At 38.4% G+C, this 72,089-nt stretch overlaps 3 protein-coding genes, 2 long non-coding RNA genes and 1 pseudogene across 5 annotated transcripts; all 6 read left to right on the top strand.

Moving 5' to 3' along the window:
- The first annotated feature begins 11,673 nt into the window (after positions 1-11,673).
- On the top strand, positions 11,674-36,241 carry LOC121240806 (putative disease resistance RPP13-like protein 1). The gene is made up of 2 exons (XM_041138336.1): positions 11,674-13,706; positions 34,150-36,241. Exons 1-2 carry the CDS (start codon positions 11,896-11,898, stop codon positions 36,239-36,241), a joined length of 3,903 nt encoding a protein of 1,300 aa, XP_040994270.1. The 5' UTR covers positions 11,674-11,895.
- Positions 18,488-18,884, top strand: LOC121240987. The gene is made up of 2 exons (XR_005935614.1): positions 18,488-18,534; positions 18,681-18,884. It is a non-coding gene; the product is annotated as an uncharacterized LOC121240987 (long non-coding RNA).
- A 237-nt stretch (positions 36,242-36,478) lies between the features above and the next one.
- LOC121240988 lies at positions 36,479-36,875 on the top strand. The gene is made up of 2 exons (XR_005935615.1): positions 36,479-36,525; positions 36,672-36,875. It is a non-coding gene; the product is annotated as an uncharacterized LOC121240988 (long non-coding RNA).
- Positions 36,876-52,736: 15,861 nt separating this feature from the next.
- On the top strand, positions 52,737-55,283 carry LOC121240807 (putative disease resistance RPP13-like protein 1; the record flags this gene model as incomplete). Its single annotated transcript, XM_041138338.1, has 1 exon — positions 52,737-55,283. A coding segment is annotated over exon 1 (2,481 nt), but the record flags the coding sequence as incomplete, so codon positions are not given.
- A 2-nt stretch (positions 55,284-55,285) lies between these two features.
- LOC121240808 (putative disease resistance RPP13-like protein 1) lies at positions 55,286-57,607 on the top strand. Its single transcript, XM_041138339.1, has 3 exons — positions 55,286-55,459; positions 57,098-57,496; positions 57,594-57,607. Exons 1-3 carry the CDS (start codon positions 55,306-55,308, stop codon positions 57,605-57,607), a joined length of 567 nt encoding a protein of 188 aa, XP_040994273.1. The 5' UTR covers positions 55,286-55,305.
- A 12,978-nt stretch (positions 57,608-70,585) lies between these two features.
- LOC121240809 overlaps positions 70,586-72,089 on the top strand; it is a 13,611-nt pseudogene continuing 12,107 nt past the window's right edge.

The raw sequence follows: 72,089 nt of genomic DNA on the forward strand, positions 1-72,089 counted from the left end.
CCCTTGTCACCGTGCTGTCGGGATTCACAGCATGCTCGCCCCGAGGAATCTCCAAAACAATGGTAGGAGGAATCTTGTACTGAGAACGAAACGCCCTGAGGTCATCACCAGAAACGGAAGAAACCCAACGTTTCCCCTCGAAATATGGAGGCACATAGTCAACTTTAGGAGCCATCGTAGCAATAGGAGACGACGGAGGAACAGGGACCGAAAGAAGAGAAGGAAGGGAAACACGACTGTTAGAGAGGAAGAGAGCGAGAACAATAGAAATACGGGAGGAGAAAGCAGAAGGGAATGGTGGGGAAGATGTGAGAGTGAGAGCCTTATATAGTGGAGACAAGATGGAGAGTGCGTGGGAAACGAAGCGACTTTGATCATGAAGTGCCACGTGGCACGCGATTCCTGGAGCGGCGGCAGGGCTGGAAGGCGTTGTGTCAGGAAAGTGAGGGTACATGCCAATAAGATCCCGGGAGCTGAAGGGAGGGACACCCACACATCCTATGAATCCTTAGAAGAAGAAGAAAGGCGCCCCATCAACGATGATTGACCTCGAGAACTTGAAGCACCGGAAATCAAACAGACGACGGCGTAATTGAAGGAATAATGAATTCCCACCACGCACATGCAATAGGGCGATAGGAATTTGTGGGATACTAAGAGGGAGAGGCCCATTTGCAAAGGGCCCAGGCCCAAAAAGGCTAGATCCGGGAACTCTAGGCCCGAGGAGGCCAAGCCCAAAGGCTCCGGGCCAAGGACAAGACCCCTCAGTAAGCTAAGAGTCTGAGCCGGACGACTACGTGCTGAGCCCAAAATGGCGAACCCAACTAGGAAGATAATTTGGGGCCGGGTTCGGAGGAGCTGATAAGAACGTCTCAGGGCTCAGCAGCCCACCAGGACCTACTATGGGACGCCGAGCGAGGCACCTAGCAGCAAGCAGATTATTGAATATGCTCAGGCACAGACTCTCTAGATTCACTGGACGACGCACTCAAAGGTTTGAGTCTGGAAGCTTGGCATGAGATGACGCATCCCAGACACTAAGGACTGCCTTACCCATGACCTGACACACCACGATCCTTGTAAGCTGTCAGAGCAGCGGACTGACACACTGTGGCAACAGGAAATAAGTGGTAGCAAGCCTGACACCTGATGCACCACGATCTTCCCCCCTAGTAGAGGACAAGCCTAACACAGCTGACACACCATGATTTGCTTCAATCGCCAGAGCCACTAGCAGACGCTTCGTGGCAGAAAGAAATGAGTGGTGACAGGTCTGACACCTGACATACCACGACCCCCTTGGTAGCAGGACTTATATCAGGTATAAATAACAAGCTTCCTACCCATGGGAGCACTGGCTTAATTTCTGATTGTTCTTACTATTCTTCTAAGTTCCCAAGTAGAGAATCATTCACTAATTTAGGCATCGGAGTGACCCTGGACGTCACCGGAGCCCTTCTTATTTTGTAGGTGGCGTGAGCTTGGATACCACGGAAGTGCTTGGGCTGTGAAACACGACATCAACAAAGGTGTAAAAAAAAAACTAGAAAATCGGTTGAACCAAACCGAAGGTTCGGCATGATTTGTAAGCAAGAAATGTTTGTTTTGAACTAAGCAATGACCAAAACCCTAACTAGACCCCAAACTTGGACCCATTCGGTTAACTCTATTTAGTCCAACCAAAAGTTTGTTTTGAACAAAGCAATGACCAACCCCTAATAGTGGCTTGAATTCAAGTCAAACCACCCTCCATCAGCTCCTATCCACTCGGCCAGAACAGCTAATCAGTTGCTGTGCAACCCTCTTTCCTCCACCTTTTAGCTGCCACCCTCCCATCCAAGGGCATTCATCCACCCACTCAATTAAGCCTCGCTTATACCCACGTCCCTTGCAATTCACTTCACACACTTAGCCATTTTCCTCACTTTTCTATAGCAAATTGAGAGAGTTGAGAGGATTTTTTCAAGGTAGTTTGTGTTCTTACATTCTAGCCTTTGTAAGTCATTTTTATTTGGCTCAATACTTTTTGCATTTTTTTCTATATTGAGTCTAGTTTATTTGGGTATGTATTGGTAAATCTTTCGTGGAGCTTTGATTGATGAAAATGGTTGTTGATGGAGGAAAGGTTTCGGTGGTGACAGTTTTGATGTTTGTGTGAAACTTTGAAAGTTTTGTGAAATTTTTGATAAAGTGATGGGTAAATCTTGCTGTGGTGAAGTGTTAACATGTTTATATGAAAGTTACGATTGGATTCAAAGCATATTATTATTTTTATAAAAGAGTTTTGAATGATTTCAAAGTGTTAGAAACCGATTGGCTCAAAATAGTTTCTATTTTGGCTTAGGTTATGACTCTGGTTCTAGAAATTTGATCATGTAGCCTTGATTTTCGTTTATGTTGTTCTTGAGGCTTTGCTCAATGGAATGAGTTATTTTTGGAGAATGTTGGTTTACATCTTTAATGAAATGTTGTTAATCATGCAAGAGCTTGGTTTAAACTCAATCTAGAGGCTCTTGGGTGTGATGATTTGTTTGGATGAAATTGTTGCCATGACATACTAGATTTAATACTTAGATTAATTTAGAACTTGAATATGAGATATATGGTTTTTTTATTTGAAGATTTATTGCATAAAAATCAAGGATCTAGTCACTTTGTTTAAAGTCCATGCATGTTATACTCAGTTTTATGGCTTTTTATACAAATCGATTGTTCGAAGTGTATTTTGTGATTTTTGGTTGTTCATTCAAACATGATATCACTTAGGTTTGGATGATAAACATGTTAGGAGAGATTTTATGGACTTTTGGAGTCCTTGGAGTTGATTTGAAAGTGTTAGTCCAAGAACATCAAGAGTTGGTTCATTTTGACCTAATCTTGATGTTTTGACATTTTCTTTGCTATGATGAGTCTAAATTTTTATGAAATGTGTGTTTTGATGTCTTAGAATGATTTAGAACCAATGATGTAATTTTTTAGAGTTGATAAAATTGGTTTAAGCATGTTAGTATGTTGGAAGGTCAAGTGGCAATAAAGTGTAGTTTTTGGCCTAAAGGTGAATTGGCCTAGGAGTTTGGCATATTTTTTACTTTTTTTTTTTTGAAAAAAAATTTCTAAGTTCATTTTTGGATTTAGGACAAGATTTACATGAGGAATTTAATTTTGGTAAGATTTAGAGTTCATTTACAAAATCTTTATTTTAGGAGCAAAATTATAATTTCCCAAAAGCATATGGATAACTTTGTAATTTTAGTCCTAAATTAGTAATTTTTAGTTTTATAAGATTTTAGTGAGATATTCTAACCATAGAAAATATCTCATTTCAGTTTGCACTCGATTACGCTTCGCTTTACATTATGCGATATAACTGTAAGTTAGCCTCTAAATTACTCTCAGTTATTTATGCATGTACGGTAGTGAGGCTACTATGGTTTATATTCAAGTCACTTACGCTTAATGTAATTGTTATAATATATGAATGTCATGTCCTCTGTCATACGTTTATCTATTATGCATGAGTTTTTTATTTTATTTTATTTTATCACGACCTCAAGTGCTAGGATGAGAAATTATCCTAGTGCAACTCCATTATCTACGTTGGAGTGTTTAAATTGGATGTGAAATCATTTGTGTTGAAAAAGTACAATCAACAAGTTTCAAATGGGACCTAAGTAACTGGTTATCAGAACGAAGTCAGGCACCCAATGCCGGCGGTACCAACTACATGTTTAAGAATTTTATTAGTTTAATTATCATAACGTACTCAAAGCTAGCATAGATGCCTGTGATGTAATGCGATACTGGCAGGAGCACATGGCCATTGGGGAGTTGTGGAACATCTACAGTTTCATGTTAAACAACCATGTATATGCAACAAAGTCATGTTCCAGTCAAGTTATGCCACGTTCACGTGAAGTCATGTTACGTTGATGTATAATCATGTTATTTATACGTCATGTCAATCATGTTCAAGTTCATGTTATGATGTATACATGCTATTTTTACTGTCATGCATGCCTATGTATATTGTTGATAGTTTAGTAGCTTACTTTCTTAGATTTGTAAAATTCTCACTTGGTAGTCCCAATTACCATTCTCCCAGAATGAAAGATGAGGTGTCAGGACTTCGAGAATCTGCGCACAACCAACTAGACAAGGTTTAATACACCTCACGTATGAAGCAATGATGAGGGGCTAATAGCATGGATACTCCATTTTTTGGATAGGATTTTGGATATTATAGCCGAGCTGCGAAAGCGACTCAGTGATTTAGTGCAATAGTTTTATTTCATGTTTGTATTTATGGAGCGCTATCTCCAGTACTTATTTTGATATAGTCTTGTTGGACAAGTGTTACTACATTTTAGATTTGTTTTTATTATAGAAATATTAATTAGGTTTATATTTTGGGATATAGTATTTCTGGTATACTGTTTATTTCTCAAAAAATAAATGATCAATTATGAATGTTGCATACTATTAGATGGTTTCTAGGGGCACTGCATCTTTAACGGTCATGAATAAGGGTATGTAACCTTGTGTTGCATGTCTCCATGCTTCAAGTTCTGTCAAATCCCAAGCAGAGTTTGGGGTCGTAACACCAATAAAATGAGATCAATAAACTGCATAAGTGACATTAGACCATAAAAGAGTATTGACGCTACTAGTGGAGTCATGTGGCATGACTCATAGAGGTTTTGATTAACCAAGAAAAATACTCCATGGGATGGATAAACCATCGCAGTAGGGGTGACAATATATAACACGACCTGTGAATCCAACACGAACATAATACAAATTAGTAGATTTGAGTTTGATATAAATGGATTTGGATTAAAACGGGTTCACCCGATAAGACATGATTAATAAACAGACCAATTGCGGGTCAACTTGTAATCAAGTCATATAATACAAATAAATTCTATTTTTGACATTAATATTAGTATATGACTACATAATATCTCAAACTATTGAGCTTTTTTCTGTTAATATGTAATTTTATTTTATGAAAATATTAATTTTCTTATATATTATTTGTTTGGATATTGATGATAAAATATTGAATCATGAATCCAGTTGTAATTGTGAATGATTTTATATAGTTATCCTTGTAGTATATATGAAATTATATTAATTTGGTGAAAAAATAAATATACAGGTCAACGCAAACTATTTATATGAAATGAGTTAAATGGATCATATCCAGAATAATTAAACGGGTCAAGTGAGTCATGTCGTGCCACTTGTAATTTAAAGGGGTCGTGTTAGGATTTTGAGATCTGACTCGTTTAATTAAATGGGTCGTGTTTGGGTTGATATATATAATCTAATACTCATGACGACACGAATGCGACTCACAAACATGAATTGCCACCTACTTGCTGGAAGCCAATAACTTTGATACCATGATATGAATTAAAATATGTAACGCCTATAAATAAATTTGATGGAAAAAATTTCTTTTATTTAGACATTGGATATACCATGAAGACTTAGGAGAAATTCATGAATTAAGAACTAGACAGGTTTTCAGTTTGAATGCATAGTTGAATTATGATCAGCTAGAAGAATGTAATGCTATTTGGGTTTTTTTGAGGCATAGAATCATTAGACAAAATAGATTGCATCGTTGGGTTGGTGATTGGATTTTATGGTGCAATAAAAGTTTTCATGATTTTTGGGTGCCAAATGGACAATCAGAGAGCATTACGTGGCATCCAGCGTGCCACATCATCAACCAACTGTCAGTAAGCCAGGATGCCATGTAGGATGCCCAAGTTAGCCAAGAAACACTAGGAAACCTCACCGACACTTGGCACCGTCATCATCCTCCATTTGGACCTCATTTACACATGTCAAGTTTAGTACATGTGAAGAATGAGTGTGAAACAAGGCAATACCATGCATTTCTTCCGAAGGTCTTACACCTTTTTGAAGCCCATACCCTGCCCTCCCCAACCATGTAACCCTCCTACCTTGCCCTCATTTTTGGTCTGAATTACAAACCCCAAAATCGAGCAACATGCCACTCGATTTTTGCCCTTCACTTCACACATGAGTTTGAGTTCTTTTGCAAGCAACCAAGGCACCCTTGTTGTGCCACCTGCACAGCCCTATACCCTGCCATGTACCAGCCATTGCAACCACCAAAACCACCCCCTCACTCTAGACAAACTGCCCCTTTCCCTTATGCCATTTGGTCACCTCCAGTCTCTCACAACAAGTCACTCATCCAACTCCACGAGCAAGAACACTTCAGCCCCATACCTCACCTACCGAAACTCACTCCCTCCATCTCAATTTCTTTTGTCCCACACGTCCACTGTATCTTTTCCTCACTTGTACACAAGCTTGCACATTGTTCGCATAAAAATATATCTGCAGGTGCATAGAATCGTAACAAGTAGTAAAGTATTTTAAAGAAAACGGTTATTGAACCCATAGGGAATAATTATGCTATTAAGTATTAAAATTCACTAAATTAATTAGTATTTAGAAAACCGAAATTTGAAGAATGGTTTATCTAAATTAAACTAAAGAAAAGAACATTAAAATTAAGATTTTAATAATAATGAGAATAGATCTAAAGGGTTTGACTTCACTTAGCAAATCACACACAATTTATTCTTTCTTGTTATAGAATCTCAATTATCCCAAATTGATTGTAAGAATCCCTTAACAATTCAATATTTTCTCTCGAACAATATCAAAAATATCTACAACTAATAGCTTCATATCTTTATGTGAATTTAACTAATTGGAAACTCATTAAGTTCTTTGGATTTTTCTTGAAAGTCACATTAGTCGCGGTAAATCATCTTTGTTTTCGCTCAACTAATGGTGTTTAATCCTAGAACTTTAATCACAAATCACCTCTCGGTCTCATTGCAATCCAAAAGATCGAACAATAGTAGTTAAAAAATTATAAGCATTAGAACAAGGAATAAACACTCAATCATAGAAATATTGAAAATAAAATAACTTGGAATATAAACGGTGTATTCGGTGGTAGGCTACATCAAATCTCTAGAAAATAGAATTAGTTCATAAAGAAATTAAAAAGAAAAATAATAAAACTGGAGTTCTTTGTTAAAATCGGTTGATGAAGCATTCGACTCTTGCTTCTGCCCTCCAGTTCCACATTCTCGAAAGAACACTTCAAATTTAAAAACTGGAACTCTAAACCTAAACTTAAACTCTCTAAACTCAAAATTCTCAACTCTCCAATTCAGAACCCCGACCTCCATCCCACAAGACAGGATTATATAGATGTCGTAATTCAAATCTGGAAACATGATAACTGTGGCTATCATCTCGCCTAAAAATCTAGAAAATAATTTCTAAAGATAGATGTTAACGTAAAAGGAAATATCTCAAGAATACCGGGATTATCTAAAATGGAAGATTCAGTGATATGCGGCTTGATTTGCGGATTCAGGAGGATTTGGTAGCCAATAGATTGATTTCGAAACTCGGATTTGGTGGTTAGCAGTAGATTGATCCCGGTCGGGATGAATTATCCCATCGAGTAGATGTCATGTGTGTTGAATATAACTGGCATGGAGGTCACAAAGACAACACTACCCTCTCTTCGCCTACCGAGTAGAAAGACTCCCGATCGGGATGAAAGACTCCTCTCACATTGTCTTATTGTTGCCCACGATATAGTTTAGGTTGGTCTTTTACGTTGGTCATTTAGACTGGTTGCCCAATCTAACCTCCTAGAGCCTGGTCGCCAAGTTTTCGCGCCTTCAAGTGGGCCTTCTGGTCGCGAGTCTCCTGGCCTATCGAGAGGTAAGCCTTCTCGCCTTTGGGCGAGAGAAACCTCTTTGCTACTCATGGGAAAGGCTCATTGCCCCAATCTCATCGGCTCTCTTCAGATATCACTGGCTCTCATCAGTCTGGATCCGTAGTCTCTTCTTTTGTACCAAAATGTCTTCCTTTTGCACTAAATATTCTCATTCCTTCAAAATCAAGAAAATAAATAACAATATGTAGAAATAAAATAAAATAAATAGCATTGGAGGGAAAATCACACTATTCATAAATAAAATAGTGATAAAAATACATAAAAATAGCATTTATCAAATACCCCCAAACTTAATTTTTGCTCGCCCTCGAGCAAAGAAGAAAATAAAAGATAATTTAAATAAGCATTGGTTTGATTCACAAAAATTATTGCCTTAAAGATTGTCTAAAGTCTACAATTCAGAGAAATCATTCAAGATCAATGAAGTCCAAAAGTTAATTCAAAACTCAATTCCACCGCATTATCCATCCCCACATTCGTGCATACCCATCATTCTCACTTCATCATTAGTTCCCTGGATAATTTTAAGCAAACAAATAAATAATGGATCTCTAAAAACTTCGTAGGCTTGCTTTTTAAATCACTCTCCACTAATGTAGAACATAAACTATCACCAGGAATCAATAGGTCTTTATTAAGCTTGTAATGTAAGGCTAGAGTGAGGGCTACAAAGAAAAGGTAGGATTCAAACAAAGCAAGAAAACTTAAGTTTGAACACTAACAGAATAAATAGAGCATTCTCACTTGTAACACAAACATCTCTTCTCAATCTTTATAAATCTCTCAACATACCTCTCTTTATTTCACTTTCAAGTATCTCTATCTTTACCCCTCTATTCGGTAGGTCAAGTTTTTTATTTTATTTTATTTTTTTGGAAATATTTCATACCTTTTCAACTGCCTTTGTGGATGACTCTCATTAGCCTTTTCTTGTTGGCCACACGGTAAACGAGTTGACTCTTCACATCCCCAAACTTATGATTGTGATAATATTGCTATAAGTACTTTACTTGTAGACCTTCTACCTCTGTCACCTTTCATGCTCTTGTGAATCTATGACTTTGTGTAAACTTAGTTCTCTTGAAAGGGACGAAAATTGGTGTTTAAGCTAAAATAGGGTAGAGAATATGAGGTTTATAAGAAAGAAAAACATAAGGCCAAAATATATTTCAATAAAGCTCAAATGGGTGACTAGAGATAAAGAGAATAAACAGGTAAGCTTGAAAGGCTCAATCGGTCCAAAGAATGCCTTAATCATTTCCCCAGTAATATTCTGTCTAGAATTTCGCCTCGAGTATAATCAAACAAGTTCTAGAGTAAGTTGAGACCATATAAATTCACAAAATTCACATAAAATTTCTCTAGGTACTCAAAAAAATTAATGATCATAAGAAGCATTCATTGAACATAGAAAATATCAAATTAAGTAAGATCAAGTATAGAATTAACAATTAGACTTAAGCAATGAGAATTTTTCCTAAAAATGATAATCAATTTGAATCATATTTTTATTATAGACTTTTTATTCATCAAACTATACTGTTTTTATCATCATCATTATCATTTTTATTATTATTTTTATTAATTTTTTTTAAAAAAATAATATTATTTCCCCTGATTTTGTCCAGTTCTGTCATTTGAATATTTTCCTTGAAGGTGTAACCATATACTCCTTGGAGATCTCCTCGCCTCTTCGTTCTTGCAAAATGAAAGAAAAGGAATAATAATAAGTAAAAATAAAAATTAATAAATAAATAAAAACTTGGGTTGCCTCTCAAAAGCGCTTTATTTAGAGTCTGTAGCTAGATATTGTCTACTCAGCATTTATTAATGGCGAGATCGATGGAGCACTCCTCCGAGTTAAAGTCTCCATCCATATAGAGTTTTAGTCTTTGTCCATTTACTTGAAATGTGTCTTTTGTCTCGTGATGGACTTCAATCGCCCCATAGGGGAAGACATGGATTACCACAAACGGTAAAGACCACTGAGAACGCAACTTTTCCAGGAAGAGTCGAAGTCTTGAGTTAAATAATAAAACTTTCTACCCAACTTCGAATTCCCTTCTCAGAATATTCTTATCGTGCTATCTTTTAGTTTTATCTTTGTAAATCCGAGCATTCTCATAAGCATCATTGCGGAACTCATACATCGCGTTGATCTGTAGTATTCTCTTCTCGCCAGCCGCTTATAAATCAAAGTTCAGTGTCCTCATCGCCCAATAGGCTCTGTGTTCTATCTCCATGGCTAGATGGCAAGCTCTTCCATAAACAAGCCGATAAGGTGACATCCGATCGGCCCATAGCGCATCATCTAACCTTCTCGCCCAGTCTGTCCGAGAGACACTCACGATCTTCTCTAGTATGCACTTTAGCTCCCGATTAGACACCTTGACCTAGCCGCTCGTTTGAGGATGGTATGGTGTCACCACATGATGGGTAACTCCATACTTAGTTAGTAGCGTTTCAAATTGGCGATTGCAAAAATGTTTTCCGCCAACACTGAATTGATTATGGCCCTCGGAGTGCCAAATCAGGAAAATATGTTCTTCCGCAAGAAATTTACCACGACCCTCGTATCATTGGTTGGCAAGGCGACCACTTCATCCCATTTGGAGACATAATCTACAGCCACCAGAATAAATTTATTAGAATGAGGATGGAAAATGATCCAGGAAATCTATACCCCACACATCAAATAATTCAATCACTAAATATTGTTTAAAGACATCTCATGTTTCCTAAAAATGTTGCCAATCATTTGACAATGATCACATAAAGGAACAAAATTAAAAGAGTCTTTAAAAATAGTCGGCTAATAAAAGCTGCATTGTAAAATTTTTGCTGTTATTTTTGCTCCACCAAAATGGCCGCGCCGCCCGCTTCCAAAGAGTGGTAGTATCTGAGTAGCTCTCCATCTCTTCCTCGGGCACACATCTTTTGATTATTTGATCTGCGCAATGCTGATATAGAAAAGGTTCCTCTCAAAAACAAACGTAAGGTTAAACTTAAATTTAACAATATGAAAAATGTTGTATAAAATGGCGTGCGAAGAAGATGTTTGGATGTCAAGAAAATGTGTGTTACAAAAAGGAATTGAAGTTGCGAAACTAAGATTTTGGATAAGCATTTTATATACAAACTTTGATTTTTTTTTTTTATAGTTATTTCCTTTGGTTTTCTTTATAGGTATTCACAAACTTTCTTTGATTTTCTCAGTATTCAAACCAATGACAAGTAGAAAAATCTAGAGTTAATAATAAAAAAAGAAATAACTGACACAAAATCGAGAATTAAAGAGGACCTAAATAGGTGAAAAGTAAAAAAAAATGAAAAATTTTTATGTTTCCATTTCTTTTCTCTCTCCTACTGACTGAGGAAGAAATCCAAACGATGTAAGAAATTTTAACATGTTACTGAGAGTAAATAGGACCAGATGAGGGAAAAATTTTACGTTGTCCCTAAAGATCTCCCAACATGTGAAGTTTTTGTGACCAATGTTTTTGCGGCAACGTTGTTAGTGGTCGTGAAAGACAAACTTATTGCATTTTCGTCCCACTATTTTCAGGAAATACTCATTCGTCGTGAAAAAGCATCTTTTTGCGTTGTGAAAAAAACCAAGCAAGCCTAACAGCCCATTCTGCAGAGACGTCGTGTGAGTTTAATATTCGTCAAGTCGTGATGGGAAGTCAAGCTTGGAATGAATTAAAAAAGCAAAGGACATTATTGCATGGAATGGTAGATGGCATGTTGAACGATGGTTCGACCTGTTTGCATGTCGTCTTTCCTTTGGTTGCTTTCCCTTTTTTGTTTGATTCCTTTGCTCCAAAACATGACGTTGGGTGTTGACTGTCGGCCACATGCTTGTATTGGGTAAAGTGATTTGCGAATAACGTGAATGAATGAGTTGGCCTCCACTAACACACCCTGATCTCATTGATTTATTTATTTTATTAATTTCTCATTAATTTCTTTACTTCAGTTTTGCTTCTAGCGTTGAAACAAAAGCTCATCATAATCTTATCTCTCCACTATTCTTATCACTTTGCTTCATTTCCTTTGCTTCCTTCCATTACAAATCAGAAACCATGGCTGAGCTTGCAGGCATATTTCTCTCCCCACTCCTCCAAGCGTTTTTTGAAAGGGTGACATCTCGTGAATTTGTTTACTTTTTTCGACGAGAAAAACTCGACCAAGCACTCTTGAACAAACTGAAGATAGCTTTGCTGTCTGTGAATGCTGTGTTTGAAGATGCAGAGGAAAAGCAAGTGGTAAATCCCAACGTAAAAGAATGGCTCGATGAGTTGAAAGATACTATCTATGATGCAGAGGACACCTTGGATGAGATTGATACCGAAGTCATGCGTTGCGAGTTGGATGCTGAATTTCATACCACTACAAGCAAGGTACGAAAAGCCATCTCTACTTCTCTTAAAGTACCATTTGTCAAGAAAATAGAACCAAAGATAAAACAAGTGCTTGACAGATTGGAGTATCTTGTAAGTCAAAAGAACAATATGGGTCTAAAAGAAGGCGTTCAAGGAAATCCATCTGAAAGATTGCCCACAACTTCTTTGGTTGAAGAATCTGGTATTTGTGGTAGAGAAGATGATAAGGAGAAAATAATTAATTCCTTGTTCTCAGATGATGTAAGTGGCAATAAGTTGTTTGTGATTGCTATTGTCGGTATGGGAGGGCTCGGCAAGACCACCCTTGCTCAGCTTGTATACAATGACGAGAGCGTGAAGGAACATTTTGACCTTAAAGCATGGGCTTGTGTTTCGGATGACTTTGACGTCTTTAAGGTAACAAAAGCAATTCTAGAGGGAGTAGATTCATCCGCTAATGGTGATGGTAAGACTTTAAACTGGCTTCAAACTACACTAAAGGAGAGTTTGACGGGAAAGAAATTTCTACTTGTTTTAGATGATGTTTGGAATGATAATTATATTAATTGGGAGGTCTTAAGTAATCCCTTCAGATTTGGAGCACAAGGGAGCAGAGTTTTGGTAACCACACGTGAAGAACGAGTAGCATCGGTCATGCAAACTACTTTACCTTACTATCTGAAGGCATTACCAGAAAAAGAATGTTGGTCACTTTTTGTAAGACATGCGTTTCGTGGCAGTATCCATCCAGAGCTAGAAGCAATTGGAAGACAGATCGTGGAAAAATGCAAAGGTCTGCCTTTAGCAGTCAAGACAATTGGAGCTCTCTTGTGGTCTAAAGTAGATGCTGATGATTGGAATAAAATATTAAAGAGCGAGGTGTGGGACATGTCGACTGAAATTATTCCTGCTCTAAGATTAAGTTATAAATATTTGCCCTCACATTTAAAGCGATGCTTTGCTTATTGTTCGATATTTCCAAAAGATGAATTTTTCACAAAAAAGAAATTAGTCCTATTGTGGATGGCAGAAGGTTTCTTGAAAAAATCTAAAGACAAAACAATGGAGCAAGTCGGTCATGATTACTTCTCTGATCTGGAATCGAGATCGTTATTATTTAAACAATCAAGTCCTGTGTTTGATCTAGATTTTGGAACGTTTGTTTCAAGCTTCGGAATGCATGATCTTGTCAACGACTTAGCAAGATTTGTATCTGGGCAATTTACCTTTAGATTGGAGGGTGGCAATTCGCTCCAAGTTACGAACAAGACTCGTCACTTATCAATTGTTGAAAACATCCCAAAGACGTTAGAGGCACTTTACAAGGCCAAGGGGTTGCGCACTTTTCTCCCAATAAATTCTGCTTTTTGGAATGGAACACTCCCACATGATTCGTTGCCCATGTTGAGATTCTTACGAGTGCTTTCCTTAGTAAGGAATAGAAATTTAACTGAGTTGCCTGATTCAATTGGCAAAATTAGACATCTACGATATTTGGATCTCTCTGAAACATCAATTAGAAAACTACCTGATTCTATATGTAAATTGTGCAATTTGCAAACATTGAGATTACGGAATTGTCTGTATCTTACTGCATTTCCCAGAGATATGCATAAACTCGTTAGTTTGCGTCATCTTTTTTTAAATGGAAGTGCCATAACAGAGATGTAACGCCCCGATCCCGAGGGTCTGGAGAGTTAACTCATAAAACCTGATAATCAGCTCTAACAAGGCTAGAGTACTTCCAAATTCAAGAATATATCTATTTTTCAACCCTCCAAATCGAACGTAAAACTTCAAATAAATAAATCAAATAAACTCATTTATCCAATATTCAATCCAATAACCCAAATAAAATCAACTCTTCTTCATGTCTCAAATAACAATTAGAAATAATAAAACATTAACATAGTCTCCACAAATCGTCTAAATCCATTGAAGTAAACTTAAGAAAGATAACTAATATCCAACACCAACACTAATATCATGAGATACCCAACAACAATTCAATGCTAATCTTCTCCATAGACTCTAATACTGATCTCCAGTTGAACCTTCAATGTCATCTGAAATATTATGGAGATAAGGGGGGTGAGTTATCAACAACTCAGCAAGCAGAGAGCATATACTAGCATGTAAACATGAGCATTTATAACATTTAATAAGCCGAACAAAACATTTACTTTCAGAATGCAAAAAAAAAAAACAAACAAAGCTTGTACAAAAACTTTAGAGTGAAATTTTCAGAAAACTAAACTTATTCCAAAAAGAACATCCGTTGGCATTTCCAAACTGAAATATTATAATTAAATCATCTCTTAGCATCACTTCGGGACAATACCATGTTTAACCCCCGTGGTAGGGTTATAAACCACCATTATACCCGTGGCTGGGCCATTTCCCATGTTTCACCCCCGTGGTAGGGTTATAAACCACCATTACACCCGTGGCTGGGCCGTATACCATGTTTCACCCCCGTGGTAGGGTTATAAACCACCATTATACCCGTGGCTGGGCCTTAACAGAAACAGAACGGATTTCATCGAAAATCCGGTTACACACATATACCAAGTCAGAACTCCATGCCAAGGTTTTCAGATGACACATCATTTCAAAACAAAATACTGAAAAGCTTCAGATCATTTCACATGTTCGAGATAAACATAAACCAAAATATTCTCATTTGTTCATAACAAAACTTCTAGATTTTCATATTCGCTCTTTTACATAGTTCAGAAATAAAGTGCACAAAACTAGCTCATGTCTACACTAGTCATGACAGAAAAACACTTTCTCTTATATAGAATTTATACATATGCAGAATAAACATCTGAGGTTGTTTTCAGATCATCTCTTTCAAAAGAAAATAAACACATTTATTCTCAAAGTCAACCTCATTTTATTTATTTTATGCAAAACTAGTATATGAACCCCGCTTACCTGACTTCTTCGTATTATCAACACCTTGAGCCGGAACTCTAATAGTAACGCCACCTAACCAAAAGAACATATATCCAACAATTAATAATCAATCTAGTAGACTGCTATTTATTGAGTAATAAATCAAAACAGTCCCTTCACAACTCAATAACTATCCTAATAATTAAACCCGAACAACTCTCTTCATCCATTCGCATTAAAAACCCAAAACCAAACTTCACTTCCAACCTTCGAATAAAATAATTTCAGTGCAAGCATCCATATTCTAGTCATTGAACAATTGAAGACTTGCATAAAAATCTTACACAACTAGCTCCAAAACACCCATCAATTTACACTAAATAGTTTCAAATGATAGTCCGAAACATTCTCACAAATCCATCCAAAAATCATACTCCTCAACATAAAAATTCCATCATACTCAACCACCATTAAAACAGTAACTCTATTACAATTCACAAACCACACCTATCAATCAAAAGCTACCAAAAGCTTCGGAGGACTTACCCCAAGAGACAAACAATTCCCAAAACTCCAAACCGCTTCGAATGGGTCACTACAATTCACGTCCAAAAATATTCACAGCAATCTCTAGTGAAAGAGAAAATGACCTACACAAGGAAAGTTTGAGAATCTGAGTGTGTGCGTGTGATCAAAACAGGGAAAGAAACCGAAATTGGAGAGAGACCCGCATGACTAAGAATCGGCAGAACAGAGGAAAGGAGGAAGAAGAATCATAAAGGAAAAAAAAAAAAAGCCATAATAGAAGAAGAAATTACCGAGTTTTGTTCAAAAACTGAATGAAATTGCAGTGGAAAACCGTTTGAAATTCGGAACCCTTGAGTCGAGCGGACGGTGAAGGTATGGAGAAGATGAGAAGAAGAGAAAAAATTGGATGAGAGGATCCGGTTGTAGTGTCTGCCGAAGTGAGCTAAATCGATTCTTGAGTGTAGTAAGAGATGAAGATCAACTGCTAGGATTATGGAGAGGGGGTTGGTGCGCACGGTTAGAGTGATGTGCAGAAAATAAGGTGTAGAGGGGGAAAACGTGAGGAAGAAAAACAGTGCAGCAGAGGAAACTCACCTAAACGACGCCGTCCGTCCTTCCACTTGAGCTCACGGGCTGGGCTTCGTCCTGACCTCAAAGGGGCTGGGCCTAAAGCCCGGTTATCACAAGAGATGCCGTTACAACTGGGTAGACTAAAATGTCTACAGACTTTGGATATATTTGTTGTCAACAAACATTGCGGATCAAGCAATATTGGGGAGTTGGGGAAGCTTGAATATATTAGGGGGAATCTCTCTATTGAGAACCTCCAAAATGTCAAATCTCCTGTCGATGCTTTGGATGCAAGCTTGAAGGATAAGAAGCGCCTTGAAGACTTCACGCTGAAATGGGACGCTACAAGTAGCAATATTTCAGAAAGTGATCAAATAACTGTATTGGAGAATCTCCGACCCCATACAAACCTGAAAAGTCTATGAATCTACGATTATGGTGGTAAGAGCTTTCCGAATTGGATCGCTCATCATTAGTTCTCTAAGATAGAATCTATTTATCTCTATAATTGTAAATATTGCCACATCTTGCCATCATTTGGACAACTACACGCTCTTGAGAGCCTCTGCATCATTGGGTTTCATGGAATTGCTAGAGTGGGTATGGAGTTCTATGGTAGCGATTCTTCTACGTTTAAGCCATTCGAAGCCTTGAAAGTTCTAAAGTTTGAAGACATGCCAGATTGGGTAAATTGGTTATGTTTTGATTCTGAAAATGAAGGTGAAGCTTTTCCTCGTCTTGAAGTGCTTCATATTGTTAAGTGCCCCAAGCTAACAGGAGGGTTGCCCATCCATCTTCCTTCTTTAGCCAAACTTAAGATTGTTGAATGTTCGCAGCTGGAGGCCTCACTCCCAAGGTCTCCTACTCTACATCAATTGCAGTTAACAAATTGTAATGAGGTTCTATTAAATGAATTGCCATCTGGATTGCGAAAACTAGTACTTAAAGGATCTGATGCATTACAGTCCCTACCAGAGGGAGTGATGGATTCTAGCAGTCCTCTTCAAGAATTGGAAATCGATGGTTGTTGCTCGCTCATGTTACTTTCCGATGATGGTCTACCCTCCACATTAGAAACTCTTAAGATCTCAGACTGTAAGAAGTTAGAATTCCCAGTGCACTTCAACTATTCATCCCTCAAACTGTTGTACTTGAAAAATAGTTGTGATTCTCTTAGGTGCTTTCCCATAAACTTAATCGCAGATATCGATGTTTTCACCATCGAGGGATGTGAGAATCTGGAGTCTCTTACTGATTCAGAACAACATGATAGTGATTTAGCCGCCTCGATTATAAGAATCAAGAATTGCCCTAATTTCGTATCATTTCCAGATGGAGGATTGCGTGCCCAAAAACTGAAAACATTTGAGATAGGTGATTGTGGGAGTTTAAGGACGTTGCCTGACAAGATGCACCTACTCCTTCCATCTCTTGAGTCACTATCTATCAGCAAGTGTCCAATGCTGCAATCATTTGGTGAAGGGGACTTGCCTACCAATTTAAAATCGATTTTCATCGAAGATTGTGACATACTTGTTGCCTGTCGAACGACATGGGGTCTGCAAAAACTCCACTCTCTTAAAAAATTGTCAATCCATGGCAAATGCGAAGATGTGGAGTCTTTTCCAGAGCCGGCGTTGCTGCCCATGACTATGACCCGTCTTGCCATCTCTAGATTTTCAAATATGACATCTCTAGACAAGAAGGGCCTTCAACACCTCACCGTTCTTGAAGACTTGTATATCTGTAACCTCTCAAGGCTTAAGTTCATGCCAGAAGAGAGATTGTTCGACTCCATTTCTACTCTCATCCATCTTACCATCGGTGAAATTCCAAATATGATATCTTTGGACAACTTGGGCCTTCAACACCTCACGTCTTTGAAGACGATGGAGATCTATGATTGTCATAATCTGAAGTTCTTGCCAAAAGATGGGTTTCCTGCCTCCATTTCTACTCTAAAGATCATCAGATGTCCACTGTTGGAGAAACAGTTGCAAAATAAAAAAGGAAAAGAATGGCGCAAGGTCGCTCACATCCCTAATAAAGTGATTTGAATGGCTTCTTCTAAAAGCCAAACATATGAACTACATTCACCTTTCAAAGCAAGGTATTTCTTTTCCCAACCATTTATCATTATAATTTGATTACAAAAATAGATTTCTTTATAAAAAAAAAAAAAAAAAAAAGACCTATTATTTTTGTACACTTTTCCTTTTTGTTTTTTATAGATGACATTGCATGAAACTTATATATTTAGGCATTATTCTTTTATTGTTTTATATTGTATGTTGGTTTCTTTCAGTTGCATGCATGCGTCTCAACAAATCTCAGTTTGACGTGAAATGTGATATTGTAAAACAATTTTTATTATAAAATAGATGTAACCTATAGTATCAATCTCATTCTCAGTTTATTTTTCTGATTTTCATTTATTGTTATATTAAAAAATTATTTGTATTTTTCTCGTCAGATATCAGTTGAAGAGATTAACACGATTGCATCTCACACGTGGAGATCAGATAGAAAGAAAATCAAAGTCTAAAAGGTAGGTGTTGGAAAGAATTCGACGGAGATAGGGAGAGTCAAATCCAGAGTTTGTGAGAAGAAGAGTTCAATTGATCAAATTCAATTTAAAGTCCAATAATGTGGCTTGATTATGGCTGTTAGTCACGGCTTAGTTCTGCTTTTAGTGTCTTAAAAATATAATCTGCTGTGAAACACATTTGCTTTTGTTTATTAGGTTGTGCATGTATTTGTATCTCACATGCATCTCTATGGGCTCCTTGTAGATCATTCGGTTGCGGGTGGCTCTTCCAAAATGGTGGTTGGGCCATGGCATGATGTGATTCCTGAGCAATATTTATAGGTTCCAGATCAGTCTCTTGTATTTCCTTTTTTTCTTTTCTTTTTTTTTTATTTCTTTCTAAAAAGAAAAATTACAGATCAGTACATATTTTTAATTTCCTTTTACATTGAGTATAAATCAATATTATTAAATCAGGACATGTCAACTTTTCAATCAAGTAATTTGACATATCATCTATTAGTGTCAACAAGTCAAGTAAAAAGAATGAGTTAATTTCAATAACTAAATAAAGTCATTTTTTAACAATCTAATTTCAATTCAACCTACTTATATGGTTGTAAAATAGTAGGAATTTGATTTCAACTTTTTTTTTTCTTTTGGGAAAAGAACTACTTAAGAGTTCCCTAACAAGATTGTCAGCCCATCCATCCCTTTCTTCATATATGTGTGAATTAGATGGCATGTTGAACGATGGTTCCACCTGTTTGTAGTATTTTCTTTTGTTCTTTCTTAAGGCTGAGCAAAAATTTAAAAATTAGACGGTTTGTGTTGGGACCGGGCGGGGGCGGGTTATTGGCGGGTCTGTAGTGGGTGCGCTGCACCTCTGGTTGCGTTGGAACTGGATGTGGTGATTGTGGTGGTAGAAGTTGTTTAAAAACTACGCATGGGTATCAAAATGTAGTTATTATCTATAGTTTTTAGATAAAATATCCTTGCATGACATATATAGTATTGTTTGGATGAATGTTCCTATATCTAACAAAAACAATACGCGCATTTGCGTGTACAAATGATATATTAATTTGAAAACTCAAAACATTTGGATGAATGACGTACACCCCTGCAGTTTTGCGCTACTCAAAACGTCAAACACTCACAACCAGCAATAGACCAACTTGAAGATCATGATCAACCTACAGATGAAGTCAGATAAACGATTTCCATTGTACAGTAATCTAAGTATTTATTTCAACAACAACTCTCATCTGACCATATATCAAATTAATATAAATACGAATGTAGTTATACACGTACGCACAATATTATATGTATTGAGTTACTGTACTATTTTATCAGTTTTTTTTTTTTTTAATTTGAGTTGCAAATTTTAAATTTAAGAAAGGTCAATATTTTAATTAACGACTTTCTAAATCAGTATTCAAAAAATAATACGATCGATGTGGGACACGCTCCTTCCAGACATCCAAACCAAACCCAAATTGCCACCTTCATTGCTCCTAGGGTTGTAATCGATCCTAGCCGAGTCAAGCTTTTGAGTTATCAAGTCGAGCTGGACTCAAATAACTCGAGCTGAGCGCTCGTCGAGCCGAGTAGATTTCGAGTTGATCAAACACAAGCTCGGGCCGAGTTGAGTATTTTATCGATATTTATTTGTACTTTTAACAGGCAGTCAAGTTATTACTCAAGTTTTGTTTGTGCTCTTATATATAATTTTTGAATGAATTGAATAATTAAAAATATCAAATTACAAAATAAAATATTAAATCTAATAAAGTTTTTACAATCAATATATAAACCTTATATTGAACTATAAAATTCTAATATGTTTATGAATACATTTCTTATATGGTTATACATTATAGTATATAATGAAACTACCAAGTCCTATATACTAATTGTTACACATTTAAAATGGATAAATGGATGTTAATATAGTATAGTATTTAAATGCTATAACGTATTCTAGGTTAGTGTTTGTATAAATGATATTTAAAATTAGACACACAATAGATGTACTTCTCCGTTTAATTGAATAACTTTGGATTGTATTTATACATGAATGTAAAAGGAATAAAAGAATATTGTTGGTAACAATAACCTGAGAGAAATCCTAACAACCTTCTCTACTGTTCTATTCTAGAAGATAGTACACTGATTTATAATGGACGTGTAAATTGATTCTGCTCTGTTGTTGTGGCTGAGGTGCAGGACGTGCCTGCCAACTGTATGTCTAAAGGTGTGATGGAGTCACTTATTCTGATAAAGTGCCCCAAGCTAACAGGAGGGATGCCCATCCATCTTCCTTCTTTAGCCAGACTTGTGATTGCTGAATGTTCGCAGCTGGAGGCCTCACTCCCAAGGTCTCCTACTCTACGTCAATTGGAGTTAACAAATTTTAATGAGGTTCTGTTAAATGAATTGCCATCTGGATTACAAAAACTAGTACTTAAAAGATCTGATGCATTACGGTCCCTACAGGAGGGAATGATGGATTCCAGTAGTCCTCTTCAAGAATTGGAAATCGATGGTTGTTGCTCGCTCATGTTACTTTCCGATGATGGTCTACCCTCCACATTAGAAACTCTTATGATCTCAAACTGTAAGAAGTTAGAATTCCCAGTGCACTTCAACTATTCATCCCTCAAAGAGTTGTACTTGGAAAATAGTTGTGATTCTCTTAGGTGCTTTCTAGTAAAGTTAATCGCCGAGATCAATATTTTCACCTTTCAAAGTTAGGTATTTTCTTTCCCAACCATTTATCAATATAATTCAATATTTTTATTTTAGGTTTGCTTAAAACTTATGAGTATCTCTCTCATTTGGTCTGCAGGTTTCTTTCAATAGATCTCAGTTTCACTATCAATCCTCATTATCTGGTGTCATATTCTTCAAACCAAATCATCTTACTAAAAGGAAAATTACTAACAATGAACATTGCTCTGCAATACTGGCCATAGCATATATATCAATGAATGAGCAAATATGCAACTCTATTTGCTGATGTTTGCTCGTTAGAGAATTCCTGTGTGATTTTTATTATGAAAGAAGAATTTATGTGTAATTTCTAAAAGAGGATGGTCATCATGTTCAGAATTTCACAACAAAATTTATTTGAAAGCAGGTGGTGCTTCAGACTCAAACACAAGCAGCGGGCAACCTTAACCTACAAAATCTTGACATTGAGGAAATTTCTGCAAAGAATAGCAACTCTCTTAAACTGCAAATTAGATGTCTATGCCAGGAAAAGCCTGATCGGTAAGTCCTTCTAATTAGAAAATATCTACAAAATCGAAATCCTAAGAGATCTAACTGGCTACTCCCCTGAAAAGATCTCGGATTAAGCAAGTGGCAAGAAATCTGAATGCAGATTCTGCTCTTCCACCTCCTCATTCTTATTTAATTTGATATTTTTTCATCAAAATTTTATTTAATCTGAATGCACTTATCCTTGATGGTTACTATATCTGGCAATCTACTGTGGCCTTTTCATTTATAAAAATCTTCTGATATTAATTTGAATTTTGATGTCATTATAATCTTCTCTATGTTTTTTTTTTCGTAGGTTTGGAAGCATGCAGGATATGTTGAGGTGGATGACTTAAAATATGTCTGCACTTTGAATATGAGATGTGTGACTTCACGTTTTATAAAAAGAAGTACTATAATCACAAAAAAGATCTCATAAAAATAAATCTACAAATTAATGTGATCTGATTCTCATTAAAATGTTATATTATAAAATTTTGGAACAATCTCATTCTCAGTTTATTTTTCTGGTTTTCATTTATTGTTATATTTAAAAATTATTTATATTTTTATCCTCAGATTTCAGTTGAAGAGATCAGGTTTCCATTAAACAATCAAAAGAAAATCAGACAGGAGTCTTATTTTTCAGATGAACATTATGGCCTCGTTTGATACAAAAAGTATTTCATCTCATTTTATTTTATCATTACAACTTTCTTAAATTTCCACACAAAATATAATAAATAATTTAATTTTTTTAAATATCAAAATAATAATAATATTAAAAAAATATTCTAATAATATTTTATTTAATTTTTAATTTTTGTCTTAACTTATATCTTCTCTGCTCACTGTCTAAATCGTATCATAATCTCCTACACAGAGAGATAGATAGAAAATCAAAGTCTAAATGGTGGGTGTTGGGAAAGCATTCGACGGAGAAAGTGGGAGTCAAAATCCAAAGTCTGAGAAGAAGAGTTCAATTCAAACTTAATTTAAAGTCCAATAATGTCGCTTGATTATGGCTGTTAATCACGGCTTAGTTCTGTTTTTAGTGTCTTAGAGTTATTTATTCAAGTAATTAGAATGTTCAATACTTTTGTTATCCCATTTATTTATGAATTGTGTTTACTATAAGTTCATATTTTTATGGTTTCTTATCGTATATGATGCTGTATTTTCATCATTTTCTTTTTCTTTTGACTGAAGATTAATTGTTCGGTGGTCTTCGACCTCTCTCAACCCCAAAAACTATTTCAAGAGGTGAGAATTTTCCTTACTCTTATAAACTGACTGCCAGCTCCCTTCTACAACCGATGTGGGACAACTCAAATAATCTCTTCCTCACACATCGAGCCCTGGGTTGGAGCAGCAACAACCTTTTTCTCCCACGGATTGTTGAGCCTAAGACTGTTGGTAAACCTGAACTTTGATACCACTTTGTTGGGAGAAATAATCTACAATTTACTACAAAAAATAAGGCATTTTTCAGCCCTCAAAATCGTCACAAATACTCCAAATAATCGCTGCATTTAATCATTTGCGACTATTTTTAAATCACTGTATTTTCGACGAAATAAAAGTGTCATTTTTGATCAATTTCAGCAATAGACAAAAATTGTCGCAAAAAGTTATTATTCCTGACGATTTTAATCCGTCGTAATTATCCCAAAAATCGACAGAAATAGCGCTTCGATTTACCATTAAATTATTGAAAAAAGTCAATTGCCGCAAAAGGTTAATAAATCGCCGCAAATGACTCAAAATTTTTTCCAGCGATTTTAAATTATCGTTGCTATAATATATTTCCAGTGGTTAATTGTTAGATCGCCACAAATAATTATTTCTAGCAAATAAATTATTTCCGTCGAATTTTACTCGCCGGAAAAGGCTTTCCAAAAAAATTAAAAAAAAAGAAGAAGCACAAGAACAGAATAAATTAAAAAATATAACACATCCACACTTTGATGTTCTTGCTAAAAAAACATATTTGCACAAGTGAGAAGCACAAAACCAGAATTACAAATGATCTAAAAACCAATAACAAATATCACCAAGGTATGCATCTTCCCATCGCCTTCGTAGCCACGGGGACAAGTAAATGCGAAACTCCAACAATTATGGTGCATTTTGCTGATCCATTGCAGGGTTTCCCCATTTTGCACTCATCAATATCTGAACACATTGCAGCATGTGCAGATTCTAGTAGATAATAGAAAAGATCGATATTTAACTAACAAGTGCATGTCAACTAGCTGGTGTATATTTTGCCATGCATGCATTCATTGATCACAATATCTCAAGATACAAGTGAAAGTGTATGTACCTAAGTGGCCCGTAGATTCATTACAAAACAAATCCCAAGACAGAAATGTGCATAAATTGACGTCTGATAAAGCCATGAACACAGCTCCAATGTGCATAAAATAGTGTCACTGAGGTAGATGTTACCATAATAGGGAAGCTCTGTAGCTCCTGAGACATACCACCAAACTTTTTAGGCACTAACGGCACCAAAGCAGGGGAGGATAAAAATCAACAGGAGCTTCATTGACCTCTGCAAGAATAACGAATTTCACCGATCCTTGAACTAGACCAGCCGGATTGAGTTCATTGTTTGCTAGAAAACCAAGACAGAAATGCTAATCTCTATTTTTGAGGAGTTGAGTTTAGCATGCTATTTTGTGTTGGTTATCTCTATGTATTAATGGAACCTAACATTATCCGTCTTACACTCCTGGTTCGTGTGAGACTAGGTTGAAAAAGTAGTTATTTGTCTTGAGGTTTAATATAACATTGAAAACTAAAAAGTTGTCGCCGTGTTGCCCTGTTTCCGAGAAAATTGGAGAGAAAGAGCAAGCAGGAAAATCTACTGGATTTGAATTGGAACAAAATTACGGAATCAAAGACATCCTAAACTTTACTAGATTTGAATTGGAAAATTTAATTGTTGTTTTTTGAGCAATATTCTAAATAATTGACTCAAACCATGCTTCGCAATCAAACACCAATATTAGGTACATATTTAGAAGAAGAAGAAAAAAACACCTGGAGCTACTCTGCATACCCATGTTGGACTTTGTCCCTGGCATCGCCTAATTTCAGGTGCTTGAGCGAGATCCATGAGGGGGAGAGCAGAGTAGCGAGATCCATGAGGTATGCTTTGTTAGAGCCAGCAGGACAGGGGCTCGGTGTGCCGGACGCACATGATTGGACCAGTGTGAGTTATTTTGTTGAATTTTTAAGAACTTTTTATGAGATAACCATGCGGCTATCTGGATCCAAATATATGACTGCGAACTCATTTTTCAGCGAGCTCTCAGAGCTTCACTTCCAGTTGGAAAATAGTTGTACTGACTCTGCTGGATTGTTATATGCTATGGCTACGAGGATGAAGATCAAATATGATAAATATTTGGAGAATATTGAGAAGATAAATAGATTGCTATTTGTGGCTGTGATCCTTGACCCCCGAGTTAAGTTGGCCGTTCTAGAATTTTGGATAAATTCCGTCCTCGGGGCAGTGAAGGCTGCAGAGTTTATTAAATTGTTAAAAAATGATGTTGATGACTTATATCATCACTACAGTACTAGTGCTCAGCCTTCATCCGCAGTTGGTAGCTCCTCACATTCGAGGCCGACAGGATTGACAGTTTCCTCAGGTGATACTGACCCATCTGTAGGGGTTAGAGGCAATCGTATTATACAACAGTATCATCAACTCATGTCAACAAGGAATATTATGCATTGTATATATGAGGTTGAACGATATTTTATGGAAGCTGTCGAGGTACCTAGTGATGTATTTCAGTTATTAACTTGGTGGAAAGTTAATTCCACCAAGTATCCAGTCCTTTCCCGTGTGGCCCGAGATGTGCTAGCCATTCCTGTCACTACGGTTGCCTCAGAGTCGGCATTTAGCACTGGAGGTCGCGTGTTGGATGCTTATCGGAGTTCATTGTCACCGTCAATCGTGGAGGCCCTCGTTTGCACACAGAATTGGATACGTGAAACGCCTATTGGACTAGATACCGTTGGCGTTGATGCCGAGAGCTATAGGCTTGAATCGGGTAAGTTTATATGCTTTTAAATGATGATTTAATTATTTTTAATGTTTCTAACTTCTACTTTTTTTGATTTTATAGATCTAATTGTGAACCCTAACATAATTACTGATGATTGAGAGTCTGGAACGGACGCTACTTGAGAGTTGGGATGGAGTTGAGACAACCTCCTTTCTTGGTAAGAATCAAATTATTCTTTTACCGTATTCAATTTTTTATTATCAATTTTTTTTCATCTATTGATTGCTACTTTCTATCTTCATTTCAGGCATGACCAATGGAACAAAAAGTATTTGAGTGAAATCCGTGTTTAATTTTTATGTAGTTATATTTCAAGATTGAGTCATATTGTTATTACGTTATAAATGAGACTGTTATAACTTATGGCTACATCATACATGTTATTTACTTTTTAAACTATTTATATAGTTATATTTATGTAGTTATATCCCGAGCAAAGACGTGAGATAAGTACTCTTTATTCTATAATTTCTATTAGTACTTATCCATCCTCTCTCAAACGTTTAGAATTTATTATCCAACTGAAATTAATCAAATTATAGAAATTCGTACCATCATTCTTTTTTATAAAATTTTAAATTTATGTAATTTTCAACTCATGAGTCATGAGCACTTTTAATGCTAAATTCCAGGCGGACATAAAACAAATTAAAGATATAATCAAAATTCAGTAACAAAATCAGAACGAATATTTAAATTATTGAAAACTCTTGAATAAACCAAATATTTGTAGATCGTTCACTTTTAAAAAAAATATATATGTTGCTCACTATCTGAAACGAAATTGAACAATAAAATTTAAATAATAATAAAAAAAAGAACAAAATTTCCGAAATTGAGTTCGGAAATTTTGTTCGGAGTCGGAGCTCCGACCTCCGTTCGGAACTCCCTCCGAACTTCAGTCGGAGTTCCGATCGGAGGTCGGAGCTCCGACCTCCGATCAGAATCATACTCCGACTGCGTTCGGAGTCGGAGTCGGAGGTGAAATTCGACTCCGACTTTTGTCGGAGTCGGAGGTCGGAAATGACAACTCCGACTCCGTCGGAGTCGAAGCCCACCCCTAATTAGAATTAAGCAATGAGAATTTTTCCTAAAAATGATAATCAATTTCAATCATATTTTTATTATAGACTTTTTATTCATCAAACCATATTGTTTTTATCATCATCATTATTATTTTTATTATTGTTTTTATTATTTTTTTTTTAGAAAATAATATCATTTCTCCTGATTTTGTCCAATTTTGTCATTTGAATATTTTCCTTGAAGGTGCAGCCATGTACTCTTTGGAGATCTCCTCGCCTCTTCGTTCTTGCAAAATGAAAGAAAAGGAATAATAATAAGTAAAAATAAAAATAAATAAATAAATAAAAACTTGGGTTGCCTCCCAAAAGTGCTTTATTTAGAGTCTGTAGCTAGATATTGTCTACTTAGCATTTATTAATGGCGAGATCGATGGAGCACTCTTCCGAGTTAAAGTCTCCATCCATATAGAGTTTTAGTCTCTGTCCATTTACTTGAAATGTGTCTTTTGTCTCGTGATGGACTTCAATAGCCCCATAGGGGAAGACATGGATTACCACAAACGGTCCCGACCACCGAGAGCGCAACTTTCCCAGGAAGAGTCGAAGTCTTGAGTTAAATAATAAAACTTTCTACCCAACTTCGAATTCCCTTCTCAGAATATTCTTATCGTGCTATCGTTTAGTTTTATCTTTGTAAATCAGAGCATTCTCATAAGCATCATTGCGGAACTCATCCATCTCGTTGATCTACAGTATTCTCTTCTCGCCAGCCGCTTATAAATCAAAGTTCTGTGTCCTCATCGCCCAATAGGCTCTGTGTTCTATCTCCATGGCTAGATGGCAGGCTCTTCCATAAACGTGCCGATAAGGTGATATCCTGATCGGCCCATAGCGCATCATCTAACTTTCTCGCCCAGTCTGTCCGAGAGACACTCACGATCTTTTCCAGTATGCACTTTAGCTCCCGATTAGACACCTCGACCTAGCCGCTCGTTTGAGGATGGTATGGTGTCACCACATGATGGGTAACTCCATACTTAGTTAGAAGCATTTCAAATTGGCGATTGCAAAAATGTTTTCCGCCATCACTGAACTGATTATGGCCCTCGGAGTGCCAAATCAGGAAAATATGTTCTTCCGCAAGAAATTCACCACGACCCTCGCATCATTGGTTGGCAAGGCGACCACTTCCACCTATTTGGAGACATAATCTACAGCCACCAGAATAAATTTATTAGAATATGAGGATGGAAAATGACCCATGAAATCTATACCCTACACATCAAATAATTCAATCACTAAAATATTGTTTAAAGACATGTAAGGCCCAGTTTCTTTGTCAAAGTGGCTTGGAACCGTGCGTGGAAATGGCCCAGCCATTTCAGTGCTTAGTGAGACCACCAAGCGGCGTCGTTTTAGGGAGGTTAGTAGTTCTCTTCCTCCATCTCCGTCACTTTCTCCCTTTCTCTTCGCATTTTCAGTTATTATTTAAGTTTCTCCAGCAACTCTCTCTCGTCTCCCACGTCTCCCACATCTCCCACGTCTCCCTCTTCTCTTTTCGATTTCATCTTTGTTTCTGGTTACTGGCATTAGTTTGAGTTTCCGAATCCCATGCCCTAGACCTCCTCACGTGGATTTCTGTTGCTGCGTTGCTTCTGGTTTCCCGAGTGTTGCCGTCTGCTATACTCTGTTTTTCCTCCATTTCTGCATTTTGGTTTCCGTCTGCAACTCACGGGCATCAATTCGCATCCCCTCCATTTTCGATTGGTAAGGGTTTCTTTCTCATCCAAGTATCGGTTTCTCCTTCTGTAACCGTGCGATTTCTGCTTCTTAGTTTTGGGTTTGGTTTATCTTCTTTTTGATGCAATATCTGTTTTGGCTGTGAGTTTGAGTAGTTTTTGTGGGTTTTCTGGTTGTTGCGTGGTGAGTATTTCGGGTTGGTGTTTTGTCCTAGGTTTGGATTATTTGAAGTTTCATTGTAGTGGAATTGTTGGACTGGTGGTGGAGAAAATATTTGGAAGTGTTAGTTTATACTTTATGTTATGGAGTTGGGAATGGAAAGAAAAGTGCTTTGTGTAGTGTAAACTGGTTTTGTTGGCAAAATCTGCGTACTTCGCTCAAGCAGACTGTCGAGCGCGATTCGAGCGAACAGCCAAATGAGCATTCGCTCGAGCGGAGTGTCGAGCGAGACTCGAGCGAACCTCTCTGTCTTGCATTCGCTCGAGCGGAGTGTCGAGCGAGACTCGAGCGAACCTCTCTGTCTTGTTTTAGCTCGAGCGGAGTGTCGAGCGATACTCGAGCGAACCTCTCTGACTTGCCTTCGCTCGAGCGGACTGTCGAGCGAACTTGGCTCGAGCCAACTGTCGAGCCAACTTTCAGCAAACACTTTTTCAGTTCCGAATCAGTCTCCACTTATAGCCAACGTACTGAGTTTAGTATAGAATATTTTGGGTCGAAGTGTGGGCTGTCTGGATTGTTATTTGGCTAGTTAAGTTTGATTAAACTCGTTGAATTATGGTCTAGAGTTTGAGTTCTTGAGTTGTTTAAGACCAATTGTGTATTGTTGGACTTTAATATTTAGTTTATATTATCTTATGAATAGGTGGCGAGACGGATAGAGATCGTATTCAAGTCATAGATAATACGCTGCAGGAGTCAGGTAAGCGGGGTTCCTATGCTAGGTTTTATACAAGTTAATAAGACTGAGGTTGATTTTCTGAAAACTTTGCATATTTTGTGTTGTGTTGGGAACTTGTGAAAATAAAGATCAACCTCGGTCACTCATCTGCATACTCATGAAATCTGTACGAAAAAGGGAAAAATATGTTCTGGCATGCATTGTGTAGACATGAGCTAAATTCTGTCATGTGGTTTCTGAAATCTGAAAAATGAGCGATATTGAGAATATGAAAAGTTGTACATTTATTTAGAAAGATGTTCTGACTTTTGTGTTCAGTGTCGGTAAACTGTCTGATTCTGTTTCGGTACTCTGTATTATTTTGATATAACATTTGAAAACCTTTGGCATGGTGTACTGGTTTTTTGTATCTGACTCTGTCTCTGCTTTGCTCTGCTCTGCTCTGTTATGCTCTGCTCTGTTTGGGTTGGTACCAACTTCTCTGTCTCTGAGTGCACCCACTTTGGAAACAAAGTGGTTTTATTGTGGTCTTTCCTGTGTGCACACTCGGGGCTCCGAGAAGAATAAAGGAAAGATTTCACCTCTGTCTCTGCCTGGTTTGGCCACCGGGGTTAGCACAACCCTACCACGGGGGTGAAACATGGTCTCTGCTCTGTTTGATGCTCTGTTTTGATTTGATGATGATACTCAGTTTATGTTATGCCAAAGTACCATGGGTTTTACTTGTTTTAAAACCATCGCTCTGTTATTTTGAAAATATGTTCTGTTCTGCATGATAACTCTGGAAAAATATTTTGTTCTGCATACTCTCCTTGATAAATGCTCATGTTTGCACGCTAGCATATGATTTCTGCTTACTGAGTTGTTGATGACTCACCCCCTACCATTATAATATTTTTCAGATGATGTGGTGAGTCCAAATGAGGACCTGGATTAGAATGCTCTTTGTGTCTAAAGCTGAGGAGATGTTGGTAGAAGAAGGACTTCTGGTGTTCTTAGTTTTAATATCTTTGGGTTTTATTTATGTCTTGAGTTTAGTAAGATTTATGAAATATTTAGTTGGTTTGTTATGACTATCGGGAAGTTATGGACCCCTTTGATTTATTATTATTGCATTAAAGATTGTGTGGAGTTTATAATGAGATTAATGAGAAGATTTGAGATTGATTTTCATTTATGAAGTTGTTGGAGATTATCCTTTGGATGTGTTGGGAGACATGTTTATGAGTGACAGGTAGTAATTCTCCAAGCCACCCGGGTTTGGGGCGTCACAAGACATCTCATGTTTCCTAAAAATGTTGTCAATCCTTTGACAATGATCACATAAAGGAACAAAATTAAAAGAGTTTTTAAAAATAGTCGGCTAATAAAAGCTGCATTGTAAAACTTTTGCTGTTATTTTGCTCCACCAAAATGGCCGTGCCGCCCGCTTCCAAAGAGTGGTAGCGTCTGAGTAGCTCTCCATCTCTTCTTCAGGCACACATCTTCTGATTATTTGATCTGCGCAATGTTGATATAGAAAAGGTTCCTCTCAAAAACAAACGTAAGGTTAAACTTAAATTTAACAATATGAAAAATGTTGTATAAAATGGCATGCGAAGAAGATGTTTGGATGTCAAGAAAATGTGTGTTACAAAAAGGAATTGAAGTTGCGAAACTAAGATTTTGGATAAGCATTTCATATACAAACTTTGATTTTTTTTTTTTATATAGTTATTTCCTTTGGTTTTCTTTATAGGTATTCACAAACTTTCTTTGATTTTCTCAGTATTCAAACCAATGACAAGTAGAAAAATCTAGAGTTAATAATAAAAAAAGAAATAACTGACACAAAATCGAGAATTAAAGAGGACATATATAGGTGAAAAGTAAAAAAAAATGAAAAATTATTTTGTTTCCATTTCTTTTCTCTCTGCTACTGACTGAGGAAGAAATCCAAGCGATGTAAGAAATTTTAACATGTTACTGAGAGTAAATAGGACCAGATGAGGGAAAAATTTTACGTTGTCACTAAAGATCTCCCAACATGTGAAGTTTTTGTGACCAATGTTTTTGCGGCAACGTTGCTAGTGGTCGTGAAAGACAAACTTATTGCATTTCGTCCCACTATTTTCAGGAAATACTCATTCGTCGTGAAAAAGCATCTTTTTGCGTTGTGAAAAAAACCAAGCAAGCCTAACAGCCCATTCTGCAGGGACGTCGTGTGAGTTTAATATTCGTCAAGTCGTGATGGGAAGTCAAGCTTGGAATGAATTAAAAAAGCAAAGGACATTATTGCATGGAATGGTAGATGGCATGTTGAACGATGGTTCGACCTGTTTGCATGTCGTCTTTCCTTTGGTTGCTTTCCCTTTTTTGTTTGATTCCTTTGCTCCAAAACATGACGTTGGGTGTTGACTGTCGGCCACATGCTTGTATTGGGTAAAGTGATTTGCGAATAACGTGAATGAATGAGTTGGCCTCCACTAACACACCCTGATCTCATTGATTTATTTATTTTATTAATTTCTCATTAATTTCTTTACTTCAGTTTTGCTTCTAGCGTTGAAACAAAAGCTCATCATAATCTTATCTCTCCACTATTCTTATCACTTTGCTTCATTTCCTTTGCTTCCTTCCATTACAAATCAGAAACCATGGCTGAGCTTGCAGGCATATTTCTCTCCCCACTCCTCCAAGCTTTTTTTGAAAGGGTGACATCTCGTGAATTTGTTTACTTTTTTCGACGAGAAAAACTCGACCAAGCACTCTTGAACAAACTGAAGATAGCTTTGCTGTCTGTGAATGCTGTGTTTGAAGATGCAGAGGAAAAGCAAGTGGTAAATCCCAACGTAAAAGAATGGCTCGATGAGTTGAAAGATACTATCTATGATGCAGAGGACACCTTGGATGAGATTGATACCGAAGTCATGCGTTGCGAGTTGGATGCTGAATTTCATACCACTACAAGCAAGGTACGAAAAGCCATCTCTACTTCTCTTAAAGTACCATTTGTCAAGAAAATAGAACCAAAGATAAAACAAGTGCTTGACAGATTGGAGTATCTTGTAAGTCAAAAGAACAATATGGGTCTAAAAGAAGGCGTTCAAGGAAATCCATCTGAAAGATTGCCCACAACTTCTTTGGTTGAAGAATCTGGTATTTGTGGTAGAGAAGATGATAAGGAGAAAATAATTAATTCCTTGTTCTCAGATGATGTAAGTGGCAATAAGTTGTTTGTGATTGCTATTGTCGGTATGGGAGGGCTCGGCAAGACCACCCTTGCTCAGCTTGTATACAATGACGAGAGCGTGAAGGAACATTTTGACCTTAAAGCATGGGCTTGTGTTTCGGATGACTTTGACGTCTTTAAGGTAACAAAAGCAATTCTAGAGGGAGTAGATTCATCCGCTAATGGTGATGGTAAGACTTTAAACTGGCTTCAAACTACACTAAAGGAGAGTTTGACGGGAAAGAAATTTCTACTTGTTTTAGATGATGTTTGGAATGATAATTATATTAATTGGGAGGTCTTAAGTAATCCCTTCAGATTTGGAGCACAAGGGAGCAGAGTTTTGGTAACCACACGTGAAGAACGAGTAGCATCGGTCATGCAAACTACTTTACCTTACTATCTGAAGGCATTACCAGAAAAAGAATGTTGGTCACTTTTTGTAAGACATGCGTTTCGTGGCAGTATCCATCCAGAGCTAGAAGCAATTGGAAGACAGATCGTGGAAAAATGCAAAGGTCTGCCTTTAGCAGTCAAGACAATTGGAGCTCTCTTGTGGTCTAAAGTAGATGCTGATGATTGGAATAAAATATTAAAGAGCGAGGTGTGGGACATGTCGACTGAAATTATTCCTGCTCTAAGATTAAGTTATAAATATTTGCCCTCACATTTAAAGCGATGCTTTGCTTATTGTTCGATATTTCCAAAAGATGAATTTTTCACAAAAAAGAAATTAGTCCTATTGTGGATGGCAGAAGGTTTCTTGAAAAAATCTAAAGACAAAACAATGGAGCAAGTCGGTCATGATTACTTCTCTGATCTGGAATCGAGATCGTTATTATTTAAACAATCAAGTCCTGTGTTTGATCTAGATTTTGGAATGTTTGGTTCAAGATTCGGAATGCATGATCTTGTCAACGACTTAGCAAGATTTGTATCTGGGCAATTTACCTTTAGATTGGAGGGTGGCAATTCGCTCCAAGTTACGAACAAGACTCGTCACTTATCAATTGTTGAAAACATCCCAAAGACGTTAGAGGCACTTTACAAGGCCAAGGGGTTGCGCACTTTTCTCCCAATAATTTTTGCTTTTCGGAATGGAACACTCCCACATGATTTGTAGGGAATATAAATTTTACTGAGTTGCCTGATTCAATTGGCAAAATTAGACATCTACGATATTTGGATCTCTCTTTAACACGAATTAGAAAACTACCTGATTCTATATGTAAATTGTGCAATTTGCAAACATTGGGATTACAGAATTGTCTGTATCTTACTGCATTGCCTAGAGATATGCATAAACTCGTTAGTTTGCGTCATCTTTTTTTAAATGGAAGTGCCATAACAGAGATGCCGTTACAACTGGGTAGACTAAAATGTCTACAGACTTTGGATATATTTGTTGTCAACAAACATTGCGGATCAAGCAATATTGGGGAGTTGGGGAAGCTTGAATATATTGGGGGGAATCTCTCTATTGAGAACCTCCAAAATGTCAAATCTCCTGTCTATGCTTTGGATGCAAGCTTGAAGGATAAGAAGCACCTTGAGGGCTTCAGGCTGAGATGGGACGCTACAAGTAGCAATATTTCAGACAGTGATCAAATAACTGTATTGGAGAATCTCCGACCCCATACAAACTTGAAAAGTCTCAATATCGACAATTATGGTGGTAAGAGCTTTCCGAATTGGATCGCTCATCATTCGTTCTCTAAGATAGAATCTATTAATCTCTACAATTGTAAATATTGCCACATCTTGCCATCATTTGGACAACTACACGCTCTCGAGAGCCTCTACATCATTGGGTTTCATGGAATTGCTAGAGTGGGTATGGAGTTCTATGGTAGCGATTCTTCTACGTTTAAGCCATTCGAAGCCTTGAAAGTTCTAAAGTTTGAAGACATGCCAGATTGGGTAAAGTGGTTATGTTTTGATTCTGAAAATGAAGGTGAAGCTTTTCCTCATCTTGAAGAGCTTTATATTATTAAGTGCCCCAAGCTAACAGGAGGGTTGCCCATCCATCTTCCTTCTTTAGCCAGACTTATGATTGTTGAATGTTCGCAGCTGGAGGCCTCACTCCCAAGGTCTCCTACTCTACGTCAATTGGAGTTAACAAATTGTAATAAGGTTCTATTAAATGAATTGTCATCTGGATTGCGAAAACTAGTACTTAAAGGATCTGATGCATTACAGTCCCTACCAGAGGGAGTGATGGATTCCAGCAGTCCTCTTCAAGAATTGGAAATCGATGGTTGTTGCTCGCTCATGTTACTTTCCGATGATGGTCTACCCTCCACATTAGAAACTCTTAAGATCTCACACTGTAAGAAGTTAGAATTCCCAGTGCACTTCAACTATTCATCCCTCAAACTGTTGTACTTGAAAAATAGTTGTGATTCTCTTAGGTGCTTTCCCATAAACTTAATCGCAGATATCGATGTTTTCACCATCGAGGGATGTGAGAATCTGGAGTCTCTTACTGATTCAGAACAACATGATAGTGATTTAGCCGCCTCGATTATAAGAATCAAGAATTGCCCTAATTTCGTATCATTTCCAGATGGAGGATTGCGTGCCCAAAAACTGAAAACATTTGAGATAGGTGATTGTGGGAGTTTAAGGACGTTGCCTGACAAGATGCACCTACTCCTTCCATCTCTTGAGTCACTATCTATCAGCAAGTGTCCAATGCTGCAATCATTTGGTGAAGGGGACTTGCCTACCAATTTAAAATCGATTTTCATCGAAGATTGTGACATAATTGTTGCCTGTCGAACGACATGGGGTCTGCAAAAACTCCACTCTCTTAAAAAATTGTCAATCCATGGCAAATGCGAAGATGTGGAGTCTTTTCCAGAGCCGGCGTTGCTGCCCATGACTATGACCCGTCTTGCCATCTCTAGATTTTCAAATATGACATCTCTAGACAAGAAGGGCCTTCAACACCTCACCGTTCTTGAAGACTTGTATATCTGTAACCTCCCAAGGCTTAAGTTCATGCCAGAAGAGAGATTGTTCGACTCCATTTCTACTCTGATCCATCTTACCATCGGTGAAATTCCAAATATGATATCTTTGGACAACTTGGGCCTTCAACACCTCACGTCTTTGAAGACGATGGAGATCTATGATTGTCATAATCTGAAGTTCTTGCCAAAAGATGGGTTTCCTGCCTCCATTTCTACTCTAAAGATCATCAGATGTCCACTGTTGGAGAAACAGTTGCAAAATAAAAAAGGAAAAGAATGGCGCAAGGTCGCTCACATCCCTAATAAAGTGATTTGAATGGCTTCTTCTAAAAGCCAAACATATGAACTACATTCACCTTTCAAAGCAAGGTATTTCTTTTCCCAACCATTTATCATTATAATTTGATTACAAAAATAGATTTCTTTATAAAAAAAAAAAAAAAAAAAAAGACCTATTATTTTTGTACACTTTTCCTTTTTGTTTTTTATAGATGACATTGCATGAAACTTATATATTTAGGCATTATTCTTTTATTGTTTTATATTGTATGTTGGTTTCTTTCAGTTGCATGCATGCGTCTCAACAAATCTCAGTTTGACGTGAAATGTGATATTGTAAAACAATTTTTATTATAAAATAGATGTAACCTATAGTATCAATCTCATTCTCAGTTTATTTTTCTGATTTTCATTTATTGTTATATTAAAAAATTATTTGTATTTTTCTCGTCAGATATCAGTTGAAGAGATTAACACGATTGCATCTCACACGTGGAGATCAGATAGAAAGAAAATCAAAGTCTAAAAGGTAGGTGTTGGAAAGAATTCGACGGAGATAGGGAGAGTCAAATCCAGAGTTTGTGAGAAGAAGAGTTCAATTGATCAAATTCAATTTAAAGTCCAATAATGTGGCTTGATTATGGCTGTTAGTCACGGCTTAGTTCTGCTTTTAGTGTCTTAAAAATATAATCTGCTGTGAAACACATTTGCTTTTGTTTATTAGGTTGTGCATGTATTTGTATCTCACATGCATCTCTATGGGCTCCTTGTAGATCATTCGGTTGCGGGTGGCTCTTCCAAAATGGTGGTTGGGCCATGGCATGATGTGATTCCTGAGCAATATTTATAGGTTCCAGATCAGTCTCTTGTATTTCCTTTTTTTCTTTTCTTTTTTTTTTATTTCTTTCTAAAAAGAAAAATTACAGATCAGTACATATTTTTAATTTCCTTTTACATTGAGTATAAATCAATATTATTAAATCAGGACATGTCAACTTTTCAATCAAGTAATTTGACATATCATCTATTAGTGTCAACAAGTCAAGTAAAAAGAATGAGTTAATTTCAATAACTAAATAAAGTCATTTTTTAACAATCTAATTTCAATTCAACCTACTTATATGGTTGTAAAATAGTAGGAATTTGATTTCAACTTTTTTTTTTCTTTTGGGAAAAGAACTACTTAAGAGTTCCCTAACAAGATTGTCAGCCCATCCATCCCTTTCTTCATATATGTGTGAATTAGATGGCATGTTGAACGATGGTTCCACCTGTTTGTAGTATTTTCTTTTGTTCTTTCTTAAGGCTGAGCAAAAATTTAAAAATTCGACGGTTTGTGTTGGGACCGGGCGGGGGCGGGTTATTGGCGGGTCTGTAGTGGGTGCGCTGCACCTCTGGTTGCGTTGGAACTGGATGTGGTGATTGTGGTGGTAGAAGTTGTTTAAAAACTACGCATGGGTATCAAAATGTAGTTATTATCTATAGTTTTTAGATAAAATATCCTTGCATGACATATATAGTATTGTTTGGATGAATGTTCCTATATCTAACAAAAACAATACGCGCATTTGCGTGTACAAATGATATATTAATTTGAAAACTCAAAACATTTGGATGAATGACGTACACCCCTGCAGTTTTGCGCTACTCAAAACGTCAAACACTCACAACCAGCAATAGACCAACTTGAAGATCATGATCAACCTACAGATGAAGTCAGATAAACGATTTCCATTGTACAGTAATCTAAGTATTTATTTCAACAACAACTCTCATCTGACCATATATCAAATTAATATAAATACGAATGTAGTTATACACGTACGCACAATATTATATGTATTGAGTTACTGTACTATTTTATCAGTTTTTTTTTTTTTAATTTGAGTTGCAAATTTTAAATTTAAGAAAGGTCAATATTTTAATTAACGACTTTCTAAATCAGTATTCAAAAAATAATACGATCGATGTGGGACACGCTCCTTCCAGACATCCAAACCAAACCCAAATTGCCACCTTCATTGCTCCTAGGGTTGTAATCGATCCTAGCCGAGTCAAGCTTTTGAGTTATCAAGTCGAGCTGGACTCAAATAACTCGAGCTGAGCGCTCGTCGAGCCGAGTAGATTTCGAGTTGATCAAACACAAGCTCGGGCCGAGTTGAGTATTTTATCGATATTTATTTGTACTTTTAACAGGCAGTCAAGTTATTACTCAAGTTTTGTTTGTGCTCTTATATATAATTTTTGAATGAATTGAATAATTAAAAATATCAAATTACAAAATAAAATATTAAATCTAATAAAGTTTTTACAATCAATATATAAACCTTATATTGAACTATAAAATTCTAATATGTTTATGAATACATTTCTTATATGGTTATACATTATAGTATATAATGAAACTACCAAGTCCTATATACTAATTGTTACACATTTAAAATGGATAAATGGATGTTAATATAGTATAGTATTTAAATGCTATAACGTATTCTAGGTTAGTGTTTGTATAAATGATATTTAAAATTAGACACACAATAGATGTACTTCTCCGTTTAATTGAATAACTTTGGATTGTATTTATACATGAATGTAAAAGGAATAAAAGAATATTGTTGGTAACAATAACCTGAGAGAAATCCTAACAACCTTCTCTACTGTTCTATTCTAGAAGATAGTACACTGATTTATAATGGACGTGTAAATTGATTCTGCTCTGTTGTTGTGGCTGAGGTGCAGGACGTGCCTGCCAACTGTATGTCTAAAGGTGTGATGGAGTCACTTATTCTGATAAAGTGCCCCAAGCTAACAGGAGGGATGCCCATCCATCTTCCTTCTTTAGCCAGACTTGTGATTGCTGAATGTTCGCAGCTGGAGGCCTCACTCCCAAGGTCTCCTACTCTACGTCAATTGGAGTTAACAAATTTTAATGAGGTTCTGTTAAATGAATTGCCATCTGGATTACAAAAACTAGTACTTAAAAGATCTGATGCATTACGGTCCCTACAGGAGGGAATGATGGATTCCAGTAGTCCTCTTCAAGAATTGGAAATCGATGGTTGTTGCTCGCTCATGTTACTTTCCGATGATGGTCTACCCTCCACATTAGAAACTCTTATGATCTCAAACTGTAAGAAGTTAGAATTCCCAGTGCACTTCAACTATTCATCCCTCAAAGAGTTGTACTTGGAAAATAGTTGTGATTCTCTTAGGTGCTTTCTAGTAAAGTTAATCGCCGAGATCAATATTTTCACCTTTCAAAGTTAGGTATTTTCTTTCCCAACCATTTATCAATATAATTCAATATTTTTATTTTAGGTTTGCTTAAAACTTATGAGTATCTCTCTCATTTGGTCTGCAGGTTTCTTTCAATAGATCTCAGTTTCACTATCAATCCTCATTATCTGGTGTCATATTCTTCAAACCAAATCATCTTACTAAAAGGAAAATTACTAACAATGAACATTGCTCTGCAATACTGGCCATAGCATATATATCAATGAATGAGCAAATATGCAACTCTATTTGCTGATGTTTGCTCGTTAGAGAATTCCTGTGTGATTTTTATTATGAAAGAAGAATTTATGTGTAATTTCTAAAAGAGGATGGTCATCATGTTCAGAATTTCACAACAAAATTTATTTGAAAGCAGGTGGTGCTTCAGACTCAAACACAAGCAGCGGGCAACCTTAACCTACAAAATCTTGACATTGAGGAAATTTCTGCAAAGAATAGCAACTCTCTTAAACTGCAAATTAGATGTCTATGCCAGGAAAAGCCTGATCGGTAAGTCCTTCTAATTAGAAAATATCTACAAAATCGAAATCCTAAGAGATCTAACTGGCTACTCCCCCTGAAAAGATCTCGGATTAAGCAAGTGGCAAGAAATCTGAATGCAGATTCTGCTCTTCCACCTCCTCATTCTTATTTAATTTGATATTTTTTCATCAAAATTTTATTTAATCTGAATGCACTTATCCTTGATGGTTACTATATCTGGCAATCTACTGTGGCCTTTTCATTTATAAAAATCTTCTGATATTAATTTGAATTTTGATGTCATTATAATCTTCTCTATGTTTTTTTTTTCGTAGGTTTGGAAGCATGCAGGATATGTTGAGGTGGATGACTTAAAATATGTCTGCACTTTGAATATGAGATGTGTGACTTCACGTTTTATAAAGAGAAGTACTATAATCACAAAAAAGATCTCATAAAAATAAATCTACAAATTAATGTGATCTGATTCTCATTAAAATGTTATATTATAAAATTTTGGAACAATCTCATTCTCAGTTTATTTTTCTGGTTTTCATTTATTGTTATATTTAAAAATTATTTATATTTTTATCCTCAGATTTCAGTTGAAGAGATCAGGTTTCCATTAAACAATCAAAAGAAAATCAGACAGGAGTCTTATTTTTCAGATGAACATTATGGCCTCGTTTGATACAAAAAGTATTTCATCTCATTTTATTTTATCATTACAACTTTCTTAAATTTCCACACAAAATATAATAAATAATTTAATTTTTTTAAATATCAAAATAATAATAATATTAAAAAAATATTCTAATAATATTTTATTTAATTTTTAATTTTTGTCTTAACTTATATCTTCTCTGCTCACTGTCTAAATCGTATCATAATCTCCTACACAGAGAGATAGATAGAAAATCAAAGTCTAAATGGTGGGTGTTGGGAAAGCATTCGACGGAGAAAGTGGGAGTCAAAATCCAAAGTCTGAGAAGAAGAGTTCAATTCAAACTTAATTTAAAGTCCAATAATGTCGCTTGATTATGGCTGTTAATCACGGCTTAGTTCTGTTTTTAGTGTCTTAGAGTTATTTATTCAAGTAATTAGAATGTTCAATACTTTTGTTATCCCATTTATTTATGAATTGTGTTTACTATAAGTTCATATTTTTATGGTTTCTTATCGTATATGATGCTGTATTTTCATCATTTTCTTTTTCTTTTGACTGAAGATTAATTGTTCGGTGGTATTCGACCTCTCTCAACCCCAAAAACTAATTCAAGAGGTGAGAATTTTCCTTACTCTTATAAACTGACTGCCAGCTCCCTTCTACAACCGATGTGGGACAACTCAAATAATCTCTCCCTCACACATCGAGCCCTGGGTTGGAGCAGCAACAACCTTTTTCTCCCACGAATTGTTGAGCCTAAGACTGTTGGTAAACCTGAACTTTGATACCACTTTGTTGGGAGAAATAATCTACAATTTACTACAAAAAATAAGGCATTTTTCAGCCCTCAAAATCGTCACAAATACTCCAAATAATCGCTGCATTTGATCATTTGCGACTATTTTTAAATCACTGTATTTTCGACGAAATAAAAGTGTCATTTTTGATCAATTTCAGCAATAGACAAAAATTGTCGCAAAAAGTTATTATTCCTGACGATTTTAATCCGTCGTAATTATCCCAAAAATCGACAGAAATAGCGCTTCGATTTACCATTAAATTATTGAAAAAAGTCAATTGCCGCAAAAGGTTAATAAATCGCCGCAAATGACTCAAAATTTTTTCCAGCGATTTTAAATTATCGTCGCTATAATATATTTCCAATGGTTAATTGTTAGATCGCCACAAATAATTATTTCTAGCAAATAAATTATTTCCGTCGAATTTTACTCGCCGGAAAAGGCTTTCCAAAAAAATTAAAAAAAAAGAAGAAGCACAAGAACAGAATAAATTAAAAAATATAACACATCCACACTTTGATGTTCTTGCTAAAAAAACATATTTGCACAAGTGAGAAGCACAAAACCAGAATTACAAATGATCTAAAAACCAATAACAAATATCACCAAGGTATGCATCTTCCCATCGCCTTCGTAGCCACGGGGACAAGTAAATGCGAAACTCCAACAATTATGGTGCATTTTGCTGATCCATTGCAGGGTTTCCCCATTTTGCACTCATCAATATCTGAACACATTGCAGCATGTGCAGATTTTAGTAGATAATAGAAAAGATCGATGTTTAACTAACAAGTGCATGTCAACTAGCTGGTGTATATTTTGCCATGCATGCATTCATTGATCACTATATCTCAAGATACAAGTGAAAGTGTATGTACCTAAGTGGCCCGTAGATTCATTACAAAACAAATCCCAAGACAGAAATGTGCATAAATTGACGTCTGATAAAGCCATGAACACAGCTCCAATGTGCATAAAATAGTGTCACTTAGGTAGATGTTGCCATAATAGGGAAGCTCTGTAGCTCCTGAGACATACCACCAAACTTTTTAGGCACTAACGGCACCAAAGCAGGGGAGGATAAAAATCAACAGGAGCTTCATTGACCTCTGCAAGAATAACGAATTTCACCGATCCTTGAACTAGACCAGCCGGATTGAGTTCATTGTTTGCTAGAAAACCAAGACAGAAATGCTAATCTCTATTTTTGAGGAGTTGAGTTTAGCATGCTATTTTGTGTTGGTTATCTCTATGTATTAATGGAACCTAACATTATCCGTCTTACACTCCTGGATCGTGTGAGACTAGGTTGAAAAAGTAGTTATTTGTCTTGAGGTTTAATATAACATTGAAAACTAAAAAGTTGTCGCCGTGTTGCCCTGTTTTCGAGAAAATTGGAGAGAAAGAGCAAGCAGGAAAATCTACTGGATTTGAATTGGAACAAAATTACGGAATCAAAGACATCCTAAACTTTACTAGATTTGAATTGGAAAATTTAATTGTTGTTTTTTGAGCAATATTCTAAATAATTGACTCAAACCATGCTTCGCAATCAAACACCAATATTAGGTACATATTTAGAAGAAGAAGAAAAAAACACCTGTAGCTACTCTGCATACCCATGTTGGACTTTGTCACTGGCATCGCCTAATTTCAGGTGCTTGAGCGAGATCCATGAGGGGGGAGAGCAGAGTAGCGAGATCCATGAGGTATGCTTTGTTAGAGCCAGCAGGACAGGGGCTCGGTGCGCCGGACGCACATGATTGGACCAGTGTGAGTTATTTTGTTGAATTTTTAAGAACTTTTTATGAGATAACCATGCGGCTATCTGGATCCAAATATATGACTGCGAACTCATTTTTCAGCGATCTCTCAGAGCTTCACTTCCAGTTGGAAAATAGTTGTACTGACTCTGCTGGATTGTTATCTGCTATGGCTACGAGGATAAAGATCAAATATGATAAATATTTGGGGAATATTGAGAAGATAAATAGATTGCTATTTGTGGCTGTGATCCTTGACCCCCGAGTTAAGTTGGCCGTTCTAGAATTTTGGATAAATTCCGTCCTCGGGGCAGTGAAGGCTGCAGAGTTTATTAAATTGCTAAAAAGTGATGTTGATGACTTATATCATCACTACAGTACTAGTGCTCAGCCTTCATCCGCAGTTGGTAGCTCCTCACATTCGAGGCCGACAGGATTGACAGTTTCCTCAGGTGATACTGACCCATCTGTAGGGGTTAGAGGCAATCGTATTATACAACAGTATCATCAACTCATGTCAACAAGGAATATTATGCATTGTATATATGAGGTTGAACGATATTTTATGGAAGCTGTCGAGGTACCTAGTGATGTATTTCAGTTATTAACTTGGTGGAAAGTTAATTCCACCAAGTATCCAGTCCTTTCCCGTGTGGCCCGAGATGTGCTAGCCATTCCTGTCACTACAGTTGCCTCAGAGTCGGCATTTAGCACTGGAGGTCGCGTGTTGGATGCTTATCGGAGTTCATTGTCACCGTCAATCGTGGAGGCCCTCGTTTGCACACAGAATTGGATAAGTGAAACGCCTATTGGACTAGATACCGTTGGCGTTGATGCCGAGAGCTATAGGCTTGAATCGGGTAAGTTTATATGCTTTTAAATGATGATTTAATTATTTCTAATGTTTCTAACTTCTACTTTTTTTGATTTTATAGATCTAATTGTGAACCCTAACATAATTACTGATGATTGAGAGTCTGAAACGGACGCTACTTGAGAGTTGGGATGGAGTTGAGACAACCTCCTTTCTTGGTAAGAATCAAATTATTCTTTTACCGTATTCAATTTTTTATTATCAATTTTTTTTCATCTATTGATTGCTACTTTCTATCTTCATTTCAGGCATGACCAATGGAACAAAAAGTATTTGAGTGAAATCCGTGTTTAATTTTTATGTAGTTATATTTCAAGATTGAGTCATATTCTTATTACGTTATAAATGAGACTGTTATAACTTATAGCCACATCATACATGTTATTTACTTTTTAAACTATTTATATAGTTATATTTATGTAGTTATATCCCGAGCAAAGACGTGAGATAAGTACTCTTTATTCTATAATTTCTATTAGTACTTATCCATCATCTCTCAAACGTTTAGAATTTATTATCCAACTGAAATTAATCAAATTATAGAAATTCGTACCATCATTCTTTTTTATAAAATTTTAAATTTATGTAATTTTCAACTCATGAGTCATGAGCACTTTTAATGCTAAATTCCAGGCGGACATAAAACAAATTAAAGATATAATCAAAATTCAGTAACAAAATCAGAACGAATATTTAAATTATTGAAAACTCTTGAATAAACCAAATATTTGTAGATCGTTCACTTTTAAAAAAAAATATATATGTTGCTCACTATCTGAAACGAAATTGAACAATAAAATTTAAATAATAATAAAAAAAAGAACAAAATTTCCGAAATTGAGTTTGGAAATTTTGTTCGGAGTCGGAGCTCCGACCTCCGTTCGGAACTCCCTCCGAACTTCAGTCGGAGTTCCGATCGGAGGTCGGAGCTCCGACCTCCGATCGGAATCAGACTCCGACTGCGTTCGGAGTCGGAGTCGGAGGTGAAATTCGACTCCGACTTTTGTCGGAGTCGGAGGTCGGAAATGACAACTCCGACTCCGTCGGAGTCGAAGCCCACCCCTAATTAGAATTAAGCAATGAGAATTTTTCCTAAAAATGATAATCAATTTCAATCATATTTTTATTATAGACTTTTTATTCATCAAACCATATTGTTTTTATCATCATCATTATTATTTTTATTATTGTTTTTATTATTTTTTTTTAGAAAATAATATCATTTCTCCTGATTTTGTCCAATTTTGTCATTTGAATATTTTCCTTGAAGGTGCAGCCATGTACTCTTTGGAGATCTCCTCGCCTCTTCGTTCTTGCAAAATGAAAGAAAAGGAATAATAATAAGTAAAAATAAAAATAAAAAAATAAATAAAAACTTGGGTTGCCTCCCAAAAGTGCTTTATTTAGAGTCTGTAGCTAGATATTGTCTACTTAGCATTTATTAATGGCGAGATCGATGGAGCACTCTTCCGAGTTAAAGTCTCCATCCATATAGAGTTTTAGTCTCTGTCCATTTACTTGAAATGTGTCTTTTGTCTCGTGATGGACTTCAATCGCCCCATAGGGGAAGACATGGATTACCACAAACGGTCCCGACCACCGAGAGCGCAACTTTCCCAGGAAGAGTCGAAGTCTTGAGTTAAATAATAAAACTTTCTACCCAACTTCGAATTCCCTTCTTAGAATATTCTTATCGTGCTATCGTTTAGTTTTATCTTTGTAAATCAGAGCATTCTCATAAGCATCATTGCGGAACTCATCCATCTCGTTGATCTACAGTATTCTCTTCTCGCCAGCCGCTTATAAATCAAAGTTCTGTGTCCTCATCGCCCAATAGGCTCTGTGTTCTATCTCCATGGCTAGATGGCAGGCTCTTCCATAAACGTGCCGATAAGGTGATATCCTGATCGGCCCATAGCGCATCATCTAACTTTCTCGCCCAGTCTGTCCGAGAGACACTCACGATCTTTTCCAGTATGCACTTTAGCTCCCGATTAGACACCTCGACCTAGCCGCTCGTTTGAGGATGGTATGGTGTCACCACATGATGGGTAACTCCATACTTAGTTAGAAGCATTTCAAATTGGCGATTGCAAAAATGTTTTCCGCCATCACTGAACTGATTATGGCCCTCGGAGTGCCAAATCAGGAAAATATGTTCTTCCGCAAGAAATTCACCACGACCCTCGCATCATTGGTTGGCAAGGCGACCACTTCCACCTATTTGGAGACATAATCTACAGCCACCAGAATAAATTTATTAGAATATGAGGATGGAAAATGACCCATGAAATCTATACCCTACACATCAAATAATTCAATCACTAAAATATTGTTTAAAGACATCTCATGTTTCCTAAAAATGTTGTCAATCCTTTGACAATGATCACATAAAGGAACAAAATTAAAAGAGTTTTTAAAAATAGTCGGCTAATAAAAGCTGCATTGTAAAACTTTTGCTGTTATTTTGCTCCACCAAAATGGCCGTGCCGCCCGCTTCCAAAGAGTGGTAGCGTCTGAGTAGCTCTCCATCTCTTCTTCGGGCACACATCTTCTGATTATTTGATCTGCGCAATGTTGATATAGAAATGGTTCCTCTCAAAAACAAACGTAAGGTTAAACTTAAATTTAACAATATGAAAAATGTTGTATAAAATGGCATGCGAAGAAGATGTTTGGATGTCAAGAAAATGTGTGTTACAAAAAGGAATTGAAGTTGCGAAACTAAGATTTTGGATAAGCATTTCATATACAAACTTTGATTTTTTTTTTTTTTTATAGTTATTTCCTTTGGTTTTCTTTATAGGTATTCACAAACTTTCTTTGATTTTCTCAGTATTCAAACCAATGACAAGTAGAAAAATCTAGAGTTAATAATAAAAAAAGAAATAACTGACACAAAATCGAGAATTAAAGAGGACATATATAGGCGAAAAGTAAAAAAAAATGAAAAATTTTTTTGTTTCCATTTCTTTTCTCTCTGCTACTGACTGAGGAAGAAATCCAAGCGATGTAAGAAATTTTAACATGTTACTGAGAGTAAATAGGACCAGATGAGGGAAAAATTTTACGTTGTCACTAAAGATCTCCCAACATGTGAAGTTTTTGTGACCAATGTTTTTGCGGCAACGTTGCTAGTGGTCGTGAAAGACAAACTTATTGCATTTCGTCCCACTATTTTTAGGAAATACTCATTCGTCGTGAAAAAGCATCTTTTTGCGTTGTGAAAAAAACCAAGCAAGCCTAACAACCCATTCTGCAGGGACGTCGTGTGAGTTTAATATTCGTCAAGTCGTGATGGGAAGTCAAGCTTGGAATGAATTAAAAAAGCAAAGGACATTATTGCATGGAATGGTAGATGGCATGTTGAACGTGTTACCGTATACGATATTAGCTATTAGCTGTATAGATTATGTTACCATATATAGATGCTGATTTTTAGGAATTAGTTAGACTCCATGTATAACACGTACCTTTGTATATAGATGGAATGAACGACGATGAATGTAGGATTCCAAACAGAATCATTTTTCGGAAAAGAACTCTTGGTTTCTCTTGATTTTCTGAGTATTTTGACATGGTATCAAGAGCAAGGTTATTTGAGGGCAGCAACATTTTTTTTAATTAGTGGGTGATAGTTTTCTCCCACCATCGGGACTGTCTGGGATTTTTTTTTGGTGATTCTAGTTCTTAGAGATCAGACTCTTGTTTGTGGGTTGTCGGCGAGTTTTTTGCAGAGTTTTGGGGCTACGTTGTAGAGTTTTTTTGCAGAGTTTTCTCCCTTCGTTGTTGCTGGGCTACGCCATTTTTTTGGCATTTTTTTTTTGGTTCTCGGCACTGCCAGTGAGTGTGGTCGTGGTCGTGGTTCTCGAGAGGGAGGATTTTTTGCAGCTTTCGGCAGGTTTTATGAAGGGCTTGAAAGGTTTTGTGGTGGATTTATTTCTCGGAAGTTCCTGAGGAGCTTCGGCAGGTGCTGTTAATACTGTGGGCTGCGCTAGTGCTCTACGTTGCGTGGTGGGTCCGTAGGTGACAGTTTCTTAGACTATCGGCACTTGGTGTGACCGTGTGTTTCTCTTGGCATATTCAGTGGAAGAGTGGGCAGGTATTATTTTTGTTATACTTTATAATAGTTACGGGCATAATGTCTTTTGAATCATTTGCTGTGAAATTCACGGGTAAGAACTACTCTGCATGGGAATTTCAATTTCGTTTATTTGTTATGGGAAAAGAGTTGTGGGGTCATATAGATGGGAGTACTCCTGCACCTCAAGATGTCGAGGCTTTGTCTAAGTGGCAAATTAAGGATGCTCGAGTTATGACTTGGATCCTTAGTTCAGTTGAGCCTCATCTTGTTCTCAATTTGAGGCCTTATAAAACTGCTGCTGATATGTGGAATTATCTCAATACGGTTTATAATCAAGACAACTCTGCTAGGCGTTTTCAATTGGAGTATGAGATGGCTAATTTCACACAAGGAAGTCTCTCAATTGAGGAATATTTTTCTGGTTTTCAAACTCTTTGGGCTGACTATTCGGACATTGTTTATGCTAATGTTCCTGCTGCAGCTCTCTCTGCTGTCCAAGCAGTGCATGCAACCAGCAAACGAGATCAATTCTTGATGAAACTACAGCCCGATTTTGAAATTGCACGGTCTAATATGATGAATCGTGCTCCTGTCCCATCTCTGGATGCTTGTTTGAGTGAACTTCTTCGTGAGGAGCAGCGTTTACTCACTCAAGCTTCTATGGCATATCAGGCTCCTGCTAGTGTACCTATTTCTGTGGCTTATGCAGCACAGGGGAGGCATAAGGGGAGAGACATGCGTGCTGTCCAGTGTTTTAGTTGTAAAGCTTTTGGTCATATTGCTCGGGATTGTCCCAAGAAGTTTTGTAACTACTGTAAGAAACAAGGTCATATCATTTCTGCTTGTCCCATTCGACCTGAACGGAAGCAGGGTACTGCTTATCATGCCTCCACTGGTGCCTCTAGTTCTGCTGCATTGCCTGCTGCCTCGCCGGTTGTTCCTATTCCTGTTCCTACAGCCTTAGCAAACCCGAACACACTCACTCCTGAAATGGTACAACAAATGATCATTTCTGCTTTTTCTGCTTTTGGGCTTTCAGGTAATCATCAAGTTTCTTCTACACCTTGGTATTTTGACTCTGGAGCTTCTAATCATATGACCAATACTGTTGTTCCCCTTTCTAATGTCAAAAAGTATGATGGAAATCTGAAAATTAACACCGCTGATGGCAGCTCTTTGCCTATCAGTGCTGTTGGTGATCTTTCCTCTTCCTTCACTGATGTTTTTGTGTCTCCTGCTCTCTCCACAAATCTTCTTTCTGTTGGTCAATTGGTTGATAATAATTGTAATGTCAATTTCTCTCGTTCTGGTTGTGTTGTGCAGGATCAAGTGTCCGGGAAGATGATCGCGAAGGGGCCTAAAGTGGGACGCCTCTTTCCTCTCAATGTTTCACCTTCCCCATTTATCCCTAGTTTTCCTTTACTTTCCTTTGCATGTAATGCTGTTAGTCTTGGAAATAAGATGTGGCATAGACGTCTAGGCCATCCAAACTCAGATGTTTTACGTACTTTATTTAATTCTAGTTTATTGGACAATAAAGCATGTTCTCCTCTTGATCTTTCTTTTGATTGTACAACATGCAAACTTGGCAAAAGTAAAGTTCTACCTTTTCCTTCTCATGCATCTCGTGCCTTACAATGTTTTGATATTATTCATAGTGATGTTTGGGGGATTGCACCTGTTGTTTCTCATGCGCATTATAAGTACTTTGTTACTTTTATTGATGATTTTAGTCGTTTTACTTGGGTTTACTTCCTCCGAGCTAAGGCAGAAGTTTTTTCAGTCTTTCAGCGCTTCCTTGCCCTTCTTGAGACTCAATTCTCTGCCAGCATCAAGATCTTGCAATCTGATTCTGGAGGTGAATACATGTCTAATGAGTTTCAAACTTTTCTCCAAAGCAAAGGTATCATCTCTCAGCGTTCTTGTCCTTCAACACCGCAACAAAACGGTGTTGCTGAGAGAAAAAATCGTCACCTCCTTGATGTGGTAAGAACTCTTTTACTTGAATCATCTGTTCCTCCTCGGTTTTGGTGTGAGGCGCTTTCTACTTCAGTTCATTTGATCAATCGCTTACCATCTCCTACGTTAAATCATGTTTCTCCTTTCTTTAAGTTGTTTGGTCATTCTCCTTTATATTCTGATCTTCGTACATTTGGTTGCGTGTGTTTTGTGCATCTCCCTGCTCATGAACGACATAAACTTACTGCTCAGTCTGTTAAGTGTGCTTTTCTTGGTTATGCTATTTCTCAAAAGGGTTATGTTTGTTATGATCCTCATGCTCGTCGTATAAGGGTTTCTAGGAATGTGGTTTTCTTTGAAAATCAATATTTCTTTCCATCTCATTTTGAGCCGCCATCTGCATCTTTATCTCTTTTGCCTAATTTTTCTGATTCCCCGACAAGTGTGGAAAGGTTTAAACCTGGTTTTGTGTATGGAAGACGTAGTCGACATGAGTCTAGTTCCACTTCCTCAGCGCCCCCTTCCGATCATAACCCGACACCTGATCCCGCTTCTGCTCTTGCTCCTGCTCCTGCTTCCACCACTCTTCGTCGGTCTACTCGTACTTCTCGACCTCCTGATTGGTATGGTTTCTATTCTCATGTCTCTCTTGTCGCTACTTTATCCTCTATTTCCATTCCTTCTTGCTACAAACAGGCCATGGAACATGAGTGTTGGCAAAATGCAATGCAAATAGAACTTCAAGCACTTGAGGAGAATCACACTTGGGATATTGTTCCTTGTCCTCCTACAGTCAAACCTATTGGGAGTAAATGGGTTTTCTCTGTAAAACTTCGCTCTGACGGCTCTTTGGACCGGTACAAAGCTCGCCTTGTAGCTCTGGGTAACAAGCAGGAATATGGGGTTGATTATGAGGAAACATTTGCTCCTGTTGCCAAAATGACCACGGTTCGAACCATCTTAGCTATTGCCGCTTCACAGTCGTGGCAACTGCATCAGATGGATGTGAAGAACGCCTTTCTTCATGGTGATCTCCAAGAGGAGATTTACATGAAGCTCCCCTCTGGTATGATTACTTCTTCTTCTCATGATGTTTGTAAGCTACGGCGTTCCCTGTATGGGCTCAAACAGGCACCCCGGGCTTGGTTTGAGAAGTTTCGCAGTACAATTCTTTCATTCAGTTTTACACAAAGTCAGTATGATTCTTCTCTCTTCCTCCACACATCTGCGTCGGGTATAGTCATTCTCTTGGTTTATGTGGATGATATTATCATTACTGGCACTGACTGTGGTTTGATTACTAAGCTTCAGCAGCTGTTACATGCAACTTTCCATATGAAAGATCTTGGCCAGCTCACATACTTCTTAGGATTGGAAGTTCATCATCAGGCCAGTGGTATTTTCGTGAACCAGCATAAGTACATTCAAGATCTTATCACTTTGGCTGATTTGGAGGACACTTCTTCTGTTGATACTCCTATGGAGGTCAATGTCAAATACAGGAAAGATGAAGGGGATCTTTTGAATGATCCTACTCTCTATCGGCGCCTGGTTGGGAGTCTTATCTACTTGACCACTACTCGACCTGATATCTCCTATGCTGTTCATCAGGTTAGTCAGTTTATGTCTTCTCCTCGGCATCTCCATCTTGCTGCCGTTCGACGCATCATCCGCTATCTTCGAGGTTCACCTACTCGTGGGTTATTCTTTCCTACCGGCTCCTCACTTCAACTTGTTGCCTATAGTGATGCTGATTGGGCTGGGTGTCCAGATACACGTCGATCTACTACGGGTTGGTGTATGTTTTTAGGTGATGCCTTAATTTCTTGGAGATGCAAGAAACAAGATCGTGTGTCTAAATCCTCTACTGAGGCAGAGTATCGTGCTATGTCTACTGCTTGTTCTGAAATTGTATGGTTACGCGGTCTTCTTGAGGAGCTTGGGTTTCCTCAGACTACTTCTACCCCTCTTCATGCTGATAACACTAGTGCTATTCAGATTGCCACCAATCCCGTTTTCCATGAACGCACCAAGCACATTGAGGTTGATTGTCATTCTATTCGAGACACCTTGGAACGGCGGGTGATATCTCTTCCTCACATCTCTTCTGATCTCCAAGTGGCTGATGTCTTCACCAAAGCTATGACTCGACAACGGCATCAATTTCTTGTTGGCAAATTGTTGTTAGTTGACTTACCAGCATCAATTTGAGGAGGATGTTACCGTATACGATATTAGTTATTAGCTGTATAGATTATGTTACCATATATAGATGCTGATTTTTAGGAATTAGTTAGACTCCATGTATAGCACGTACCTTTGTATATAGATGGAATGAACGACGATGAATGTAGGATTCCAAACAGAATCATTTTTCGGAAAAGAACTCTTGGTTGCTGCTTTCCCTTTTTTTGTTTGATTCCTTTGCTCCAAAACATGACGTTGACTGTCGACTGTCGGCCACATGCTTGTGTTGGGTAAAGTGATTTGCGGATAACGTGAATGAATGAGTTGGCCTCCACTAACACACCCTGATCTCATTGATTTATTTATTTTATTAATTTCTCATTAATTTCTTTACTTCAGTTTTGCTTCTAGCGTTGAAACGAAAGCTCATCATAATCTTATCTCTCCACTATTCTTATCACTTTGCTTCATTTCCTTTGCTTCCTTCCATTACAAATCAGAAATCATGGCTGAGCTTGCAGGCATATTTCTCTCCCCACTTCTCCAAGCGTTTTTTGAAAGGGTGACATCTCGTGAATTTGTTTACTTTTTTCGACGAGAAAAACTCGACCAAGCACTCTTGAACAAACTGAAGATAGCTTTGCTGTCTGTGAATGCTGTGTTTGAAGATGCAGAGGAAAAGCAAGTGGTAAATCCCAACGTAAAAGAATGGCTCGATGAGTTGAAAGATACTATCTATGATGCAGAGGACACCTTGGATGAGATTGATACCGAAGTCATGCGTTGCGAGTTGGATGCTGAATTTCATACCACTACAAGCAAGGTACGAAAAGCCATCTCTACTTCTCTTAAAGTACCATTTGTCAAGAAAATAGAACCAAAGATAAAACAAGTGCTTGACAGATTGGAGTATCTTGTAAGTCAAAAGAACAATATGGGTCTAAAAGAAGGCGTTCAAGGAAATCCATATGAAAGATTGCCCACAACTTCTTTGGTTGAAGAATCTGGTATTTGTGGTAGAGAAGATGATAAGGAGAAAATAATTAATTCCTTGTTCTCAGATGATGTAAGTGGCAATAAGTTGTTTGTGATTGCTATTGTCGGTATGGGAGGGCTCGGCAAGACCACCCTTGCTCAGCTTGTATACAATGACGAGAGCGTGAAGGAACATTTTGACCTTAAAGCATGGGCTTGTGTTTCGGATGACTTTGACGTCTTTAAGGTAACAAAAGCAATTCTAGAGGGAGTAGATTCATCCGCTAATGGTGATGGTAAGACTTTAAACTGGCTTCAAACTACACTAAAGGAGAGTTTGACGGGAAAGAAATTTCTACTTGTTTTAGATGATGTTTGGAATGATAATTATATTAATTGGGAGGTCTTAAGTAATCCCTTCAGATTTGGAGCACAAGGGAGCAGAGTTTTGGTAACCACACGTGAAGAACGAGTAGCATCGGTCATGCAAACTACTTTACCTTACTATCTGAAGGCATTACCAGAAAAAGAATGTTGGTCACTTTTTGTAAGACATGCGTTTCGTGGCAGTATCCATCCAGAGCTAGAAGCAATTGGAAGACAGATCGTGGAAAAATGCAAAGGTCTGCCTTTAGCAGTCAAGACAATTGGAGCTCTCTTGTGGTCTAAAGTAGATGCTGATGATTGGAATAAAATATTAAAGAGCGAGGTGTGGGACATGTCGACTGAAATTATTCCTGCTCTAAGATTAAGTTATAAATATTTGCCCTCACATTTAAAGCGATGCTTTGCTTATTGTTCGATATTTCCAAAAGATTATTTTTTCACAAAAAAGAAATTAGTCCTATTGTGGATGGCAGAAGGTTTCTTGAAAAAATCTAAAGACAAAACAATGGAGCAAGTCGGGCATGATTACTTCTTTGATCTGGTATCCAGATCATTATTATTCCAACATTCAAGTCATGTTTATGATCCTTCAAGATTCGGAATGCATGATCTTGTCAACGACTTGGCAAGATTTGTATCTGGGCAATTTACCTTTAGACTGGAGGGTGGCAATTCGCTCCAAGTTACGAACAAGACTCGTCACTTCTCAATTGTTGAAAACCTCCCAAAGACGTTAGAGGCACTTTACAAGGCCAAGGGGTTGCGCACTTTTCTCCCAATAATTTTTGCTTTTCGGAATGGAACACTCCCACATGATTTGTTGCCCATGTTGAGATTCTTACGAGTGCTTTCCTTAGTAGGGAATATAAATTTTACTGAGTTGCCTGATTCAATTGGCAAAATTAGACATCTACGATATTTGGATCTCTCTTTAACACGAATTAGAAAACTACCTGATTCTATATGTAAGTTGTGCAATTTGCAAACATTGGGATTACAGAATTGTCTGTATCTTACTGCATTGCCTAGAGATATGCATAAACTCGTTAGTTTGCGTCATCTTTTTTTAAATGGAAGTGCCATAACAGAGATGCCGTTACAACTGGGTAGACTAAAATGTCTACAGACTTTGGATATATTTGTTGTCAACAAACATTGCGGATCAAGCAATATTGGGGAGTTGGGGAAGCTTGAATATATTGGGGGGAATCTCTCTATTGAGAACCTCCAAAATGTCAAATCTCCTGTCTATGCTTTGGATGCAAGCTTGAAGGATAAGAAGCACCTTGAGGGCTTCAGGCTGAGATGGGACGCTACAAGTAGCAATATTTCAGACAGTGATCAAATAACTGTATTGGAGAATCTCCGACCCCATACAAACTTGAAAAGTCTCAATATCGACAATTATGGTGGTAAGAGCTTTCCGAATTGGATCGCTCATCATTCGTTCTCTAAGATAGAATCTATTAATCTCTACAATTGTAAATATTGCCACATCTTGCCATCATTTGGACAACTACACGCTCTCGAGAGCCTCTACATCATTGGGTTTCATGGAATTGCTAGAGTGGGTATGGAGTTCTATGGTAGCGATTCTTCTACGTTTAAGCCATTCGAAGCCCTTGAAAGTTCTAAAGTTTGAAGACATGCCAGATTGGGTAAATTGGTTATGTTTTGATTCTGAAAATGAAGGTGAAGCTTTTCCTCGTCTTGAAGTGCTTCATATTGTTAAGTGCCCCAAGCTAACAGGAGGGTTGCCCATCCATCTTCCTTCTTTAGCCAAACTTAAGATTGTTGAATGTTCGCAGCTGGAGGCCTCACTCCCAAGGTCTCCTACTCTACATCAATTGCAGTTAACAAATTGTAATAAGGTTCTATTAAATGAATTGTCATCTGGATTGCGAAAACTAGTACTTAAAGGATCTGATGCATTACAGTCCCTACCAGAGGGAGTGATGGATTCCAGCAGTCCTCTTCAAGAATTGGAAATCGATGGTTGTTGCTCGCTCATGTTACTTTCCGATGATGGTCTACCCTCCACATTAGAAACTCTTAAGATCTCAGACTGTAAGAAGTTAGAATTCCCAGTGCACTTCAACTATTCATCCCTCAAACTGTTGTACTTGAAAAATAGTTGTGATTCTCTTAGGTGCTTTCCCATAAACTTAATCGTAGATATCGATGTTTTCACCATCGAGGGATGTGAGAATCTGGAGTCTCTTACTGATTCAGAACAACATGATAGTGATTTAGCCGCCTCGATTATAAGAATCAAGAATTGCCCTAATTTCGTATCATTTCCAGATGGAGGATTGCGTGCCCAAAAACTGAAAACATTTGAGATAGGTGATTGTGGGAGTTTAAGGACGTTGCCTGACAAGATGCACCTACTCCTTCCATCTCTTGAGTCACTATCTATCAGCAAGTGTCCAATGCTGCAATCATTAGGTGAAGGGGACTTGCCTACCAATTTAAAATCGATTTTCATCGAAGATTGTGACATACTTGTTGCCTGTGGAACGACATGGGGTCTGCAAAAACTCCACTCTCTTCAAAAATTGTCAATCCATGGCAAATGCGAAGATGTGGAGTCTTTTCCAGAGTCGGCGTTGCTGCCCATGACTATGACCCTTCTTGCCATCTCTAGATTTTCAAATATGACATCTCTAGACAAGAAGGGCCTTCAACACCTCACCGTTCTTGAAGACTTGTATATCTGTAACCTCCCAAGGCTTAAGTTCATGCCAGAAGAGAGATTGTTCGACTCCATTTCTACTCTGATCCATCTTACCATCGGTGAAATTCCAAATATGATATCTTTGGACAACTTGGGCCTTCAACACCTCACGTCTTTGAAGACGATGGAGATCTATGATTGTCATAATCTGAAGTTCTTGCCAAAAGATGGGTTTCCTGCCTCCATTTTTACTCTAGAGATCGTCAGATGTCCACTGTTGGAGAAACAATTGCAAAATAAAAAAGGAAAAGAATGGCGCAAGGTCGCTCACATCCCTAATAAAGTGATTTGAATGGCTTCTTCTAAAAGCCAAACATATGAACTACAAGTGGATGGCAGCGATTGTACTACATTCACCTTTCAAAGCAAGGTATTTCTTTTCCCAACCATTTATCATTATAATTTGATTACAAAAATAGATTTCTTTATAAAAAAAAAAAAAAAAGAAGAAGACATTGCATGAAACTTATATATTTAGGCATTATTCTTTTATTCTTTTATATTGTATGTTGGTTTCTTTCAGTTGCATGCATGCGTCTCAACAAATCTCAGTTTGACGTGAAATGTGATATTGTAAAACAATTTTTATTATAAAATAGATGTAACCTATAGTATCAATCTCATTCTGATAAAGTGCCCCAAGCTAACAGGAGGGATGCCCATCCATCTTCCTTCTTTAGCCAGACTTGTGATTGCTGAATGTTCGCAGCTGGAGGCCTCACTCCCAAGGTCTCCTACTCTACGTCAATTGGAGTTAACAAATTTTAATGAGGTTCTGTTAAATGAATTGCCATCTGGATTACAAAAACTAGTACTTAAAAGATCTGATGCATTACGGTCCCTACAGGAGGGAATGATGGATTCCAGTAGTCCTCTTCAAGAATTGGAAATCGATGGTTGTTGCTCGCTCATGTTACTTTCCGATGATGGTCTACCCTCCACATTAGAAACTCTTAAGATCTCAAACTGTAAGAAGTTAGAATTCCCAGTGCACTTCAACTATTCATCCCTCAAAGAGTTGTACTTGGAAAATAGTTGTGATTCTCTTAGGTGCTTTCTAGTAAAGTTAATCGCCGAGATCAATATTTTCACCTTTCAAAGTTAGGTATTTTCTTTCCCAACCATTTATCAATATAATTCAATATTTTTATTTTAGGTTTGCTTAAAACTTATGAGTATCTCTCATTTGGTCTGCAGGTTTCTTTCAATAGATCTTAGTTTCACCATCAATCCTCATTATCTGGTGTCATATTCTTCAAACCAAATCATCTTACTAAAAGGACAATTACTAACAATGAACACTGCTCTGCAATACTGGCCATAGCATATATATATCTATTTGCTGATGTTTGCTCGTTAGAGAATTCCTGTGTGATTTTTATTATGAAAGAAGAATTTATGTGTAATTTCTAAAAGAGGATGGTCATCATGTTCAGAATTTCACAACAAAATTTATTTGAAAGCAGGTGGTGCTTCAGACTCAAACACAAGCAGCGGGCAACCTTAACCTACAAAATCTTGACATTGAGGAAATTTCTGTAAAGAATAGCAACTCTCTTAAACAGCAAATTAGATGTCTATGCCAGGAAAAGCCTGATCGGTAAGTCCTTCTAATTAGAAAATATCTACAAAATCGAAATCCTAAGAGATCTAAATGCAAGTGGCAATCTAATCTGTAAAGATCTCGGATTTAGCAAGTGGCAAGAAATCTGAATGCAGATTCTGCTCTTCCACCTCCTCATTCTTATTTAATTTGATATTTTTTCATCAAAATTTTATTTAATCTGAATGCACTTATCCTTGATGGTTACTATATCTGGCAATCTACTGTGGCCTTTTCATTTATAAAAATCTTTTGATATTAATTTGAATTTTGATGTCATTATAATATTCTCTATGTTTTTTTTTTTTTGTAGGTTTGGAAGCATGCAGGATATGTTGAGGTGGATGACTTAAAATATGTCTGCACTTTGAATATGAGATGTGTGACTTCACGTTTTATAAAGAGAAGTACTATAATCACAAAAAAGATCTCATAAAAATAAATTTATAAATTAATGTGACTTGATGTAGTTTGTTATATTATAAAGTTACTTTTAGATCTAAGGTACTATCATATAAAATTTTGGAACAATCTCATTCTCAGTTTATTTTTCTGGTTTTCATTTATTGTTATATTTAAAAATTATTTATATTTTTATCCTCAGATTTCAGTTGAAGAGATCAGGTTTCCATTAAACAATCAAAAGAAAATCAGACAGGAGTCTTATTTTTCAGATGAACATTATGGCCTCGTTTGATACAAAAAGTATTTCATCTCATTTTATTTTATCATTACAATTTTTTTAAATTTCCATACAAAATATAATAAACAATTTAATTTTTTTAAATATCAAAATAATAATAATATTAAAAAAATATTTCAATAATATTTTATTTAATTTCTAATTTTTGTCTTAACTTATATCTTCTCAGCTCACTGTCTAAATCGTATCGTAATCTCCCACGCAGAGAGATAGATAGAAAATCAAAGTCTAAATGGTGGGTGTTGGAAAGCATTCGACGGAGATAGTGGGAGTCAAAATCCAAACTCTGAGAAGAAGAGTTCAATTCAAACTTAATTTAAAGTCCAATAATGTCGCTTGATTATGGCTGTTAATCACGGCTTAGTTCTGTTTTTAGTGTCTTAGAGTTATTTATTCAAGTAATTAGTATGTTCAATACTTTTGTTATCCCATTTATTTATGAATTGTGTTTACTTTAAGTTCATATTTTTATGGTTTCTTATCGTATATAGTTTGGAAAATGAATGATGCTGTATTTTCATCATTTTCTTTTTCTTTTGACTGAAGATTAATTGTTCGGTGGTCTTCGACCTCTCTCAACCCCAAAACCTAATTCAAGAGGTGAGAATTTTCTTTACACTTATAAACTGACTGCCAGCCCCCTTCTACAACCGATGTGGGACAACCCAAATAATCTCTCCCTCACACATCGAGCTCTGGGTTGGAGCAGCAACAACCTTTTTCTCTCACGGACTGTTGAGATTTAGACTGTTGGTAAACCTGAACTTTGATACCACTTTGTTGGGAGAAATAATCTACAATTTACTACAAAAAATAAGGCATTTTTCAGCCCTCAAAATCGTCACAAATACTCCAAATAATCGCTGCATTTGATCATTTGCAACTATTTTTAAATCACTGTATTTTCGACGAAATAAAAGTGTCATTTCTGATCAATTTCAGCAATAGACAAAAATTGTCGCAAAAAGTTATTATTCCTGACGATTTTAATCCGTCGTAATTATCCCAAAAATCGACAGAATTAGCGCTTCGATTTACCATTAAATTGTTGAAAAAAGTCAATTGCCGCAAAAGGTTAATAAATCGCCGCAAATGACTCAAAATTTTTTCCAGCGATTTTAAATTATCGTCGCTATAATATATTTCCAGTGGTTAATTGTTAGATCGCCACAAATAATTATTTCTAGCAAATAAATTATTTCCGTCGAATTTTACTCGCCGGAAAAGGCTTTCCAAAAAATTAAAAAAAAAAAAAAAAAGAAGCACAAGAACAGAATAAATTAAAAAAATATAACACACATCGACACTTTGATGTTCTTGCTAAAAAAACATATTTGCACAAGTGAGAAGTACAAAACCAGACTTACAAATGATCTAAAAACCAATAACAAACGTGAGCAAGGTATGCATCTTCCCATCGCCTTCGTAGCCACGGGGACAAGTAAATGCGAAACTCCAACAATTATGGTGCATTTTGCTGATCCATTGCAGGGTTTCCCAATTTTGCACTCATCAATATCTGAACACATTGCAGCATGTGCAGATTTTAGTAGATAATAGAAAAGATCGATGTTTAACTAACAAGTGCATGTCAACTAGCTGGTGTATATTTTGCCATGCATGCATTCATTGATTACAATATCTCAAGATACAAGTGAAAGTATTCATCAGACTCAATAACTTTATAAGTAACAATAACAAAAAATTACAGATCTCCAATTTTATCGATAAAATAGAAAGTGTATGTGTAATCTGTGGAGAGAAAAATTACAGAAAGTGTATATAAGTATTCACTAACCTCCATGGAAGAATGTGTAGCCCTTATCTGTTCATGGTAGATGTTACCATAATGGGGAAGCTCTGTAGCTCCTGAGACATACCACCAAACTTTTTAGGCACTAACGGCACCAAAGCAGGGGAGGATAAAAATCAACAGGAGCTTCATTGACCTCTGCAAGAATAACGAATTTCACCGATCCTTGAACTAGACCAGCCGGATTGAGTTCATTGTTTGCTAGAAAACCAAGACAGAAATGCTAATCTCTATTTTTGAGGAGTTGAGTTTAGCATGCTATTTTGTGTTGGTCATCTCTATGTATTAATGGAACCTAACATTATCCGTCTTACACTCCTGGTTCGTGTGAGACTAGGTTGAAAAAGTAGTTATTTGTCTTGAGGTTTAATATAACATTGAAAACTAAAAAGTTGTCGCGGTGTTGCCCTGTTTCCAAGAAAATTGGAGAGAGAGCAAGCAGGAAAATCTACTGGATTTGAATTGGAACAAAATTACAGAATCAAAGACATCCTAAACTTTACTAGATTTGAATTGGAAAATCTAATTGTTGTTTTTTGAGCAATATTCTAAATAATTGACTCAAACCATGCTTCGCAATCAAACACCAATATTAGGTACATATTTAGAAGAAGAAGAAAAAAACACCTGGAGCTGCTCTGCATACCCATGTTGGACTTTGTCACTGGCATCGCCTAATTTCAGGTGCTTGAGCGAGATCCATGAGGGGGAGAGCAGATTGACAGTGAGAGAGAGGGAGAGCTTCGGTGGAGGGGCTGGGGACCGTTGGGGGGGGGGTAGCTACGTCGGTAACAGGAGGTGGGGCGGCGGCTGCTGACGCGGCGGCACTGGGAATCCAAGGGAGAAAGGAATTTGGGGGAGAAGAGAGTGGGAGATCTGTGGGAGAGAGAGAAGCCACAAGGGACGGCTTGGTTGGGTTAGCCGGCGACGGTGGAGGTGGACGGTGACGGTGGGTCGAAGGCGGCATGCAGTGGCTGCTGCGTGGAGGCATGAAGAGTGGGGATTGGGGGAGAAGAGGGATTGGGGAGAGACCGTCGGGGGGGGGGGGGGGTGGCGGCAGCGGCTTTTGATTCGCCGCTAATAAGAAATAATTGGCCAAAGATGACTATTACGGCGACAAGTGTCTTTGCAAAAAGTATCCATTGTGGGAATTACAAAATTTGACAGAAATAAAAAGTCGCTACAGTTACAATATTTTTTTATGACGAATAAAATCGTAGCAATAGGTATAAAAGTCGCTGCAAAAATTAATAGTAAATTCTCCTTTTGCATTTCCCACTTTTGCATTGAAATTAGTAGCGACTTGGAAATCTCTGCAAATAAGAGCCTTTTGTGGTGATTTTTTTTTTTTTTGCGACGATTTTAAAATTGCTAGAAAATGCCTGATTTCTTATAGTGTACCGATTTGAAATAACAAAATCAATCACTAAACAGAAAAATTAATATTCTCCACTTTGTGTGAAATTGTTAGGGAGTAATTAAATAGTTTGTGTGAACTTGTTAGGGAGTAATTAAATAGAGAAAAATATAAACCAAAAACACACATACATAGAGAGGACAAGTGAAAAATGGGGGAGTGATACTGGGAGAGGAAAAGACAAGCCAAAATGGAGGAGCTCGTCCAGTTTCAATCATATGCTTCGACCAAAGTCGTCTATGGTGTGATTATGCTGAAATTATGTAGGCACGTTCACAACTCAAGACTCTACCATCTAAATGGTGGAGAACGTGGAGAGCAGATTTGAAGTAGTATTTTTGGTGTAGAGGGCTGTGAATAGTAACACATTTTTGGTGAGGTATCTCCTAATCATATTGTTTGGTAGCCAAGAAAGTCATTCTTGAGATTATTGTTGATTGTATGACTCTAGGTTTATCTAGAGAGGACAGTTGTATAAGCATTATTTATTGAGAGTGGAGATTTGGGTGGACTACGATCCCGTGATTTTTCCTCCAACACCAAGGAAGTTTTTCACGTAAACATTGCTTGTCTCTGTATGTGTATTTTTTGTTTATATTTTGCTCTATTTAATTACTTCCTAACAGGTTCACACAAAGTATGAGAATATTATTTCTACTGTTTAGTGATTGATTTGGTTATTCCAAATTGGTAGTTGATTTCTCTCAAGATTAATTTGGTTCTGTTTTGGCACCGTCTTAGCAGTTCCAATAAGTTATGCACATTGTGCCATTTTTCCTCTGCAAAGAGATGGGTTTTTGCTTTTTGGAATTTGCCAGATTTTTTTAGTAGGATAAGTTGGATCCATGTTTTAAAATAAATCTATTTACAAGTCTTTTTACTTACACACCAAATAGGCTCATTACTTTAGCATATGTAAAAATATAGTTTTGTTTCTGAGTGCTGGAAAAAAAAGGAGAAGATATTAAATAAGTATATATATTTGTTTTTCAAAAAATGGAGAAGTTTCTTAATCAATCCTCACTTTTGATAGAAAGAAAACATTTTTTAAGTAAAAGTTTGCAGTAACAAAGAATCTAGCTAAGCATTAGAAATTAGAACTAAAACTATATCATGACAATTCTTCCAAATTAAGTAGCTATTTTGCTTGATTGATAAGTTGTGTACTTATATGGCAAAGTGTCATAAACAGTTAATTTCAGTTGTATAACTTATTTGTAGAAATTACCAGTGTAGGGGGCTCCCCCCACACCCTTTCTTACTGCCCAAGTAATGGGTCTGGGAGGAACAACTAAGGAAATGGGATAAGAAGGCCTAGTCCAGCACAAACAGGCCCATCGGCCCAGCCCGTACAGAGGTCGACGGAACCAACACTCAGGAGGTCTAGACCTACGGGGGAACACCCCCTAATGCGACCTCCATGTAGGAGCAGACGGCATGGGCGATGGGACTTGCCACCCTAGAGCTCCCTTAAATGGTGTTAGGCTCATGAGTACCTGCCCAAGTGGGTGAGCGGGAAGTAAAGAGAGCCCTTTATCCTTTGACAGGAGGACATCGATGGGCTACCAAGGAAGCCTGCAGAATAAAGCAAATTGGGAAGTCATGCCACATTAATGGCACCACTACCTGGGCTACATCCCACATTAATGACGCCGTCGCAGAGGCCACTCTGCATCAAAGGATTCTGACAAATGAAACAGTCGAAAGGACAAGGGCCACACAGGGGCAGGTACGATCTATCCCCCCTAAACTCCCAGTATAAATAGCAGCCTCCAGGTACGAGAAAAGGCTCTTTCAATTCTCTCTCAATTATTTACAAACTTTCAAAGGAAGACACTAACTTAATCATCGAAGACTTCCCGACCTCACCAAGGCCACCCTCTCCCAGTCTTCTTCTTCATTTGTGCAAGTCCAAATCCAGAAGACCCGAGTTGCTGAAACCTAACCCAAAGACGTATGAAACACGACTTTAATAATGGTGCCATATGTGGAATCGTTATAGATCTTACGTGTACTTCATATGCCTACGACAACTCATTCTCAGATGACTCGAGGACAAGAGGAAGTTGCCGTGGAGGCAAGACTGCAAGTTATGGAGCAATGGGTGACAAAGTTGACTGATGAGGTGGAGAAGCTTTGAAAAGAGAATGAGGTGCTCAAGACACCCCACCAAGAACGGGATGACGAAGCCCAGCCTAGCAATAACGAACATATAAAGTTCCAAAACTTGGGAGCTGGAGTCAACATGGAAGAAGAGAGGAAGAATATGCAGGACGAGCTCTGCAATCTCAAAGCAAAGTATGAGGAGATGGCAAAAAAAGGGGCACATCATCGTCGGTAGACCAGTTGCTTGCAAGCACTGGTCTGCCCTACACTGAAGAAGTGATGGTCGTACCCTTGCCACCAAAGTTTAGGGTCCCCATCATGGAGATGTATGATGGGAGGAGGGACCTCCTCGAGCACCTGGAGACCTTCAGGGCACACATGACGCTGCATGGCTTCCAGAGAGAGGTGGTGTGCAGAGCCTTTTCACCACCCTAAAAGGATCGACGCGGGTATGGGGCTTGTTTTTAGCACCCGATTCTATATATAGTTTTGGTGAGCTAGCATGCCTGTTTCTGACCCAGTTCATGTCAAGCAGAAGAAGGCGACGTCCTACGGCTTAGCTCCTTACCATCAAACAAAGAGAGGAGGAGAGTCTGAAGGCATACTTGTCCAGGTTTAACAAGGAGTGCATGACGACTGACAACCAGGACGAGAAAATAAACTTCGTGGCACTCCTGGGAAGGGTCTGGCTTTGATCCCAATTCATGGCCAAGCTAGCAAGAAGGACTTCCACCACACTATAGGAGTTCATGGACCAGGCCAACAACTTCATCAATGCTGAAGACACTCTCCTAGAAAGGAGCACGGATCGGGCCAACTAGCACAGGAGAGAAGAGAGCCCAAGACGGTAGGCACCAGCATGGGGACCGCAGCATGGTTGCCCTTGCACACCGCCATAAGGAGGGTCCCCATTGGGGGAAATAAGAACTATAGTTGGAGGATTCACTAGCAGGGCCGCGACCTCCTCAAGCAGAAAGGCATATGCTAGGCGAGCTCGATACCAAGATGTTCTCGACAAAGTACCGCCCTGCCAAGCACAAGAGGTGAAAACCAACCCCCACGTCTCCTTTAGAGAAACTGTTGAATAATGGGTCTTATACCCCCCACGATGATACCTTGGTGGCGACCACTGGTCACCAACTTCACCACCTGGCGGATCTTCATCGAGAAAGGGAGTTTTGCGGACATCCTATTCTGGGAAGCCTTCATCAGGATGGGAATAAACATCGCCCGGCTTTAACCGGCCCCCATGCCACTAAAGGGTTCCTCCGGGGACATGGTTCAACCTATCAAAACCATCTCATTGTTGGTCCTCGTAGGCAGTGCCCCCTGCATGGCCTCAATTATGGTCGACTTCTTGGTGGTGAAAGCCCTATCATCCTACAACGCCATTATTAGCCAGCCCACTCTCAACAGCTTATGAGCGATGACATCAACCTACCACCTCAAGATGAAGTTCCCAACTTCTCAGATTGTGGGGGAAATCCGAGGCGAGCAGGTCCTAACACGGGAGTGCTGCGTCCAAGAGATGAAGCAGAAGAACGGCAGGGTCCCCATGGGCAACACTTCCAGAAGAGGACATGCACCTCCCAAGGAGCCCTAGTAAGCGCCTAAGACTCGTCCTATCGGGCTTGAGGGAGGGTGGGGGGTGCATAGTCCCAGAGATAAAGGCGAAGCGAGTGGAAGCTCCCCAGCCAAAGGCTCATTCTTTCCTTATTCTGTAATTTGTTTTTTTGCTAATCATGTGTAAAAATTTTCATCTAATGAAGAATACGGTTTTTTAGGACAGTGTATCTCACCTACTCCAATTTTCATACCTTCAATGAAAATACAGACAAAGTAACCTTCAACGAACATAAACTGCACCAAGAAGAGAATCATCGTCAATCATTGCCTACCTTCCCTACGACGTCAACAGGCGGAAGTAGGTCTAGTCTCAAACTGCCCGAACAACATACCTCTCGTGGGATCTAAGGGGCGAGCTAAGCCAAAGGCTGCTCTACCCCTCCCATGATGGTGAGCGAGTCCAGCCCCCCAAGTGGCCTAAAAGCTTACCGTGACCCACATCACAGCGAAAAGCAGACCAGCAACATCGTTGTTCGAAAAAATTACCTCCCTCGTGGGGTACTAAAGGGATGAGTGCGCCAAAGGCTACTTTATCCTTCCTGCGGCGAAGTGCTGGCCAACCCTCGGCTCCTCGAAAATGAAAACTTACCTTGTTAGCATCAACAGGCAGGAACGAGTCCAATTTCAAACTGCCTGAACAACGTACCTCCCATGAGATCAAAGGGGCTAGCTAAGCCAAAGGCTACTTTACACTTTTTGCGATGGAGTATGGGTGCAACCCCCCCCCCCCCCTCAGCGGTCCAAAAACTTACCCCAACCTTTCACCACAACGAAAAGTGGGCTTAGCACCAGCCTGACCCGAATCTTACCTTCCTTGGGATGTCAACGGGCGGGAGCAAGTTCAATTTGAAACTGCCCAAGCAATGTACCTCCTGTGGGATCGAAGGGATGAGCTAAGTTAAAGGTTGCTTTACCCCTCTCGCCATGGAGTGTGGGTCCAGTCCCCCTGGTGGCCCGAAAGCTTACCCTAACCCCTATCGTGGCGAAGAGATGAACAACCACATATCTGTCCGAACTTACCTCCCTCGAGGGGTACCAAAGGGATGAGCACGCCAAAGGCTACTTCCTCATTGAGCGTCAACAGGCGGGAACTGGTTGCAAACTACTCGAAAACTTACCTCCTCATGGGATCAAAGGGGAGAGTTACGCCAAAGGCTGCTTTACCCCTCCAGCAATGGAGTGCAAGTCTAGGCCCCCGGTAGCCCGAAAACTTACCCTGACCTCCGCTGCAATGAAGAGTTGGCTCAACACCATCCTGACACAAATCTTACCTTCCCTGCAATGTCAACGAGCGGGAACGGGTCCATTCCCAAACTGCCCAAATAGCCTACCTCACCGTGGGGCCACAGGGGTGAGTTGCTCCAAAGGTCACTTCGTCCAGCCTCTCAGCTACCCAAATATTTATCCTGGCTCCCATCGTAATGAAGAGCGGACTAGCCCCACGGCCGTCCGAAGAAGTTATCTCCTTGGGGAATTAAAGGGGCGGGTTTGGCTTGAGGCATCCCAAACTCTCCCCGATGGAGTTCGGGCCTAGTCTTTCGCTACCCGACATGAATGCCATCTACAACAACAAAGCATCAAGCAACAGGAACATTGCCTCACAGGCCAAGCAGTCCAGGTTTACAAGTCTCGTGCTCATATAAAAGTGAGATCACGGCTAATTCATATGCTTTCTCCAATAGATTATTCAACTCCACGGCCACGGTGCAACTCGGGAGGGACTCAGAGGCGAGCTAGCCAAGGGCTTCATGCCCTTCTCTTGAGGAGGCAACTAGAATCTTCCCAACTTGGCTTGACTCTTAGAGGTGATCTCCACCCCCTCCAAGCCTACGACATTGGGCAAGGGCCGATGCATTCTGATGATGCTTCTTCCTCTTTTTCAGTTACATATCAAAATAAAGCATGATAGCGCCAAAGCAAAAGCTAAAGGAATAGGTGGGGTAAAGCACATTTGAGAGACCAAAGACAAAAAAGAAAGAAGCTAACTTAAGGAAAAAGGAGAAAAACATTAGCCTTACTAATGATATCGCTAAAGCACTGAGAAGACAACTAGCTAGCAAGGACGAACAAAAACATTGTAAGTGAGGAGTCGTCGTCCGGCGGGGTTGTCAAGAACGGGTTTGGCGTTGTCAAGGTGAACTGTAAGTACTGGATGACAGCATCCAAGGACAGGCAGCAAAGTTTGAATGCAGCAAAGTGGAAGACAATTTTATTAAGAGTCAAATGCATAAAAGGTGTATGCTTATAGCGCAAACATATATATCTACAAAAAAGGAACAGGCGAAACAGCTGAGCGCAGAAACTAAGGTGTAGGGACGTCGACATTAGTTCCAAAAGCATCGGAACCATAAGCATCAAAATCATGAGCGTTGGCCTCAGTAGCATTAGGATCAAAATCATCAAAATCGAAAACATCAGGCTTAGGCTCGATTAGAGCCTCGGGATCCAATAAGGCATTCGGGATCAAGTCCTTCCCCAACTTGCAGCCAAACTCAAAAGCTTCAGCGTCAATGGCAACCTTGGAGATGTCGAGGGCCATCAAATATGCATCAAGAGACCTCGAACTTCACCGCGGATTCTCCAGGATATGATCTTGCATCTACTCGAGGCCCTCAATGCACCCATGTGACCAAGCCTGATCACTGACATCAACGGCTAATTTCAACTGGCTAACTAGGAGGGAGATGACACTGTGTGTTTGGGACAAGTCATCCTAGAGGTCTTTAATGATCCACTCCTGGGCTGTTATCCACTTGTTGGCCTTAGAAAAGTCCTCAGCCACCCGGATAGCCTCCTCCTTCGCCTACTTCTCCACCAAGTCACGCACCTTCTTTAACTCCTTCTGACAGCGACAAAGTTTCTTGATTAGCCTGCTATCCTTCTCCTGGGTGAGTTAGACCTTCCTCAACTCTAGCTCCACCAGGTCCCTCTCCTTCCTCTTGCCTCGGGCATACCGCAGAGCTTGTCGGGTCAGTGAACGAAGGGCTTAGTTCTCCTACGCAATAGCTTCCCGGCCATTCACAATAAAGACCACCAACTCAGAGGTACCCTACTAATGACAAAAACCCACCCGGGGGTAGTTAATGAAAGTAACTCGACAGTCAGCCAGAAAGGAAGAAGATAGGTAAAGGATCGCCAGACGATACAAGAGACCTTGTGGAAGAAACCAGATAGGCACTTGACGACTTGGCCAATGGCCTCTACGCGACATCCCCCTGTTTCTAGTCGGGCCAAATGAGAGATGATCTCTACAGGACTCACTCCTCTAGTGGCCTGTGTGGCTGCCTCAGCTCGTTAGGCTTTGTTCATGGCCTCCCCAGTGGCAAGGGAGGAAGGCTAATCCTCTGCGCCCTTTGTGTGAGCCGGGACCTCTTCCTCAACGACCAACTCTGTGGCCTTACCCTCGACGACCTGCACCGCAGCCATCTCTTCCTCGACATCCCCTCTCGTGGTCATCTCAGCGCCGACAGTAGGCAACTTCATGATACTTTCACCAGAGGTGATAGCGACTACCTTCTCAATGATGGAGTCGAGATCTGTCGATGACTCAGACTCCCTTCCCTCCACCTTGGGGGCATGGTGATCCAGCCCTACGACAGCAAGTGAGAAATGGGAGAATGTACAGGAGGCATTGCCCCTGCCCCTGGACCGATGCCCTCGGAGCGAAGTTCGGCCTCATCCCAAGAGCATCAATAGTGGATGGAGAGGTGACAACCTTTCTGCGCCCTACTCTGATGGAGGTTGCCCCGCGGAGGGTCGACTAGAAACCTTAACTGAGAAGGCTCCAAGAAACTTTGCAGCAAGCTCACTGGCCTTCTAAGACATCACACGGGGACTAGACTTGGTTGATGGTGCAACTGGGACCTAGTCTGAGGGGCCCTTTACCTCTAACTCCAAAGAAGATGGTCCGATCATTGTCTCCAAGACGGTGGGACATGGGGACGGCTCAGCAGGCATCTCCTAAACGATGGAATGTTAGGCCTCAGAAGTTGCCAACACCTGCCCTTCGGGAACCGGGGCCTTGGACACAGGCCTTCTGTTGGCCCCAACCTCCCCTAAGCGAGGTTTCTTCACCGTGCCCGCATGAGAAGGGCCCGGGGGCTCTCCCGAACAAAGGCAACCGGTGGGAGAGCGGAGCCGCCTTGTCATAAAAAAGAATGTGGGTAAAGGGAGACAAAAAGGCTCTTATGCTCTGCTCCAAAAGAAAGGCTTTCGAGACGACGTTGTCAAAGTTCTTCTCCACCCATTCCATCACTATGGCGATGCTCCTCAACTCAGCAGGGGTAGTTGTTGAACATACCGCATTATCCTCAGAGACCATCCCCCAAACGGCTCGAACTGGGAGCTAGCGGTGATTCACCTGATCAATTGGGAATTCCCATCCACAACCGAACACCAAGAAGAACTTGGGAGACCAGTCCTTCTCCTTGTGGTATCGTGACTCCAAGGTGACGAGGGCATGCATCACCCTGAAACTGCAAATGTTCCCCTTGTGCCGTAAAACATTGTGGGTGGGAGGAACTCGCGACCAGTATAGTCGGCATGCTTCAGGTTTGACTCCAGCAAAGCTCGCCACCAGAAGCCTCCAAAGCATTTGGGTGAAGTTGGGAGGGAGCCAAGGCAAGACGATCCAACAAATCACGGAAGGGAGAAAGGCAGCCTCAAGCCACACGTGAACATGCTAGGAAATAAAGCAACTCTAGAGGAGTGACCCTCAACGTCGATGACCCCTCGTGTGGGCCAGGGACCTCGAAGACTACCGTACTGAGGACATGGAAGGTTAAGGCTAGAGATGCCAACGTCGCAGCTTGGATGCTCGAATGCCAGGTGTTGCCCAAGTAAGACTGCCCTGTAGCGCTAACTTTTGGTACGTCAGACTCACCAGGAACCTTGGGCTAAGCAATCTTCTCAGGAGTCATTGATGGGAAAGAAGAAGGTAATGAAGGGAGAAGAGAGAAGTCTAAGGAAGAAGGATGGGAAGTTAGAAGAAAGAAAGGCAAAAAGGGGAAGGTACCATGAAAGAAGATAAAACAACTGCGCAATCGCACTTATAAAGGCAGGAGGCAACAGGTAATCTTCCATGCCACGTGGCAAACAAAAAGGGTGCGGCCCAAGTAATGGGTTTGAGAGGATCAATTAAGGAAATGAGGTAAGAAGGCCCAGTCCAACACAAACAAGCCCATTGGCCTAGCCCATACAAAGGCTGGCGGAACCAACATTCAAGAGGTCTAGACCTAAAGGGGAATGCCCCCTGATGCGACCTCCATGTAGGAGTAGACGACATGAGGGATGGGACTTGCCACCCTGGAGCTCCCTTAAACGACGTCAGGCTCATGAGTACATGCCCAAGTGGGCAAGCAGGAAGTAAGGAGAGCCATTGATCCTCTGATAGGAGGACATTGACGGGCTACCAAGGACGCCTTCAGAATAAAGCAAATGGGGAAACCATGCCGCATTAATGGCACCACTACCAAGCTACACGCCACATTAATGACACCGTCACATAGGCCATACCACATTAAAGGACTCTAACAAAGCAAACAGTCGAAAGGACATCGGCACTATAGGGGCAAGCACGATTTGTCCCCCTTAGACTCCTAGTATAAATAACAGCCCCTAGGTACGAGAAAAGGCTCTCTGAACTCTCTCTCAATTATCTACAAACTTTTAAAGGAAGACACTAACTTAAGCATTAGAGACTCCCAAACCTCACCAGGTCCACCCTCTCCCAATCTTCTTCTTCATTTGTGTAGGTCTAAGCCCATAAGACCCGAGTTGTTGGAACCTGGTCTAAAGGCATATGAAACACAGCATTAACAACCCGTTTCATCCTCATGGTTCGATGGTAAGGTTTCTTTCCTAACACTCTCTGTTTCAACGATTCTTTTTTGCCTTTTTATTTTTTTTAGAAAACTCGCTAATTAAAATAGAGTATTGATTTTTTATGAGGTATTCATGTTAAGATTGTGCTTAATTTAATTAATAGTATGGAGTGCTTGTAGACTTTATCAAGTCACACCAATTAAGAGGTGCTAGAGCATTGTCTATATCGTGTTCAAAATAAAATAACTTTATTTACAAATCAATTTATTAACACATTAAATATACAATTTTTTTTTAAAAAAAAATAGGGAGGACGGAACCTCCAAAACTTTATTAACTCTTACTTATGGCAGAAGAAAACTTTCAAATAAACAACCCAATCCACCTTAACAAATAAACCAACCTCACGCAACATGATCCAAGAAACGCCAATCCACCCTATCATATGCCTTACTCATATAAATTTTCAGCATAATATTACCCACCCCTAGCCTTCTAATGCAACATCTTTGTCATCTCTTGAGTAAGAGAAATATTCTCAAATATATTTTTACCCTTCACAAAAGCTCCCTGTTTAGGCGAAATAATATTTCTAAGCAGCA

Source organism: Juglans microcarpa x Juglans regia, chromosome 7S (genome assembly GCF_004785595.1).
Source record: "Juglans microcarpa x Juglans regia isolate MS1-56 chromosome 7S, Jm3101_v1.0, whole genome shotgun sequence".
In the NCBI taxonomy this organism is placed as follows: Eukaryota; Viridiplantae; Streptophyta; class Magnoliopsida; order Fagales; family Juglandaceae; genus Juglans; species Juglans microcarpa x Juglans regia.

Bases quoted from the DNA above. Each gene is read 5' to 3' on its own strand.
- LOC121240806 (XM_041138336.1), top strand. From the start codon at position 11,896: ATGGCTGAGCTTGCAGGCATATTTCTCTCCCCACTCCTCCAAGCGTTT. The intron at 13,707-34,149 runs ATCAATTAGAAA...TCTCTCTTTAAC, and splicing joins TATTTGGATCTCTCTGAAAC to ACGAATTAGAAAACTACCTG.
- LOC121240808 (XM_041138339.1), top strand. From the start codon at position 55,306: ATGCCAGATTGGGTAAATTGGTTATGTTTTGATTCTGAAAATGAAGGT. The intron at 55,460-57,097 runs GTTCGCAGCTGG...TGATTGCTGAAT, and splicing joins CAAACTTAAGATTGTTGAAT to GTTCGCAGCTGGAGGCCTCA.